Below are 72,089 nucleotides of genomic sequence, written 5' to 3' on the forward strand. Positions count from 1 at the left end.
CAACAGCTATTGACCGATAGTCAAAATACCGACATTTAAAATCCCGACAAGGTCAAAATCCCGACACGGTCAAAATACCGACATTTAAAATCCCAACAAGGTCAAAATACCAACACATAGAATGTAGACAGGTGAAAAAGTCAATATGACTTTCGGTCGACAGGTCGCGAAATCGACATGGTTTTTTTTCACAGTTTTTTTTAACCGAATGTAGACACAGTCGACATGGACACAGTTGGAAGTCAACCGCAGCCCCTCGCATCGTTTGCTTCACTTGCGATGCTTCGGGCACGGTGCCTCGCTGCGCTCGGCACAGTATTTTATTCTCCCACCACGCCCTAGAGGATGGTAGGGCATGAAGTACCGCCTGTCGGCACATGCCGGGTCAAAAAACAGTGAAAAAACCCATGTCGACCTCGCGACCTGTCGACCGAAAGTCATGTTGATTTTTTCACCTGTCTACATTCTATATGTCGGTATTTTGACATTGTCAGGTTTTAAATGTCAGTATTTTGACCTGTGTCCGGTGCTGTGGGGTTTACACATGCGCAAACCCGGGAGCGAATGGCTTTGCTCTTACCCGGCCTTTTATTCATAGAGATCACAACTAGACCTGATATTTAAAGTACAGACAGATTACTGACAATGAGGGGTTTATTTACTAAGATGGGAGTTCTATTGGAGATGGGATGTTGCTATGGGCAACCAATCAGATTCTATTATCATTTAAAAGGTGCTAAATAATAATAAGATTCTTATTGGTTGATTTGGAAACATCCCATCTTCAATAGGACTCACATGCTCCTGTGGGCGTCTGACAGGGACGGGCATCAGAAAACAGAGTAATTGTTTTAAGATCTCAATCCCTATTATTCGTGACCGAGATTGGGTGGCATAATTAACAGGTGATTTGCAAATAATTTGTATATATACGCCCCAATGCGTTTCGTCATGGAGACTTCGTCCGAGCCCTCTGACGAAGTCTCCGTGACGAAACGCGTTGGGGCGTGGCCTAGCGCCGATCATGAGTGAGAGTGTAACCACTCCAACAAGACCGCTGTGTTTGTGATCCATGCTGTATAAGCCGCGGTTGTCTGAAACCGCCAAGACCGGTACGTGATTTATGACCTGTATCTGCGAGTGGTTTTAAAATAATACATTTTTTTGTATCTCTTTGATACACGCACTATGGAGCGCTTCCTTTCCCTCTCCTAGATTCTCCATTTCAAATCACTGATACAAGTGACTGTGGGGAGCTGCCATGAAACTGTGATTTTAAGTGCATTCGAATATCACCATCTGGGACCAGTGAAGTTCCTTAAAAGAACAGCTAAGGACTTGCGCACTATTTTTCTTTTTGTTGATATATATATATATATATATATATATATATATATACACCCATGATGAAAACTGCATCTGGCCAGTTGAAACAGCTGTTGGGTCGGCGAACAGGCATGTGAACTTGGTGTATCACAGAAAATATATCTCTTCTCTCTACAAAACCATGAGTGCTGGAGTGCTGGTTGGACAATTGTTGCTGTTTATTGACTTTTGGACCCTGCACCACATTGTTGCTTATAATTGCAAGAGTGCCACCTTGTTTACCCTATTCTATATAAATATATATATCCAGATGCCCGGCACAGCCTCCTTTCGTTCTATGTTCTGGGTGCCCGCACTATAAAAGCATGTATAGTCCCAGTGTTGGCGCGGCACTCCAAAGATACATCATGATGGTGGGTAAAAGAGTTTTACTTTATTGGAAGCAACGTTTCGATGCTACGCAGGCATCGTTTTCAAGCTGAATATCAAACATTTGATATTCTGCTTAAAAATGATGCCTGCGTAGCATCGAAACGTTGCTGCCAATAAAGTAAAACTCTTTTACCCACCGTCATGATGTATCTTTGGAGTGCCGCGCCAACACTGGGACTATATATATATATTCATAATTTCACTTTATCTCATTATAGAATGTTATAGTACTGTATCAATGCTGAAAAAACTATTTATAGGGCAGTATTCAATGAAAAAGTTCTCCGTGCATGGAGAGCGTTTTATTTAGCTCTCCATGCACTCTCCGTGTTCCGGAGGGCTCGCTGCCACTCCTGCTCCCTCTATTCAATGTGGTTAAGACTCGCCGCCACTCGCGGCGAGTCTTAACCCCTGCAGGGAGCAGGGAGCTTTCAGGGAGCCGGAAGCAGCCAGAGAGATTAAAGTCTCCCTGGCTGCTCCAGAGGACTGTGGAGGGGAGGGGGGCTCTCCTGGACCCAGGCTGCACCCCCCTATAGCCAGCGGGGGACCCAGTATTCACTGCACCGTTCGTGCATAGTTACGTTCGGCTGCAGTGAATATATGAATATCTAATGAGCGGCTCGAGCGCTCGGGCCCCCTGCTGGCTGCACTGTGTAAAAAAAAAAAAAAAAAAAAAATGTAAAAAAATATATTTTTTTTAAATTAAATATATATTCATGTGCTATAAGCACATGAATAAAAATAACATGCCCCTTCACAGGAAAAAAAACCTGATTTTTTGACACCAAAATTTAAAAAAAAAAACCTTTACGTTCAAAAGTTCACATTCCAGCTCTCCATCAAAAGATGGAGAATTGCTACACGGAGAGAGACGGAGAAAATCACTTAAAAAGACGGAGAATATTTCACATTGAATAGGGTTGCTCGCTTTTGGAGAGCAAAATGCTCCATCCAAGGCGAACAAAGCACAAATTCTCCACAAAACACGGAGAACTTTTCTCATTGAATACTGCCCATAGAAAGCAGTTGACCAACTAGTAAATCTCTGCATACAGTAAACCCTTCAGGCTGTGAATAAAAAGTAATTTGCCAGTTATTATTATTACCAATCATTATTTCCAGGGTTATTGCTAATTAATACCTACAGCTGTAACAGCTTAGGTTTGTCTTCAGTATGTAGTAATAATGGTCCTTGCTCAGAACCGTATATAAGTAAATGAGAATAATGGTGATAATAATAATCATGCTCAACATAATGTACAGTTGAAAACAACAAGCAAAACACAACATGTTTTTCATTGCTGCTCCTAGACTCACTTAGGACCTTACACAGGTGGATTAGGTGGACATGTGTGCAGACGTGTCAGTCCGTACGGATCGCGCAAAGGGGAGTGGCGTGCATATGAGCGTACGCTACCCTGCTCGGACGGATCTTATTCTTTTCGGTCAGAGACTAAGCGCGTTTCTCCGATCATAATAGGAAGCGTACGTCCAAGCACGGTGGCGTACGCTTCACATATATGGTTCAGCAATTATTCGCTTTGAAGTTACCTTCTAACAATTACCCAATTATCCTAAGTGTTTGATTTTTTGATTGGTTTATATGACCTCGTCTATCTCCCTTAATTAAACTTCAATTGTACCCTCATGACATGTATATTTCTTGTGTTCTAATGTGGCACTTTCCTCACAATTTATGTGTCCCGCAATGTTTTTTTTTTTTTTTTGGTTCAAGTTTGAGTGTTGACACATGTCGACTCCTGTGAATTGTGTGTCCTGTTGTCCTAACATGACAGGCACACTTGTATGAAGGGTGTAGATGTGTATAAGAGGCCCAATTCCACATATTCCAGCATGTGTATTTGGGCTCCCAAACAATGCAAACAATCCTACCTTGGAACGATGGCAAGTGTAGAAAGTGAACCTCTTAATGTGTATCTGGCGTGTGTATGGCTTGCAGTTACTCAATTGGACAATTATAGTAAATTGCCTGCAGCATTGCTTAGTATTGCGTTCAGGTGTCAGTATTGTAGGGGTGGTGCGCGTTAATTAGCCAACCGATTGCGGACCTACCCAGCTGGATGGACTAAGAGTGCTATGGAGCAGTTTTTGGCGGGCCGATGGTTTGGGGGCAAAAGTGTCCCGACCGCTCGCCGAGCCAAGCGGATGCACCTCCGTGCAGTTTCAGTACACACCCCGTGTACACCCAGGGATACGCCCAGTTTCGCCCTACTTTTTTGCCTCCCCCATAAAAACGCCCACTTTACGCCCACTTTGTCGTCTGTGATTGGACTCGTCTTTTTTATCGGTGAGTCCCGTCCACTAGTGGTGTGCTGTCATCGCACATGCGCATTGCAAAAGGTACGCATGTGCAGTGAATATAAATCGTGTTCCGTCCACACACGTAGTGGACCGATTCAACCAGAATAACCCCCTTAATTCTGTTATTTATGATACTGCTGTACTCGCTCAGCAACCAAGTACCAAGTATGTCTACTCCATTATAATTATCATTAACAGTTTCTTATATAGCACACACACATATAGCACTATACAGAGGAGGGGTGTGGTATGGCGGTCCGACAGGGGGGGATCCCAAACGTCGGTATCTCAGCGGCAGAATCCCAACTGCCGGTGCTCTGACAGGGGGGCAAGTGCACAAAATCCCCTTGCAGGCTCGCCACAGGTTCTTTTGGACCCCCACAAGGGAGAATAGTAGCCCCTGTGAGCAAGGCAGCCAAGGCAGCCAAGAGGGGGGGAGCAGGTACTAATTACCGGGGCCCGGCATTCCTGTCGGCTGCCCTGCCTGTGAGTCAGGATCCCCCCAGTCACGCAGTCATCTGGCACCCACAGAGTATATTTGAACATTCACATCAGTCACTGCCCCAATCAGTGGCGTAACAATAGCCCCGCAGTCCCCGCAGCAGCAGGGGAGGTGCTGAGAAAAGTGCGGGCACCGGGGGTCTGTGGGGGGCTATTGTTCCGCTGCTGTCTGCCTTACCCCAGTTGCCACTTGCCGTCGCCTCTAACCGGGACACGCAGATCTACTTCTCTGTGGTGACCGGTCCCGGCGCTCCTCCTGTCTCAGCTCCTGCTATTATGAAAAATCTCCCTCACAAAATGTCTGTCCCCTTATAGCAGACCGTTTTTTGGGATGCTAGAGGAGGCGGCTCTGGGAGATTTTTCATAATAACAGCAGGAGCTGAGCCAGGACCGGTCACCGCACAGAAGTAGATCTGCGTGTCCCGGTTACAAAGGTGACGGTTACGGCGGTGGAGGCAAGCTGCAACGGGGGTAAGGTAAGTAAGGGGGGGTAACTTTTCTGAAGGGGGGGCTGTGTGCCAAAAATTCCTGGCGTGGGGCCCCTATATTTGTAGTTCCGCCACTAGCCCCAGTGAAGCTTACACACACACAGACATTTTAGGGTTAATTTAGTCTGAAGAGAATTAGCCTACCAGTATATTTTTGGATTGTGGGAGGAAACCGGAGTACCCAGAGGAAATCCACGCAAGCACGGGGAGAATATACAAATTCCACACAATTTGTGCCATGGTGGGAATCAAACCCATGACCTCAGCGCTGTGAGGCAGTAATGTTAACCATTACACCGTCCGTACTGCCCTGTATATATAACACATAGTGGGGATAGAACCGTATATATAACACATGGTGTGAATAGAACCCATGACCTCAGTGCTGTGAAGCAGTAATGTAACCATTACACCGTCCGTACTGCCCCGTATATATAACACATGGTGGGGATAGAACCCATGACCTCAGTGCTGTGAGGCAGTAATGTAACCATTACACCATCCGTACTGCCCCATATATATAACACATGGTGGGATAGAACCCATGACCTCAGCGCTGTGAGGCAGTAATGCTAACCATTACACTGTCCATACTGCCCCGTATATATAACACATGGTGGGGATAGAACCCATGACCTCAGTGCTGTGAGGCAGTAATGTAACTATTACACCGTCCGTACTGCCCCGTATATATATAACACATGGTGGGAATAGAACCCATGGCCTCAGTGCTGTGAGGCAGTAATGCTAACCATTACACCATCCGCACTGCCCCGTATATATAACACATGGTGGGGATAGAACCCATGACCTCAGTGCTGTGAGGCAGTAATATAACCATTACACCGTCAGTACTGCCCCGTATATATAACACATTGTGGGGATAGAACCCATGACCTCAGTGCTGTGAGGCAGTAATGCTAACAATTAAACCGTCCGTACTGCCTGTATATATAACACATGGTGGGGAAAGAACACATGACCTCAGTGTTGTGATGCAGTAATGTAACCATTACACCATCCGTACTGCCCCGTATATATAACACATGGTGGGAATAGAACCAATGACCTCAGTGCTGTGAGGCGTTAATGCTATAACCATTACACCATCCGTACTGCCCCGTATATATAACACATGGTGGGAATAGAACCCATGACCTCAGTGCTGTGAGGCAGTAATGTAACATTACACCGTCCGTACTGCCCCGTATATATAACACATGGTGGGAATAGAACCCATGACCTCAGCGCTGTGAGGCAGTAATGCTAACCATTACACCGTCCATACTGCCCCTTATATATAACACATGGTGGGAATAGAACCCATGACCTCAGCGCTGTGAGGCAGTAATGCTAACCATTACAACGTCCGTACTGCCCCGTATATATAACACATGGTGGGAATAGAACCCATGACCTCAGCGCTGTGAGGCAGTAACGCTAACCATTACACCGTCCGTACTGCCCTGTATATATAACACATGGTGGGAATAGAACCCATGACCTCAGCGCTGTGAGGCAGTAATGCTAACCATTACACCGTCCATACTGCCCCTTATATATAACACATGGTGGGAATAGAACCCATGACCTCAGCGCTGTGAGGCAGTAACGCTAACCATTACACCGTCCGTACTGCCCCGTATATATAACACATGGTGGGAATAGAACCCATGACCTCAGCGCTGTGAGGCAGTAACGCTAACCATTACACCGTCCGTACTGCCCCGTATATATAACACATGGTGGGGATAGAACCCATGACCTCAGTGCTGTGAGGCAGTAATGTAACCATTACACCGTCCATACTGCCTGTGTATATATAACACATGGTGGGAATAGAACCCATGACCTCAGTGGTGTGAGGCAGTAATACTAACCATTACACCATCTGTACTGCCCCGTATATATAACACATGGTGGGAATAGAACCCATAACCTCAGTGCTGTGAGGCAGTAATGTAACCATTACACCGTCCGTACTGCCCCGTATATATAACACATGGTGGGGATAGAACCCATGACCTCAGTGCTGTGAGGCAGTAATTTAACCATTACACCGTCAGTACTGCCCCGTATATATAACACATGGTGGGGATAGAACCCATGACCTCAGTGCTGTGAGGCAGTAATGCTAACCATTACACCGTCCGTACTGCCCGTATATATAACACATGGTGGGGAGAGAACCCATGACCTCAGTGCTGTGAGGCAGTAATGTAACCATTACACCATCCGTACTGCCCCGTATATATAACACATGGTGGGGATAGAACCCATGACCTCAGTGCTGTGAGGCAGTAATGTAACCATTACACCATCCGTACTGCCCCGTATATATAACACATGGTTGGAATAGAACCCATGACCTCAGTGCTGTGAGGCAGTAATGTAACCATTACACCATCCGTACTGCCCCGTATATATAACACATGGTGGGAATAGAACCCATGACCTCAGCGCTGTGAGGCAGTAATGCTAACCATTACACCGTCCATACTGCCCCTTATATATAACACATGGTGGGGATAGAACCCATGACCTCAGCGCTGTGAGGCAGTAACGCTAACCATTACACCGTCCGTACTCCCCCGTATATATAACACATGGTGGGGATAGAACCCATGACCTCAGTGCTGTGAGGCAATAATGCTATAAACATTACACCATCCGTACTGCCCCGTATATATAACACATGGTGGGAATAGAACCCATGACCTCAGCGCTGTGAGGCAGTAATGCTAACCATTACACCGTCCGTACTGCCCCGTATATATAACACATGGTGGGAATAGAACCCATGACCTCAGCGCTGTGAGGCAGTAATGCTAACCATTACACCGTCCATACTGCCCCTTATATATAACACATGGTGGGGATAGAACCCATGACCTCAGCGCTGTGAGGCAGTAACGCTAACCATTACACCGTCCGTACTCCCCCGTATATATAACACATGGTGGGGATAGAACCCATGACCTCAGTGCTGTGAGGCAATAATGCTATAAACATTACACCATCCGTACTGCCCCGTATATATAACACATGGTGGGAATAGAACCCATGACCTCAGCGCTGTGAGGCAGTAATGCTAACCATTACACCATCTGTACTGCCCCGTATATATAACACATGGTGGGGATAGAACCCATGACCTCAGTGCTGTGAGGCAGTAATGTAACCATTACACCATCCGTACTGCCCCGTATATATAACACATGGTGGGGATAGAACCCATGACCTCAGTGCTGTGAGGCAGTAATGTAACCATTACACCATCCGTACTGCCCCGTATATATAACACATTGTGGGAATAGAACCCATGACCTCAGCGCTGTGAGGCAGTAATGTAACCATTACACCGTCCGTACTGCCCCGTATATATAACACATGGTGGGGATAGAACCCATGACCTCAGTGCTGTGAGGCGGTAATGCTAACCATTACACCATCCGTACTGCCCCGTATATATAACACATGGTGGGAATAGAACCCATGACCTCAGTGCTGTGAGGCGGTAATGTAACCATTACACCATCTGTACTGCCCCGTATATATAACACATGGTGGGGATAGAACCCATGACCTCAGTGCTGTGAGGCAGTAATGTAACCATTACACCATCCGTACTGCCCCGTATATATAACACATGGTGGGGATAGAACCCATGACCTCAGTGCTGTGAGGCGGTAATGTAACCATTACACCATCTGTACTGCCCCGTATATATAACACATGGTGGGGATAGAACCCATGACCTCAGTGCTGTGAGGCAGTAATGTAATCATTACACCATCCGTACTGCCCCGTATATATAACACATGGTGGGGATAGAACCCATGACCTCAGTGCTGTGAGGCAGTAATGTAACCATTACACCATCCGTACTGCCCCGTATATATAACACATTGTGGGAATAGAACCCATGACCTCAGTGCTGTGAGGCAGTAATGTAACATTACACCGTCCGTACTGCCCCGTATATATAACACATGGTGGGGATAGAACCCATGACCTCAGTGCTGTGAGGCAGTAATGCTATAACCATTACACCATCCGTACTGCCCCGTATATATAACACATGGAGGGGATAGAACCCATGACCTCAGTGCTGTGAGGCAGTAATGTAACCATTACACCATCCGTACTGCCCCGTATATATAACACATTGTGGGAATAGAACCCATGACCTCAGTGCTGTGAGGCAGTAATGTAACATTACACCGTCCGTACTGCCCCGTATATATAACACATGGTGGGGATAGAACCCATGACCTCAGTGCTGTGAGGCAGTAATGTAACCATTACACCATCCGTACTGCCCCGTATATATAACACATGGTGGGGATAGAACCCATGACCTCAGTGCTGTGAGGCGGTAATGTAACCATTACACCATCTGTACTGCCCCGTATATATAACACATGGTGGGGATAGAACCCATGACCTCAGTGCTGTGAGGCAGTAATGTAACCATTACACCATCCGTACTGCCCCGTATATATAACACATGGTGGGGATAGAACCCATGACCTCAGTGCTGTGAGGCAGTAATGTAACCATTACACCATCCGTACTGCCCCGTATATATAACACATTGTGGGAATAGAACCCATGACCTCAGTGCTGTGAGGCAGTAATGTAACATTACACCGTCCGTACTGCCCCGTATATATAACACATGGTGGGGATAGAACCCATGACCTCAGTGCTGTGAGGCAGTAATGCTATAACCATTACACCATCCGTACTGCCCCGTATATATAACACATGGAGGGGATAGAACCCATGACCTCAGTGCTGTGAGGCAGTAATGTAACATTACACCGTCCGTACTGCCCCGTATATATAACACATGGTGGGGATAGAACCCATGACCTCAGTGCTGTGAGGCAGTAATGTAACCATTACACCATCCGTACTGCCCCGTATATATAACACATGGTGGGGATAGAACCCATGACCTCAGTGCTGTGAGGCAGTAATGCTATAACCATTACACCATCCGTACTGCCCCGTATATATAACACATGGAGGGGATAGAACCCATGACCTCAGTGCTGTGAGGCAGTAATGTAACATTACACCGTCCGTACTGCCCCGTATATATAACACATGGTGGGGATAGAACCCATGACCTCAGTGCTGTGAGGCAGTAATGTAACCATTACACCGTCCGTACTGCCCCGTATATATAACACATGGTGGGGATAGAACCCATGACCTCAGTGCTGTGAGGCAGTAATGTAACCATTACACCATCCATGCTGCCCCGTGTATATAACACATGGTGGGAATAGAATCCATGACCTCAGTGCTGTGAGGCAGTAATGCTAACCATGACCATCCGTACTGCCCCGTATATATAACACATGGTGGGGATAGAACCCATGACCTCAGTGCTGTGAGGCAGTAATGTAACATTACACCGTCCGTACTGCCCCGTATATATAACACATGGTGGGGATAGAACCCATGACCTCAGTGCTGTGAGGCAGTAATGTAACCATTACACCATCCATGCTGCCCCGTGTATATAACACATGGTGGGAATAGAACCCATTACCTCAGTGCTGTGAGGCAGTAATGTAACCATTACACCATCCGTACTGCCCCGTATATATAACACATGGTGGGGATAGAACCCATGACCTCAGTGCTGTGAGGCAGTAATGTAACCATTACACCATCCGTACTGCCCCGTATATATAACACATGGTGGGGATAGAACCCATGACCTCAGCGCTGTGAGGTAGTAATGCTAACCATTACACCGTCCGTACTGCCCCGTATATATAACACATGGTGGGGATAGAACCCATGACCTCAGCGCTGTGAGGCAGTAATGTAACCATTACACCGTCCGTACTGCCCCGTATATATAACACATGGTGGGGATAGAACCCATGACCTCAGTGCTGTGAGGCAGTAATGTAACCATTACACCATCCGTACTGCCCCATATATATAACACATGGTGGGGATAGAACCCATGACCTCAGTGCTGTGAGGCAGTAATGTAACCATTACACCGTCCGTACTGCCCCATATATATAACACATGGTGGGGATAGAACCCATGACCTCAGCGCTGTGAGGCAGTAATGTAACCATTACACCGTCCGTACTGCCCCGTATATATAACACATGGTGGGGATAGAACCCATGACCTCAGTGCTGTGAGGCAGTAATGTAACCATTACACCGTCCGTACTGCCCCGTATATATAACACATGGTGGGGATAGAACCCATGACCTCAGTGCTGTGAGGCAGTAATGTAACCATTACACCGTCCGTACTGCCCCGTATATATAACACATGGTGGGGATAGAACCCATGACCTCAGCGCTGTGAGGCAGTAATGTAACCATTACACCGTCCGTACTGCCCCGTATATATAACACATGGTGGGGATAGAACCCATGACCTCAGCGCTGTGAGGCAGTAATGTAACCATTACACCGTCCGTACTGCCCCGTATATATAACACATGGTGGGGATAGAACCCATGACCTCAGTGCTGTGAGGCAGTAATGTAACCATTACACCGTCCGTACTGCCCCGTATATATAACACATGGGGGGAATAGAACCCATGACCTCAGCGCTGTGAGGCAGTAATGTAACCATTACACCGTCCGTACTGCCCCGTATATATAACACATGGTGGGGATAGAACCCATGACCTCAGTGCTGTGAGGCAGTAATGCTAACCATTACACCATCTGTACTGCCCCGTGTATATAACACATGGTGGGGATAGAACCCATGACCTCAGTGCTGTGAGGCAGTAATGTAACCATTACACCGTCCGTACTGCCCCGTATATATAACAAATGGTGGGAATAGAACCCATGACCTCAGTGCTGTGAGGCATTAATGTAACCATTACACCATCTGTACTGCCCCGTGTATATAACACATGGTGGGGATAGAACCCATGACCTCAGTGCTGTGAGGCAGTAATGTAACCATTACACCGTCCGTACTGCCCCGTATATATAACACATGGTGGGGATAGAACCCATGACCTCAGCGCTGTGAGGCAGTAATGTAACCATTACACCGTCCGTACTGCCCCGTATATATAACACATGGTGGGGATAGAACCCATGACCTCAGCGCTGTGAGGCAGTAATGTAACCATTACACCATCCATGCTGTTTATACTCCATTGTCCTGATCTCCAATATGAAGTGAACTCACTGCTTTTGTACGATCATTTGTTTCACAGAAATTTTGCGGTTCTTCCAAACTGTTTATTTCTTCATCTGCTTTAAATTTTTCCCATTCCCCTTTTACTGTATACGTACTGTAATCATTAATAAGAACGAATTTTAGCCCATCCCACAACAGCACATCATAGTCTGTATTTAGGTTAACACAAAGCACTACACCGCTGTCCACAGAAAGAATCTCATCATTCATTTCCAGCCAGACTAATAACTGCAGCTGGACCAATCAATCTTACACTTAGAAAAACAGTCTGCATTTTCTTCCAAGTTGAATGTCATTTTTAAATAACTCCCCCATCTGTTGCATTTGCAAAAAGACCCATAGTCAATGGCAACTTTAAATTTATGCGTTCTCGACTTTGTTTAACTTGGAATTAACCTGAACAGTGCTGTAGTCTACATAAGAACCATATTTAGTCATGCTTTTATTTTAAGTCGTGATAATAGTTAAGCATCTGGGAACCACTTTTTGATGTCTTATTCACAACAATTAATACATTTTTGTCTAAAATACTCCCTGTCTCTTAAAAATGTGCTTCCTCTTAATGGCTTCTATATAAATACCACCAGCGTCATCTTTTACCCCTGTTACACTGCCGCAATAACCCGGGTTATTGCTGAGTTCACCTGCAAAATGGTGTAAAAGGGTCCCCCAAAAATATTCTAGATCCAGTGACTGGAATCCAACCCTGGTAACGAGCAGGGTTGGATCTTGGTAGGATCTGGGTAATGGGGCAGTGTGAACAAGTGACCCAGGTCATCCAACCTGGATCCTATTACAGACAGAGCCGGATTTGCCACTAGGCCCGTGAGGCAGGGGCCTAGGGGCGGCACAAACTGTGGGCGGCAGGCAGCCAGGAGCCTCGCCCGGCACATGTCACTAGCTCCGGGTCTCTATGGGCAGCAGCACCGGATAGCCGAGCAGGAAGCAGGAGCACTAACATCACCCCTTTGCACAGCTGCCCATAGAGACCTGGAGCTAGTGACCTGTGCCAGGTCAAGGCTGTACTGTGTGCTGCAGCCAACGATAATGCTCCCTCTGTGGGTGCTGCCTGTGCCGGGCCGCATGCATTCTCTCTCCAGATTCCAGAACACTTTGGCCGTCGGTGGCGGAGGTGTCAGTGTGGCCGGCCGCCAGCTGTAGAAGGATGACAGGGGGACCCTGCAGGGGCTGCTCGCTGAAGGCAGAGATGTTCTGGCGGCGTGGAGAGGCAGCTGGAGGAAGCGCTGGTGGGGTCGCTTTCCAGCTCCGTCACCGACCTGCAGTGCGAGGAGCGGCAGCTGCAGGTGAAGGCAGAGAGGATGAGCCAGGCGACGGGACTGAGTGCCGACCAGAGGCTGGCCAGGTACAAGGAGGGGGGGGGGGAGGGGGGGCGTCCAACAGTGTGGTGCCTGGGGGCGGCAAGACCCCTAAATCCGGCCCTGATTACAGAGAGCCGTCTCACTGGTGATTGGAGATGATGTCATCTGTAAGTGCCACCAGAGGGAAGCCCAGGCAATAATCAAGGTCCAGCCTGTGGTGTAAACTGTGACCTGACTTCACATCCATATTCGGGGACCCGGGCTAGAAAATGTGTCCATTTAAGCTTGCAGTTTTTTCTAAAACTGCATCTTGGTAATTGAATGAACACAAAACCCGGCAGAGTATGCTCAAATATGAATGAGAATCACATCAGAGCACACATGTATGAATCAATAGACCATTGACAAAACTTTTCCTGGCAGGACTTTTTATAGGCACCAGGACAACAATGGAATTTATTATCAATCTTATCATCAAACTCTGCTGTGAATCTAGCACGGACGGTGTAATGGTTAGCATTACTGCCTCACAGCACTGAGGTCATGGGTTCTATCCCCACCATGTGTTATATATACGGGGAAGTACAGACGGTGTAATGGTTATAGCATTACTGCTTCACAGCACTGAGGTCATGGGTTCTATCCCCACCATGTGTTATATATACGGGGTAGTACGGACGGTGTAATGGTTAGCATTACTGCCTCACAGCACTGAGGTCATGGGTTCTATCCCCACCATGTGTTATATATACGGGGTAGTACGGATGGTGTAATGGTTATAGCATTACTGCTTCACAGCGCCGAGGTCATGGGTTCTATCCCCACCATGTGTTATATATACGGGGCAGTACGGACGGTGTAATGGTTAGCATTACTGCCTCACAGCACTGAGGTCATGGGTTCTATCCCCACCATGTGTTATATATACGGGGAAGTACAGACGGTGTAATGGTTATAGCATTACTGCTTCACAGCGCCGAGGTCATGGGTTCTATCCCCACCATGTGTTATATATACGGGGCAGTACGGACGGTGTAATGGTTAGCATTACTGCCTCACAGCACTGAGGTCATGGGTTCTATCCCCACCATGTGTTATATATATACGGGGCAGTACGGATGGTGTAATGGTTACAGCATTACTGCCTCACAGCACTGAGGTCATGGGTTGTATTCCAGTAGCGCACGCAGGGGGGGTTTCTGAGTACCCAGAAACTTCCCCAGGAGTCTAACGGTCCTCAGCTGAAAGCTGAGGGTCCCCTCTTTCCATCGGTACAAGAATTGTAAAAATCGGCCCTTGGGAACTGGAGATATCTGACTTCAAAGCAGTGGTCCCCATCCAAGCCTGTTAATTGTTATTCCCAGTCAGATATTTCAGGTTCTGTCTGACTTAGAGTTTTTCTGAGGATATTTTCCAAAAGCTGGGACTCTCCCCCTTTGAAGGGCACTAGAAGCCTGTCTCTACTGTTCCCAGAACCAGAGATATCAGCCTTCCAGCAGCTGGTTACTGCTCCAGCTCCACACACCTGGTATGTAGTTTTATATACTTGTTGGCAGATTGCTCTGCCTCCTTAACTCTGATCCCCTAGTCCCCAATACCATTTGGTAGGTGGGATTCTCTAGTTTTTAATTCCATTAAAATCTAAGAAATCTATTTCTGGGAACCAGAGATATCTGCAGTCAAGCAAGCTGTCCTCCTACCAGAAAATTATGAATAATAAGCCCACTCCACTATACACCCCTCCTCTGCATATTAAACATCCTCTACCACCCTGGAAGTTATGTATCAGGGCCCCTTCATTCAGCCCAATGCCCACTTCTCCCACCTCATCTCCCACCTCATCTCCCACCATCTGTGCAGTAAAGGGGTAATTAGTGGAAATTACTGATCCAGGCCCTACATGCAGAGCGGTTGATATAAAGAAACACAGAAGGCTGATTAAGCCTGAAGGGACATAAACCACTAAGGGTTCTCTTAGGGTACACCATGCTGTTGGTCACATGACTATGTTGATGAGGATGGGCATAAGGCCTATCAGGACAGGGGGGAGGGTCCAAGCAGGGTAGGAAGGATCACGCTGTTAGAGTGATCTGCCCCTGTCCAAGAAGCTGCTGACCAGGCAAGACCTCCAGTGCAGCTTCCCCTCTGAGTCAGGTTTTTCTCTAAAATTAATAGCTGTTAATCTCTCCTTTCTATCTCTTTATAGCAACAGCATACTCTGTCCTTCCCTTCTGTCTCTATTTCCTACCTTACATAGGCCTTGCTCCGCTGCAGCTATGCCCCGTCCGTCCAGGGTATCCAGGCTGCCTGCCCGTTTGGCAGAGTCTGCGCTCACGTGCAGGGGTCGCGCTGGGTCCGGCTCTGAGGTCTCTCCGGGTCCTGCAACCCGGGGGGGGTCACGGCGGGGACCGGCGTTGTCTAGCGCACGTGGGCGCGATGAGCCGGCTGGGGCGCGTGTGGATGACGCGGCCGGGCGGCCGGCCGCGTCACACGCGAGGGGAGGCCGCGGTCGTGGCGCCGCTGCCTCTCCGGCAGCAAGGGGGTCGGGCAGCGCTAACGCCCGGGGGACTGTAGTGCACGCGGCCAGGGCGCAAGTGGATGACGCGGCCGGGCAACCGACCGCGTCACGCGCGAGGAGAGGCCGCGGCCGCAGCGCCGCAGCCTCTCCAGCTACAGGGGGGTCGGGCAGGGGTAGCGCCCGTGGTGCTGATAGTCGCGGGCGCGGGCAGGAGACCCGCGGCCCGCGTGGGACATTAATTCGCAGGGCGACCAGGTCAGGCACCCGCCAGGCGGGGCCTGATTCAGGCCTGGTCGCATCTGCTGCCCCCAGCGTTCCTGCACCACAGCAGTCAAGGGGTAGGCTTAGCATAAGGGCTAGGGACGCTCCCAGTGTCCCCAGGCGGGCGATTAGATCAACGCAGCCTGGGGTGGGATATAGACAGCCCTCAGTCACGCGCCCTACACGGGCGGTTAATGCATTAAGTGCCCCCACTGCCACCCCTACCAGGAGGATGGCAGCGTTAGCCCCTTTGCGGCTGGCAAAATGGCGCCTGTTGCAGGCTGCTAGGAGAATCCCTCAACAGCATACAGAGGGAGGGCCCTCAGTGGCTCCCACTAGTGGGGTCCCAACTGTAGCCCAGGCAACCCCGGGCCCCCGTGCCCCTATGGAGGGGGAGGATGCGCGACAGCTCCTGGCGCTGCTGTCATCTTTCTTGGGGCAACCTCTAAATGCGGCGCCTTCCCCGGTGGCATCCCCGCCTCCCTTGCCCGTGCCCTCCACGTCGGCCCAAGCATCGATGGGAGCAGGTGTCACTCAAGCTCCTGAAGCTTCCACATCCACGGCTGCAGCTGTCCGGCCAGCCTCCACGGATGACCCTGCCCACGGTGGACCCTCGGAAATGAGCCTCGTGCCTCGGGACGGCACTTCAGGTGGGTCAAAAAGAAAGAGCAAACGGCGCAGGCGTAGGGACTCCCGCACCTCCTCCTCATCCTCGGGACGTTCAGGCTCAGAGACGTCCGGGGAGGAGGGTGGACGAAAGTCAAGGAGACGTCGGCGTCGCCACGGGCGACGTCGCCGTCATTCTAGTTCCAGTGGTAGCTCAGGGTCCCCCTTATACCCTAGAGGTCAGGTGGTGCAGTGTGAGAATACCGCTGTGCTTAGAGGCCTGAGACGCAGTGTGCAAGAGCGTATTAGAGATGGAAAATACGTGAATTTCTTTAAGATGACCGCACAGGATGAAAAAGATTATCGCGCAGCTATGCGAAAAGGAGGGATTGGGGAGGAGGCTTTTTGCACTTACCACAGGTGGCAAGCGGGTCTCTTCATGTTTGCAGCCTGTTACCTGGAAACTAGGCCCCAGGAACACATGAATGTAATGCGTTACATACACATGATGCATTCTATGTTCCTTACTGATGGGGACTCGACATGGCGATCCTATGACGAGAGTTTCAGAAGGAAACAGTCAGGGCTAGCAATCATGAACTTAGGCTGCAAGGATGTGGAGATCTGGATGGGCCCAAAACCCGCAGCTCCACCGACTGCGGCCCCCACCCCTCCTCCAAAGAAGGCCGCGACGCCCTTTCGCGCAGGAGGGGGGGCGGGGGGACCCTCCGCTGGGCGCTGCTATGGTTACAACGGGGCAGGCTGTTCCCTGGGGGCGCGATGCAAATACAAGCACTGTTGCACTAAGTGTTGGGGCCCCCACACGGCCAAAGAATGCAAGAAAGGAAAGCAGGGAGGCCCGCCGGCCGCGCAAGCAGCAGGCGGACACCCTCACTAAGGCCGTTTCCCCAATTAGACTCGACCGCATGGCCAGCTGGCTGGCGGCATACCCTCATAAGGAGGAGGCTTCCTTCTTGCGGTCAGGATTTGACGTAGGTTTTCGCCTTCCCATTGACGGGGAGGTGTCGACCTCGTCACCCCGAAATTTAAAATCTGCCATACAGATGCCCGGGGTGGTTTTGGATAAGGTGGCTAAGGAGGTTTCACTGGGTAGGATGATAGGTCCTTTCCAGTTCCCCCCAGTGGCCAATTTAGTCTTATCACCAGTGGGAGTGGTTCCCAAGAAGGCCCCGGGCAAGTATCGGCTCATTCAACACCTGTCACATCCTGTGGGCAGCTCGGTGAATGACGCCATCCCCGAAGAATTGTGCCGAGTTCGATACCAGTCTTTCGAACAGGCTTTAACAATGGTTCGGGGTTATGGCCTAGGGGCACTACTGGCAAAGATTGACATCGAGTCGGCCTTTCGCCTCCTCCCCCTGCACCCGGAGTCTTTTCGGTTCATGGGCTTTCGCCTCCCCACGGGTTTTTACGTGGACAGGTGCTTGCCCATGGGCTGTTCGATCTCCTGCGCCTTCTTCGAACGTTTCAGTAGCTTTTTGCACTGGTGCGTCGTTACGGGATCAGGGGAGTCCGGGGTGGCCCACTATCTGGATGACTTCCTGTGTGTGGGCCCCGCGGAATCATCGCGCTGTGGAACTTTGCTAGCATACATGCAGGGCCTGTTCCAGTATCTAGGGGTACCGGTGGCAGCTGACAAGACGGAGGGGCCGGTTTCCTGCCTTTCCTTCTTGGGCATCGAGATCGACACGATTGCCGGATGCTGCAGGTTGCCTCTGGACAAGCTGGCCCGTCTGAGGGCGGCAATATCCCTCGCGCTCCACACAGGTAAGCTGCAGCTGCGCCAAATGCAGTCTTTGTTGGGTCTGCTACATTTTGCGTGCAGGGTGATTCCCATGGGGCGGGTTTTCTGTAGAAAACTTGAGAGATCCGTCTCTGGGGTCAGGCATCCCTTGCATTTCATACGGCTCTCAGCCGAGCTGAAAAGGGACCTGCGAGTGTGGCTATCCTTCTTAGAGCATTTCAATGGGGTCCTCATATGGCCTTCCCCCCCCTGCGACAATCACCAACTGCAGTTGTTTACTGATGCCGCGGGAGGGGTGGGTTTTGGAGCTTTCCTGGATGGGTCATGGTGCGCAGCACCATGGCCTCCGGAGTGGTTCACCGAGGGCCTCACAAAAAACTTGTTGCTCCTCGAGCTGCTTCCCATAGTGGTGGCTTTGGAGATATGGGGTGACAGGCTACGCAATGCTAGCATCATATTCTGGTGTGATAACCTGGGAGTAGTGCACGCTATCAACCGCCAGGGTTCCTCCTCCCTTCCAGTAGTTCGCCTCTTAGCGCGGCTGGTGCTAAAATGTTTGCTGCTAAACATTAACTTCGTGGCAAGACATATTCCCGGGGTGGATAACTCCGTGGCGGACGCCTTGTCCAGGGCTGACTGGGCAAAGTTCAGGGCCCTGGCACCTCATGCTGATCCCGTTGGTGAATGTTGTCCCTCTTATGTTTGGCAGATGATCAGGCCGGAATGGAGGGGCTAGCCATGCGGGCTATTGCACCCACGACGCTGCAGTGCTATCGGGCTGGTTGGCAGGAGTGGGAACAGTTTCGGCTGTCGGCCCCTCAAGCAGGTAAGACACCTAATGCGGCCATGGTGGCCTTCGTATGGAGTTTATACTCCTTAGGTCGTTCTGTCGCTTCAGTGCGCAGGATACTGGCGGGGGTGTCTTTCTTTTCTGCTTTGCAGGGTAGGGCGGACCCGTCCCGGTCGTTTTTGGTGTCGAGAGCATTACGTGGCTGGCGGAGAGCCTCGCCGGCGCCCCCAGACCGGAGACGCCCGATTGATATGGCATTGCTACCAGCTTTGCTGGACGCCCTAGGGGACATTTGTTGGCCTGCCTACGAGGTCCTTTTGTTCCGAACGGCGTTTGCAATGGCATATCACGGGGCCTTCAGGGTGGGAGAGCTGGTGGCTCCGTCAAAACGGGCTCCTTCACCTTTGTCCGTGGACGATGTAGTGGTCCAAGAGGATTCGGTGCTGTGTCACCTGCGACGATCCAAGACAGACCAGGCTGGTAGGGGGAGATGGCTGTCCCTGCTCCCATGTACGGTGGAGGGGGCGTGCCCTGTGGCGCTGACCACGGCCTGGACACAGGCACGCCCGGATCTGCCTGGTGCTTGGTTGATGCATGAGGACGGGTCGCCTCTCACCAAATACCAATTTGGGCACGTCTTGGGACGGGCGCTGGAGGCCATAGGCCTTGATTCGAAGGAATTTGGGTCGCATTCCTTCCGGATCGGGGCTGCTACCTCGGCGGCTGCGGAGGGCCGCTCCGACGCAGAGATTCAATCTCTGGGTCGATGGCGCTCGGCAGCATTCCGAAGGTACATTCGGCCGTCTCTATCTATCACTGATCACCATGGTCGACTGGACGCATAAGCGCTCGCCAACTTCCAGTGGGGGCCTTGAGGTGTGTTTTCGCATCCGCCCGGGGGCACAATTTGGCTATAATTACAATCTGGCATGGCGTACTTGGTAGTTTACTCCGGGCGGTGTGTTTTGTGCCTCAAGAGCTGGTCGGCCACGGTTTTTCCTCCTCCCTTCTTCATAACCTATGCAGCGTGTGAGTGCAATGACGAGTACCTTCATCCAACTAACTAACTTTTTGTGTGCATATTTCAGATCGACGGGACGTTAAGTCCGTGTGGATGTTGGGCCATTCATTTGTGTATTGGGCCTCGCAGGCAATGAACGCCTCTGATGTATGCATGTTTCCACAGGCGGGGGAGGTTAGGTGGTTGGGTGTTAGGGGCATGAAATGGTGTTCACTGCAGGCCCGAATGATCAGTGCCGTTAAGCAGTTTGGGGTCCCGGAGGTCATCATATTCCACCTTGGCGGGAATGACCTCGGACAGGGATCTGTCCTGGAGCTGCGCTCCATGATTGTCCGGGACCTCCACATCATAGCCCAGGTGTTGCCGTCATGCAGGTTGGTGTGGTCCTCCATGATATCCAGGATAGTGTGGAGGGCAGCGAGATCATGCACCAGCATAGAGCGTTCACGCAAGAAGGTGAACTCTATGGTGGCGAGATACCTGTTAGCTAATGGCGGGGGTGTCATTTGGCACAACGCCATTAGTTTCCAGCGCCCTGAGCTCTACAGGAGCGACGGTGTACATTTGAGCCCTGAAGGTATGGCTTTGTTTTTAGGCAATATTTTTGCCTGGTTAGCGACGCGGTGCTGAGCGTTTTTTCTTGGTGGTGGCGGTGGCTGCGGCCTAGGGCCTGGCTGTGGCGGTAAAGAACGGTCATGCTTTAAGAACTCTGTATGTGTGTAGGTAGTGGGGTACACTCTCCCTCGACAACGATTGTCATGGGCCACGCTTCTGCCCGGGGGATGGCCGTCACCACCAGGCCTGGTGGTCGACCAGGGAGAGTGGTCATCCAGCGTTGTATGTATGACTTAGTGATCTTTAACCCCCTCCTTCCTATATTGACCGTTCTTTGGTGCCGCCACCATTCATAGTCTTAGTTTAGTTTAACTTGTCAAATAAATTTGACATTCTGTTTTTGAAACGCCAGCACTTGTGTCGTGTCTTTATTTTAGGATAAGTTTATTAAGATAAGGTTATAGATAAGTTAGATAATTAATGGTATCAACAGCAGGTGGGATCAAGGGGATACCCGATGGTGAGTTTAAGAAACACAGAAGGCTGATTAAGCCTGAAGGGACATAAACCACTAAGGGTTCTCTTAGGGTACACCATGCTGTTGGTCACATGACTATGTTGATGAGGATGGGCATAAGGCCTATCAGGACAGGGGGGAGGGTCCAAGCAGGGTAGGAAGGATCACGCTGTTAGAGTGATCTGCCCCTGTCCAAGAAGCCCCACCCACCCTTCCCTTTTTCTTTTCCTCTTCGGCGGCGGTAAAGAACGGTCATGCTTTAAGAACTCTGTATGTGTGTAGGTAGTGGGGTACACTCTCCCTCGACAACGATTGTCATGGGCCACGCTTCTGCCCGGGGGATGGCCGTCACCACCAGGCCTGGTGGTCGACCAGGGAGAGTGGTCATCCAGCGTTGTATGTATGACTTAGTGATCTTTAACCCCCTCCTTCCTATATTGACCGTTCTTTGGTGCCGCCACCATTCATAGTCTTAGTTTAGTTTAACTTGTCAAATAAATTTGACATTCTGTTTTTGAAACGCCAGCACTTGTGTCGTGTCTTTATTTTAGGATAAGTTTATTAAGATAAGGTTATAGATAAGTTAGATAATTAATGGTATCAACAGCAGGTGGGATCAAGGGGATACCCGATGGTGAGTTTATACCCCCTTCCACCTGCAGGACATCAAAGCTTCCCCCACCCCTACCACTGAAGGATCAGTAGGGGCCCCAATACATTGCTATGCCCAGGGGTCTACACTGCTGTTGACACCCCTGTATGTCTGTATATGTATGTATGTATGTATGTATGTATTTTTTTATTATTATTATTATTTATAAACATTTGGTCTATCTATAATACTTTAACTGACCCGGCATATACTGGGTCACCTAAGTGTCCATCTTCGTGCTTTGCTCCGCCCCTCTGGAAACCCCCTTCTGAAAATCCTGCGTTTGCCACTGTATTCCCACCATGCCTCTAACTGTGCGGAGTTTGTATATTCTCCCCGTACTTGCGTGGGTTTCCACCGGGACCCTGGTTTCCTCCCACAATCCCAAAATATACTGATAGGCTAATTGGCTCCCCCCAAAAATGTACCCTAGAAGGAATGTGTGTGCTTACATGTGGTTGGGAATATAGATTGTAAGCTCCACTGGGGCAGGGACTGATGTAAATGGTCATATATTCTCTATAAAGCTTTGTGGAATATGTTTGTGCTATATAATTAAATGGTAACAAATAAAAAAATAGAAAAATTCACCTCTCAAAGAGAAAGTGCTTTTGGCTGGTGAGTTTGTAGAAGCATGCACGGATCAGTTCTAAAGATACAGGGGTCCCTAGGGGAGTGGGGACCCCAAATAAAGGGGACCCCTCCAGAGCACTCAGAGGCTATGAATGAAGCCTGGGGCTCTCCTCGGCACCCTTGGGTCATGGGTGCTTAGTTGATAGCAATCCAGTGTAAAAATGGACTTAATATTACGTTTTACCTCTGGAACTATAGGGCCCAACAAGCCTCTCATCCTGCTGGTACTCTTACCCCAAGTGCTGGGCCAACGGGTGACTTCTGTCGCTTGGAGAGCCAATCAGGGAGCAACTTGTAGTATCGCACACCTGAATGGCTGAGAAATCCCCATAGAAATTATCTGTGGGAACTTTGCGGTTTGTGGTAAACCACAAGGTCAATTAAGTCAAGTATGTGGTCTGACATTGTCAATTACAATGTAACAAAAATTAAATTTTTTAGCAGCCACACAGGACATTTATTAACTGTCTAAAACCATCTGCATTAATATCCGATATTGGAAGCAGATCTAATACGAACATAAACGCCATAGCATCAGTGATCTACTGAGCGACTGGCTAACTGACGTCATACTTCTTTCCTCTGGCGAAAGATTGCTTAACAGTCAATTGTTGTTTGAATCTGCGAGTAGTCTTCTTGGCCCCTTTCTGGTATAAAGATCCACCTCCAGCAGTGGCAGCAGCAGGCCTGACAATCAATAATTCTTCTGAGGAATATTTGATAGGGGAGTCACCTAGCCTTATCATATTTGTTGCAGGACTACCTCCGCTTGATGATGAAGATGTTGGCAATAGAGAGTGGAGATGCAGGGATCTAGCTTAGAGAAGGAAGCTAGTTGATGCTGGACTGGTTGTTTATTTTTTATCACAAGTTTCTGATTTTCTCAAAAACTTCCCACAAACTTTCCTCAAGTAATGTGACAGGAAGGAGGTTCCCAGATGGTTAAGGTCTCTACATCTACTTACAGCGGCTTTACAAACACTACTAATGGCTAGTCAATTGTTGTCAGGATTTGGGTAAAGATAATTCCAGGCATGACAATGGCCTTCTTCTTATTACAGGCGAGAACTGGTTCCACTAGTGACTGGCATAAACAAACAATATCCTCATCATCAGCATTTTCATTAGCGCTTGCATCAGCTACACAAATATCCCACACATCTTGTTTCACTTCCACAGTGGCAACCTCAATATCTCTGTCACCAGCTAAACTCCTGCTGATTATACAGGCAGTTGCAGAACCACTATTCATAAGTAATGGCCAAGGCCTGAGCCTTCCCTTGCCACTCTGTGTGTATGGTGATTGACATATTGGCAATTTGATATTTTTTTTTTTTATTTTAGATGTCTTAACTCATGGCTAACCTTGACATTACAGCTGTTGTTGAACTACACATACCAACATGCCCTGGATCAGTTTCAGCATGGTCAAATAGTAAAACTGTAGCAGGGCATGCTGGTATGTGTAGTTCAGCAACAGCTGGAGTGTCGAGTTAGCTATCACTGTCCTAACTTAAACTCTCTATGTACATAAGCATAGTCTTTAGTAGATTACGATAAACGACTAGTATCTTAAATGACTGGTGGCAGTAGTTGCAGTGCTAGTATTTGGTTGCTGCTCCTACTCTTAGCCTGACTGGTCATTATCCATATTGATGAACTCAACACACAGGTTGTATAATAGTACAGAGCAATTTTTTTACATATTTAGAGAATGACAACTCACAACAGAAATTGAAAGTGAAACTGCAGTCTTGCCAGAGGGGCCATAGCCTAATGAGGTGATTGTATGCTAAGCATGCAATTTTAGCCATGACCATATGCAAATATGCTCCAATCACATAAATCTTTCAGCGAGGGATGGGACCAATCGGTGTGATTAACCCAATCCTACAGTGTCTATTCCCAGAGACAGAGGGGCTGGGGGCATGGCCAGGAGCTCACAGAGTGCCTGGCCATGCAGATGTGACGTGATTTGTAGGCCACAGCACCTGACTGCTAGGACATGTCCCAAAATTTCAGGGGTTTTTTTGTAGGACCATCCCATTTTTCGGGATGCCCAGGGCCAGCAGTGTCCCACGGTTGGGGGCAGTTATGTGTCCCCCCTGACTGCCTTTGCTCTGCCAAGCAGAGCAGTGGTAAATAAACACTCCACGCTGTTATGAGTAGTTGTTATGAGTAGTTCTTTTATATAAAGCAGCTTGTATTTTAGGTAGACTGTTGCTTTTAAAAAAAAACCTGTTGTAATAAAGCCATAAAGTTATTCTCCTTTCACTTCTTGTTTGTGCCCTTGAAAATATATTTGTAGAGGTTGTTCACTTTTGGACAGCAACCCTTAATACTGTGTATCCTTGGGCACCCCCTGAGACTCCCACATACGTAGCTCACTTTGCAGAAGGACTTGTAATCTGCAGTCTTCTGTAACAGAGCGCCATAGAGGACTGAGCCAGCTTATAATAATACCCTGGTGTGAGATGCAATGTGGCTTCAATAATGTGACCTGATCACAAACCTCTGTAACTTCTATACAAACAAACCAGGCGAGGGAATTCTGTGATGTCAGCTCTCATTAAGGGGGGCATGGGATGTTAAAAAGTGAAGAGATTCATGTTAAAATTGGGCAGTTATTGAAAAGAGAGAGAGAGAGAGAAAGAGAGAGAGAGAGTGTGTGTGTGTGTGTGTGTGTGAGAGACACACTCTATCTCTCTTTCTCTCAATCTCTTAGATAGAAAGGGAGAGATAGAGAGAGTGAGAGAGAGATGGGGGGGAGAGAGAGATAGGGGAGAGAGAGATAGGGGGAGAGAGAGAGATAGGGGGAGAGAGATAGGGGGAGAGAGAGAGAGAGAGAGATAGGGGAGAGAGAGAGAGAGATAGGGGGAGAGAGAGAGATAGGGGGGGAGAGAGATAGGGGGGAGAGAGAGAGATCTGTAAATATTAAACATCCTAGCAGCTGATGTGTGACCTTGTGTTTGCCTGATAATTAACACTTAACTTAAACCTGAAATAACGACTCGGAGACTTAGGTTTGGCAGAAAGTGTTAGCTGTATTAATTAAAGAACTTTAAACAAATTCATTGATTGTAGTCAATTAATTACAATCCATTAATTACAATCAATTTACACGAATTTAATTGATTGTAATTAATTAATGGTGGCCAAGAAAGAACGACTAATTATTTAAGCTCCACCCATAACTATCCTATCTAATCAACAAATATCTAACAGCAAGCGGTATCCGCTCCACATTCTACATTGACTGCCCTCCCGTCCAGGTGATGTCCCTGAATGGGTCATCCAACAAAGGCCAATAGTCAACGAAGGTGAGCGCACCGAAAAACAACTATATACAACCAATCATCCTTTAACGAAGACCTTAAATCAATTAACCTACCGTTCTTTCCCGCCAAACAACCAACGCAAAGAAACACCCACCCAGATCCAAATAAAAAGGGGGGGGGGGGGGGGAAGAAACTCAATAAAAAGAAAAAAGACTCCTCCTTTTCCTGCAACTCATAACTCATATCCACAGCGAAATTTGCCATCCCTGCATCCTTATTGGATGCCGAGTCTCATGCTTCACTGAGGCCTGGGATGTTTAACCCACTACATGCCTAGCTTAGTCATTCCGTTCTTCATCTGTAAAAGTAACAACAAACAAGTCACAGTACAGTAATTATATCCAACCATCAGGAAGAACTGAACACTGAGTGCTGCTGAAAGTGGCTTCATGCAGCTAAATCCATTAAACCTGTGGTGTATGGCCATAACGCTTCTCCATAACCAGACTATACCAACAGGAAGGTCTTATTCATGAAGCATTTCTTGGACTGGGGCAAACAATGAGCCACACATTATATCGCCCACAAACCATAAAAAGAACTTCATGGGGATCCGGTAGAGAACATCAGACCTAACCGGCTATTCATCTCCGTGACGTTTCCCATAGCAATTCCTCGTAACTATTTCAGAATGAGATTGTTTGCCAAATATGATGTATTAATTATGTGCTAGATTACAGTGTAATTGAGATGTAAATGGGTCTCCTGTAAATGCCACACAGCTTCATAATGATGGATGCGCTCACAAAGAATACAGAATGAATTAGTAATGAGGCTAATTATTTGAAAGCGCTGCCATTATTTTTGGGTAGTCAAAATACAAGACATTGCCAGCTTCCATTGTTGCCTACGAGTATCGCAGATACGCAGGGCTCTGGAAATTAATGTGCAGATATGTTTAATTGCCAATTTCTGATTCTTTTCACATCTCTCAAATGCTCCCGGAATAATATATTCATTATTATTAGTCATAAATCTGTTGAGATAATTAAGTATACAGGTGCCTTTTTTTTAGCTATCAGTCACAAGAAAAAGTCATTTCAATTTCTGATATGATAAAATCTAGTCTGCCTCTTGTAAAGGTCCAGGGGGCAGCTGTGTTAAGCCGGGTGAAGTGATATAGCGGGGATGAAGCAGTGGTAAAGTGGAAGGTGATAATGCACCAGCCAATCAACTCCTAACTGTTAATTTTCAAACACAGCTGATTGGCTGGTGTGTTATCACCTTCCACATTTTCAGTGCTTTATCACCGCTTTATCACTTCACAAGGATTCTTTTCACATCTCTCAAATGCTTTTGGAATAATATATTCATTATTATTATTAGTCATAAATCTGTAGACATAATAAGTATACAGGTGCCTTACTTTTAGCTATCAGTCACTAGAAAAATTAATTTCAACTTCTGATATGATATCACCGCTTTATCACTTCACCCGGCTTACTACATCTGCCCCCTAATATCTTGGGTGCAAAGCAGAGAACACTGCAAAATCAAGCTAAAACAAGAGTAAATTACACCTTAACCCCTTGGGTGGTATGCCCGGAAATATTCCGGGCTCAGCTGCGCTGCCACGGCGGGTGTCCCAGACAATTTCCAGGCATACCACTAATATAGAATAGGTGCGCACCAGTGGTGTCCAGGTGTGCACCACTGGCGCACCACCTCTAGAGCCCCCCCAGTCCCCCCCCCATCACCTTTGCTCCGGTGATCGTACGCCGGCGCTCCTCTGACCCAGTCGCCAGCTGTCACTCATTTTACAGTAGTAGTGACGTCGGCTGCAGGCTCAGGTATGATCGTCGCGGATCGGGGGGACTCGGGGGCGCTCAGGCACCTGAGTCCTCCCCAACCGCCTTGAACATCCCCGAGCCTGCCGCCTATGTCACTGCTGACTGTGACTGGCGGCTGGGGCAGCGGAAGCTCCGGCGGTGAGGGGGTGGGGCTTCCAACTTCCTGTGGTGGGTTTTGCTGGGGCAGGATAAACCTGCCTTGGTAAGTTTGTCTTGCCCCAGCAAAAACCCTCCAGTCAAGGGGTTAATGAGCATATAAATCTGAAAGCATAACGGCACAATGGTTAGCAGTAGATCCTTAGTAAAGTTTTCGGTACTTGTGTAGTTTCATGCCGCCAGCATGGCGCCGTGCTACTTCCGGGTTCTACGTGTGCCACAAACTAAGTTAAAAAAAGTAACTTAACTCCATGCCAACATGGATAGTTCATACCCCCACTATCCATGTTGTAATGGAGTTGATTTTAAATAGCGTGGCGAACATAGCGAGCCACCGAGCCCGCAGCGTGGGTGAGCAAAGCGAGCCCCGCAAGGGGACTCAGACGCACGGCGCCATGCTGGCGCCGTGAAACTACACAAGTACCAAGGTTTCCTTGCACATAGTAAAACATTTCTATATTAAATTGATTACACAAATATTACACAAGACAATAATGTGGCATTCATAAATGGTCCGCTTTATTTAGTAAATGTATTTTGATGGAAGAAAGGATGGTTACAGCAGCTATCCAGCATCCACTTGACCTAAGTTAATATCACAACTTTCAAAGGACGAATATCTGTTTAAGCCTGTGGGAAATAGCCATTCCCAATACAAAGATTGCTTTCTGGAGAGTTGCTCACTGGCCATACCCCTTTCCTCTGGAAACAGAGCATTCTGGGAGTGACAGTGCTGCACATTACTGAACTGCACAAAATAAGGCAAATGTCACAATAGGGTGTGCAAGGCAATATATGATGCAATAAGTTTATAAACCCCTTTAATATAAAACCGCTGAAGTTTCATACATAGTAATCTCTTAACAATGCGAATGACACCATAATAAGTAAGTATTGCTTGAACCTGAATTTCACAAATAATCAATAACTAATTACACATATTTTGCCAGAGGAATACGAAAGCAATGGTAGCAGATAAGCACTTTGCGCGTTGAAAATCTAATTTTTTTCAGTAGGACGCTTACAGGTGTAAATTTACTAAAGGTGGGGATGGGCCCCATAGTGACCAAATTTTAGCTATTAGGTCTTTACTGCACCCTAGAAAATTATAGACAGAATATGATTGGTTGCTATGGCAACATCCCCATTTGTTTCCCTTTTACTAAATTTACCCCATTGTGTTTTATAACCCACCGTAACAGGAATGTCATGGCTAGGCGCATGTCATCTATGCGCCGCCTGCACAAATGCCTGCCCCCGCTCACACGCCAAATATCCCCGCATGCATGCAAATGGCTACTTAGCATAAAAGGCCATACGCAGCCTTGCGACTGAGGACAAAATCATTCGATGGTCACCGATTTTGCAACACAGATCAAAGACACCTACCTGTACAGGAAGAGGGCTGGCAGCTGACGCCTGGTGATGTCAGCTGTCCGCCCCCCGAACCTGCATCACTGGCGCATTTACATGGGAATGCCCAGTGCCCACCATGGGTGCAGCCCATTGCTGCCGCCTCACGCTCCCTACCCTCACTGCTACGTGTGAACGGGCCGGCGAATAAGCAATTCATCACACCCTCTTGCATCAAGCAGCTGCACATGAGCATAATAGTTTATGTCCATGTGCAATCGCGAAACCTCGCTCCCCGTGCGAACAAACAGGGGATCAATTAGAAAATCCCCTTTAATGCAGGTCAAAGCACACACCAAGCATGCGGTCAAAGGAATGGTCTATAGACCTGTGAGACAGGATTGTCTCAAGGCACAAATCTGGTGAAGGGCACAAAAATATATCTGCTGCTTTGAGGGTCCCAGTGATCACAGTGGCCTCCATCATCCATAAATGGAAGACGTTTGGAACCTCCAGGACTCTTCCTAGTGCATTCAGTATTCATTTACAGCAAGAGGAGAACCTTCCAGAAGGACATTCATCTCTGCAGCAATCCACCAATCAGTCCTGTATGGTATTGTACCCAGACGGAAGCCACTCAGCCGACCTGGAGCACATGGCAGCCGACCTGGAGTTTACCAAAATGCACCTGAAGGACTCTAAGACCATGAGAAACAAAATTATCTGGTCTGATGAGACAAAGATTGAACTCTTTGATGTGAATGCCAGGCGTCGTGTTTGGAGGCACCACTCATCACTAGGCCAATACCATCCATACAGTGAAGCACGGTGGTGGCAGCATCGCTGTGGGGATGCTTATCAGTGGCAGGAACTGGGAGACTAGCAAGGATAGAGGGAAAGAAGACTGCAGCGATGTACAGAGACATCCTGGACGAAAACCTGCTCCAGAGCGCTCCTGACCTCAGACCCGGGAATAGGGTTCATCTTTCAGCAGGGCAACGACCCTAAGCACACAGCCAAGATAGGAATGGAGCGGATTCAGGACAACTCTGTGAATGTCCTTGAGTGGCCCAGCCAGAGTCCAGACTTGTATCTGATTGAACATCTCTGGAGAGTCTGAAAATAGCTGTGCACCGACGCCTTCCATCCAACCTGATGGTGCCTGAGAGGTGCTGCAATGAGGAATGGGTCGAAACTGCCCACAGATAGGAGTGCCAAGCCTGTGGCATCATATTTAAAAAGACTTGAAGCGGTAGTTGCTGCCAAAGATGCAGCAACAAAGTATTGAGCAAAGGCTGTGAATACTTATGTATATGTGGTTTCTTAGTTTTTATTTTTAATACATTTTCTGAAATCTTCAAAAAACTTTTAACACGTTGTTATTATTGTGGTATAATGTGTAGAATTTTGAGGGGAAAATGTATTGATTACATTTTAGAATAAGGCTGTAACATAACATGTGGAAGAAATGAAGTGCTGTGAATACTTTCTGGATGCTCTGTATATGCAGTGCCCACAGTAGCTTGCAAATGGATGTTACCAGGGCATAAAATGGTCATGCAGAGGTGGGTGAACTCATTTCTCTATGCCACCTAATTACCCCCCTTCCCCATTAGGCAGAGACAGGGCCGGTGGTAGGGTTTTTGGCTTCCCCCTGCAATCTAGAATGCTTTTCTGTGAGAATTACTGTGCAGCACCAATGTGGAGGTTAAAATGTTGCCCCACACCATTAGAGGTGGTGGAACTCATTTCCACCCCGTTCCCCCTCACTTTAACCCCTGGATGTTACACAGTAACATCCATTAGCAGGCCAGGGGGAACCTCCCACATTTTTCAATGATCGCCGACCATCGAGAAATGTGGAAGGTGCACACATATGTAAGGGTGCTCTGAGCAAACTTACATAGGCGTGCAGGTTCAGGGAGAAGTGGGCGGGCTGCCCCACGCCTGTCCGTCATACCCGCATTAGCATGAAATGGTGGCCAACTCCCCATGCCCTTTTCCAACCAACCCCCCCCCCCCCCCAACCGCTACAAATTCATCTCAAACGGACAAAACCATGCTGCACTGCAGGTGGGGCAGATGAAACATGTGCAGAGAGAGTTAGATTTGGGCAAGTGACTTAGTTTCTGTGCAGGGAAAATACTGACTATGTTCTTTTTACACTGCAATATATGTCAGGGTTGCCTACCCTCCCAGAATGGCCGGAAGGGTCCCAAAAATCGGGTCCCTCTCCCGCCCCCCCGGAAAGGTGGGCAACCCTCCTGGATTCTGGAAGACAACCGCGGCTTCCTCCCCCCGACCGCGGCGTTTAAAAAACCCGGTTTGCCGATCTCTGAGGAGGGGGCGGGTCATAATCGCATCATTTTAGCAAATAGAATGATTTGCAATCCTGGGGGCGGGACTTAATGACATCATGATCAAGCCCCCCCCCACACCCCCTCAGAGGAGGAGACTACAAAAGTTGGCAACCCTGATATATATATCAATTTGAAGTAAAACCCCACCCAAATCTAATTCTATCTGCAAGTGTTACATCTGCCCCACCTGCAGTGCACATGGTTTTGTCAATTTGAGATGGAATTTGCCTTTGGGAGTGAACCAGAATAACCCCCTCGGCCTGAATCAAGGTGTATTATTGCTGGCAGCTAAGGAAAGTCTGTTTTTACTTTTGGCCGATAAGACATTGACCTGTCACATATTACAGCTACTGTGTACATATCCTTTATGGCACTACGGAAACTTTGTGGTGCTTTAAAAATAAAGGATAACCGTAGTAATATTCAGGAAGCCGCTGTTCAGGGGAGCTGTTTACATTCTTAGATAAATGAATGCACTTGCATTCAGAGGCTTAGCAATAGGCTTACTGTGTCTACATTACAAAAAGCAGAATGCTAAAGAAATGTTCCTCTTCTAATTTTACCTATTTTTTCTTGCACAGTCAGGGAATAATATATTGTGCGGGCAGTGGCATAAGTATATATATATATATATATATATATATATATATATATATATATATATATATGCCCCATACCAAAAGTGTGTGAGGTTGTTATTACCATGAAATGGTGAAAAACGTATATAGCACATGTTACTTTGACAGGGAAGGTGGCCCCCATTGGGCCTGGGCCCCATAGCAGCTGCACTCCCTGCATCTATGGTAGTTACCCCCTTGTATGCAGTTCTACAGAATTTGTTTTAAATACCTTGCATACAACTACAGAAGTAATAATTCCCTCCAATCAGGACAGAAGATGTGACGATATAAAATTCTGCTAATCTCATTGAATAATGTCTTGGACCCTCGATTTGTTGTATTTTGTACACAATACTGTCCATTGTACTGGTAAGTGGACACAGTGGGCCATAATGAGACATTTGGGTGCCCTGTGAGTCGCTCCATGGGGGGGCACCTGCTCCGGGGGGGGGGGGGTGTTCATGCTACCGCCGCTGACTTGCTCCGGCGGATGGTCCACTGGGGGGCGGGGGTGGGTGGAGATTGCAGCCACAGCTGACCTTCTCCCAAGTGCCGCCCTCCAGTTGCTGGCTCCCACAGGCAAATGCCTAAAGCTGCCTGGTGGTGGCGCCAGCCCTGCTCCCTCCCCAAATATTTAAAATAGGGCCAATGCATGCCAAAGGCTTGTTTCAGGGCTCGGGTATCTGGAGTCCCCGGTTGTGGCAGCAGTGAGCCAGGGGAAGGGTCAAGTAACTGGAGCAAGTGAGGACAGTTCATAGAACACTGGGCACTGAAGACACAGCTAGGCAGCGGAGTTCGGTGACTCTGAACAGAGGCACAGAGGCTAAACCCACCGACAGTTTTCACCAGGGACACTCGCAAGAAGGCTTGGGCTTTGCTGCATTCGGTGGACAGGTCACTGAGGGATAAATAGTGATGGCTGAGTGCTGGTGAACTTGAGATTGTGGTTTACTCTTGGAAGCCATGGGAGCTGGAGAGGTTGGCGATGGCCTGGGAGTCGGAGAGGGATGTTGACAACATGGGGGTTGGAGATGCTGGTGGACAGCCTGGGAGCCGGAGAGGCTGAGATGGGATGTTGACGGCCTGGGAGCCGAGATGGGAATGGACTGGGAGCCATAGACAGACTGTGTTGACTTGAGAGTCGACACCTGTGACGACTAGGGAGTCAATGATGGTATATGGCTTGGGAGCCAATAGTGATCTCTGCTGATGGATGCTGGAAAGGCTCAGACCCCACCCCTGGAAGCTATGGATGTTATTAGCTGGAAGGTAACCTGGCAGATGAATGGTTAACCAGGGAGCTGTATAATCAGCAGCAGCAGATCACAGGTGCAATTCACTGGTAACTCTGGGACAGGGAACCTGGAGCCTAAAACGCTGACTTTTGGGTAGTACTCAGGGATCAGACAAGTTGTGCAAGGCAAGGAGAAAGTGCCAGAGACCTGACCTATATTCCCCCTATATCCCCCCTGATTGGCTGCAAGTCGCAGCATCAATTAACCCCAGGAAGTACCTGTGCACACCTTGATCACATGATCAAATGCACAGGTCAGAGTAATGACATGCGGACATGCGAGGATATGTGTCTTTGTGACACACCCCATCGCATGGTTTACAAGGGGATACAGTGTCGGTAGGGTGTAGCGATTCGGCAGGCGGCGGGGAAGGCCTTCCGGGACTCGATAAAATGCAAGCTTCGCAGCTTACGGAGTTAACCAGAATCAGGGCCTATATATTATCTTCTAGAAGGTGCTAAATATTATAAAAAGTCGATTCTGATCGGTTACAACATCCTATCTTTAATAGAACTCCCATCTTAGTACATAAACACCATTTCATTTATACAGTATAAAGGAGAGGACAGGGTGGATTGATGGCATAAAATAATACTAGATTCAGCCCATACAGCAGGTGGTGCTCAACATGCCTCTTGGTGGTGCTAGGCACTCAGTGGCGTAACTTCAAATATTGCGCCCCCCGCCAAAGGTTTCTGGTGCCGCCCCCCCGCCACATATATACTTACATACTCAGGAGTCTGTCTGTCAGCGATGCGGGTGGGAGCCGGGATGTCATCGGTGCGGGTGGGAGCTGGGATGCCTGTCAGCGCTGCGGTGGTCCCGGCTCCCGTCCTGGCTTCATTCTGATCATATGAAGAATGGACCATCACAAAATGTCCGCCCCCATACAGCAGACAGTTTCAGAGAACGGTCTGCTATATGGGGGTGGACATTTTATGATGGTCCGTCTCCATAAGCTCAGAATGAAGCCAGGACAGGAGCCGGGATCACAGCAGCGAATACAGGTAAAGCTGCGGGGCATGGGGGGGGCATTACAATAGCACCGCAGCCCCCCAGCTCCCGCACTTACACTGCGCCTCCCCACGACCACGGGGGCTGCAGTGCTATTGTGACGCCATTGTAGGCCCTCCCTCCTGGGTAATGTATCTCTCTTTGGATATGCCGAAGATCTGTGCAGGTCTGTGAAATATTTATTTATTTTATTTGAATTTCATATGTGACATTGACATTTTAAAAAAAATCTGATTATCTGATACAGAAATAGCCCATTTTGCAATTGAAATATATTTTTGTTAATATTTCACACTGTGTTTCTACCTTGCTACTGTTTGTTGAGCAAGTACTGTACTATATTACATGTTCTGTACGAGATGCTTTTGAGCCTGGGAAAGGTCTTCTATTAATAAGGATTATGATAACATTTTAGTCAATTGTTCTACTGATCTAGTCTAATATAATTGGCTTGCTCTCCGAGAGTATTACTGCAGAGGGGGAAATTATGGCATTTAAATAGGATTTGTGTTCATTCCCATTCTGAAAAGGTCAGGTGAAATCAATGTAAACAGGATCAATGCACTAAATAAATTATTACTATAACCATGGGCTTGTCACTACTGTAGCACAAAAGCCATAGATTTATCATATGCTGGGCTTATTAGTAGTGATATGTATTAGTACCCCATTCATTGGAATGTCCTATAACTCAACGTTTTAACACTGTTCATCATTCTACCAGTCTACAAGTGAGTCAAATGCAAATGCCGATAGTCACATAATTGGTCAATGGGGTTTTTAACTCCAAGTAGCTCATCCTCGAAAATGATAAACATAATCCGATTGGTCAACATTATCTCTTTTAATTTTTCCCCCTGCCTGGCGCTGTCAGCTGGGATGCAAAGCCATCCACAAAGCCACTCATCTGCTGGTAATACCAGCAGATGAGTGGCTTTCCCAGTGATGATGTAGGAGCGCGCAGCAGCGCTCACCGCTCATCGCCGGGCCGTACACACTCGTCGGTTTGGAGCTGAAAGCTGCTCAAACTCGGTGTTTGGAGCGGCTTTTAACTCAAAATCACCCAGTGTGTATGGGCCTTTAGTAAATCACCCCATAGATTCTGAAATGTATTGAAGATGTATTGGTGGTTCCTTGGCTGTGTCTGGGAGGTGGCGAATCAGAGTTGCAATTATTGGTGTGTAATGGAAGTGTTGAGAAAGTGTCCCATAAATGCAATTATTGGTGTGTAATGGAGTGCCTCACGACAGTCGGGATTGCAACGCTCAGAATATTGACATCAGGATCCTGACTGTTAAATGCCTGATAGTTGGGACTCCCACTTACAGGGGCTATTCTCCCTCATGCGGGTCCATGACCCTCATAGAGATGGGGGTCCACGACCCCCATAGAGGGAGAATTGAATCTGTGCTCGCCCCCATGTGGCAGTTGGGATTCCGATGCTGGTATAATGACCGTCGGGCCGCTATACCACACCCGTGTAATATGAGTGTCAAGAGTATGTCACAGTTAGTTGCGTTGTGTACATTGGAAGCCATACTGTACAGAATCTGCACCCTACATGGGGTAGTGCAGGTCTCCATGGCGTGTCTGATGGTTGTGCAGGTTAAGCATGCTACTTAGCTTTTCCTAAGTATTGATGTTCGACCACGAATCCATAGAGCTTCTACTTGTATCAACATAAAGTCACAGACGAGATTAAAGCGACACAAGAGACACAAATGCAGACACCCATCATATACGGATTTATTGGTATCTCCCGCATATATCCTTATATTTTTTTCCAGCATTTCAACTGGAAGCACAATCTTTTTTCCCCCATCTCCCATTTTTTCTATATACCCATTGAGGACAACAACAACTGGAATTCCCGGAGACAACATTGCAAGCAGTGACCACTGGCCATTCTTGGTGCCATTTTTTCCAAGATGGAAGTCTCTACACTAAATGGTGAGAAGACTGTACCACTTGTTGGGTGATGATGTCACTTATATTACATGGTACACTATTCTCGGTATGGATTAACGGTTGGACAAGTGCTGGAACTACCAATCTTTCTACATAAACTACTGTATATTCACTTTATGGAACTCTTTTGGTTTACATTCTGTGATTTATACCTGCATAACCTAGTCTTTGATTTACTTTATTTTTATTTTTATGTGTCTTATATCTACAAGGGTGAGATGCAGCTGACCCCCGAGTGTTACAGAACTACAGATATACGCGCGCTCATCGTTGCTGCGCCACATCCACTTGTGATTATTCAGTGTGCCAACCTCGCACTTACCGAGCAGAATCGCTACGCTAAGCCATCGCCACTCAATCGGTTTCTATGAGCTGTGGGCGCTGAATAGATGCACAAGAGTGGTGACGGGATCATGTCAATTGTCACGTATGTCACACATGGCGATTGTCATGGCAATGATGAGCGTAGCTCTGTATAAGTGTAAAGGGATGGACTGGGGTCCTAAAATGGCACTGGCAGTATTACCTTTCACAAGCACATAAAAGGAATGGAGCCGCCTCTCACTGGGACGTTTCACCCCCTTCTTCCCCTCTGTGTTTTACAAGTTGTATCAGGAGTAACGGGGGTGCTACGAATCATGGGATCCTGACCTTGTGGCATTGGTGGGGGGGGGGGGGAGTGATTGGAGATTCTTAGTCAGGCTTTTAGGCTGCTCCCTCTGGACGTTGCCAGAAGTGCTAGATGGCCAGTCTGACTGTGATAAAGGCCGCAGGAGTGCAGCAGCTAGGGGACTCAGGAATATGGGTCCCAATATTGCCCATTCACCCCCAACTCCGAATCCCCCTCCAGCCTAACGCTCCAGTTCTGTTTTCAAGAGAGCATTTACCACTACTGGACAAACACCCATACACCAAGCCCAAGGACGAAGGATGATCTGTTCTAAGGGTAGGTTTTGTTTAGCGAATGTATCTACAACATCCATCCTTGGGGCAAATGGGGGGTGAGAATACCAGTGTATTGTGCTCTCTTATTTTGTGTATAGCATATGACCTTTATTACCCTCACAGTGACAATATATATGTACACAGGTTATTATGAGTGTATTGGTTCCAGCAAGCCATTGTTCCTGTCTCCTGACTATTGCGGCTAAATACAACACTTGACAGCTAATATGCTAGACCAGGACTATATATATCTATAAGCTGCAAAGGTTACTTTAATTCCCAGAGAGAGCCACATCTGTGTGACTTCTATGGCCACAGAGCATAAGTTACAGCAAAACTCAGGTACATTCCACATCTTGAAGGTTTAATTGTGTTTTTCTATTAACCACATATGACCTTAACACCCCAGGCAAAAAGTCTAAATATTTCCTTAACCGCTGTTTTCTGCTTGATGGTCATTCCGCCTGCGCAGGGGTTACGGCGACAAATAATATCTATGACCTGCATGCAGCACCCGGTAGTAATATTCATTACATACCATAAAACCAAACAGGGTTTTCAATGTACTGCAATACACATTTTTTGTTCACCTGTCAGTACTATGAACCCAGAAAATATACAGCAACTAAAAGGAGAAAAGAAAAAGGAAAGGAAAGACGCGCGTCTGAAAATTAATTGCAAATTACACACTCTGTCTCGCCTTCTAAGATCCAATCTCGGGTAATAGTTAGATTATATTCAGGCTGGAAAGATTTCATCAACATGAAAAATGTACAGTTTGTGCGAGGCTACTTAACACCGACACTTGGCATTTTCTTGTATAATTTTATTTTCTCTTCAGATGCTACAAAATGAAAGATTTACATCTTCTGGGAATAGCATTGTTCTTGCGAGCAGTATCCCCTTAGGAGCCGTTTCCTAAACATATTCTCTGCTGGATAGGAAATAAAAGTGTAGGATTTTCATGTACTCTCAAATTTAGGCGCGGAGAAGAGAAAACCAACAACATAACTACAGTAATAATTCCAAACTAATGTTGTTCGGGGGGTTTCGTTAGGGTCAGCGTTGAGAGGCGGAAGCGGGCGTCAATTAATATGAAATACATACTAAAATAAAAATATGGGGTACGAGACAGAGTCGTTTATTTTGTGACATGTTTAATAGTAAATTCAAAAACTGAAGCCAGAGAATAAATAAATTAGATGTAGGGAAAGCAGACATCTATTTACCCATCAGGGGCTTTTTGCAAATAAAATACTGCCGGCATCTGCACACAGAATAATTCAGAACATTATTCTCCAACTCTACATATTTAACCCTTTCAGTGCCAAGTCCGTGAGAGGACGCAGAATAAATGTTAAGTAATCCGCGTCCCCTCATGGGGCTCAGTGGCTCGCTGCGCTCGCCACACTATCTGAAATCAACTCCACGCCGACGTGGATAGTGAGTGTATGAAATGGTCGGAGGACGCATACCGCCGACCCTCGCGGTCTCGATATGCTCGCCACGCTTCGGGTTTGTGTTGACAGTGGGGCTGGTGTTGACAATGGGGGTGCATTTAACATTGTAAGCACCCATCAGGGTGCTTGTACAATAAAAAACCGCATCGCATCGCATGCATCGCATCGCATGCCGCTATATTGCATGCGATGCGATGCACTTCGATGGATATTGGGGGCGCCGTGCTAGGAAACAAATGTTATCTGCGTCCGTCCGTCCAGGCTCAGACCTTGATGTAGAAGTATTTGCAGAGCGGGAAATGCTGCTGATTTTGAAAAGACTGGCTGAAGGCTGATTGGCCGGATGCTCAGCCAATCAGTGTCCGGCCAGTTATTTCAAATTCTGCAGTGGTAAATAGCGGTGCATCAAGGTCTGAGTCGCCGCAGCTTGGACTGACTCCGCCACCCGCCGCTGCCCAGATCCCTGTAGCCTGAATCGCTACCCCCAGCTGCCGTGCACATAGGTGGGTGGAGGCGGGGGGGGGGGGGGGGATTGTGAGGAGGGTAGATGCGGGGTTGTGAGGAGGGGGTCTGCGTTGTGAGGGGGTTTGTGAGGAGGGCCCCTCAAATTATTTTGCCCAGGTGCCCACTCTATTGTAAAGACGGCCCTAGATGCTGGCACTCATAGGGTTAAGGACAGAAAACCACTTCTATTCTGAAGGCCTAATCTATTGCTATCCAATACAATTGTATAACCCCAAAGTAACATCTGCGGAAATATTTATTTTTTAATAGGAATCAAGCACAAAATGTTTTCTTAGGATGTGGCTGAAGGTGATCCATTACTACTCAGTCCCCAACACTCATCTTTAAGTTCCACATGAAGATGCCAACATTTTCTGAGAAACTAAAGGGCCTTATTTTAGTTCACTCTTTCTGACAAAATCCTTCTTAGATGGGCAAAACCATGTGCACTGCAGGTGGGGCAGATGTACCATGTGCAGAGAGAATTTGATTTAGGTGGGGTTTTACTTCAAAGTGAGATCTATATTGCAGTGTAAAAATAAAGCAGCCAGTATTTTCCCTTCACAGAAACAAAATAACTCACCCAAATCTAATTCTCTCTGCACATTTTACATCTGCCCCCCTGCAGTGCACATGGTTTTGTCCATCTAAGAAGGATTTTGTCAGAAAGAGTGAACCAAAATAAGGCCCTAAGTCCCCTTACTAAGGGTCTCATTAGGATTTTGATGCAAGTACATTTGCACATGATAATTATGCATCTCGTGTAACGGTTCCACTGCTCAAGTATTTTTTTCCACAAGTACTCGACATCTGCAGTCATATGGACTAAAATGGCTACCTGGCAATACTGGCATATGCAAAGGTGCCAAAGTACTGATAGGCCGGTCCAGCCTCACAGAGAAAGGGATGGACCAAGTGGCACAGCTTTCAGGCGCTATGGTTAGCTGTCTGCTCTGGTGATTTTATCACATGTTAGTCTGTATCAAGTATACAGACCGGCAGTGGCGGTTTTTACCTATTGGCTGCAGCCCCCCCTCCCCCCAGGTAAAATCCGCAACTGTAGTGAAGCCAAATGCAGTCTGTGAGGCTGCACTGGCTTCACTGTGACTGGCAGTGACTTCCCATTGGGGTCAATATTAGCCAATCACAAAAGAATGGCAGTTTGGGGCAGAATAGCTATATTACTGTATAGATAGTAGTACATGTGACAGTGCCCCTGTACGGTGTGGTGCAAGATGGCGTACCTTAATCTGGAGCTGGTGACGGCGGCGGCTTCTGGATTCTTCGCGGCTTCTGCTGGAGAACCTGTGGCAGGGAACGGCACAACCCAAGGGACCCACAAAAGACAACGCTACTTCGGGAAACAGCGACAAATATTTATTGAAGAAAAACAACTGCACTAGTCGCTGTGATATACTCCTACACATATGCAAACATCAATAACCAAGACAAAGACATTTAAAGAAAATACTATTAAAGAGAGAAATATTAAAGACAATAATATGACACTAAAATGCTTAACTACACCTGTACTACTATAAATCAGATTGTCCACTGGGTGGCGCTGCACACCCTGTAACTGCAGTCTCAGACACCATACAGAGTTCCTGAGGGCAATAACGGTCCCACGACGCACAAATCCTCACTCTGAATTAGGCCCTAACAGTGTGCACACTACTATGAATAGTACAGAACAAATGAACAATCCCCTTCAAAGGGGTACAGGCGGGTTCCCGTTACCTAGGGCAACTCCCTGCGAGGTTGGTGAGGAACAACTGTAAGGGGTGAGGTTGGGTGCAACAACACCCTGGCGATGGGGTCACTGGCTCCGCCAGTGGCTGATGGCAGCGGTGGCTAGTTCCCTTTGGCTGGGATAATGGGGCTGCAAAGTAGCCGGGCATATGCAGAGTTTTTACACCTCACACCACTGTGAGGGTACTGTGTGGCAGTGTGGCCGACTGCTGGGCGGCATAGACTAGCCAGGTACAGGTCAGGCCAACAGTGTCCCAGGGGGACTGGGGTGTCAAGGGTGCAGACAGGAGGATTGAAATACCTGTTTCAGCTGCTGCTGCTGCCAGCTCCTGCTGGTCTCGAATCAGGCCCCTTCTGTGATGGCTGCTGCTGCTTCTTCTCACACTGGGCTGACCTCTGCCCTCTCTGCAGGTCTTTAGGCTGCCAAGTGTCCTCTCTCTCTCTCTGTGCACAATCTCTGCCTTCTCTCCACTGCAGCAAGTTTTCTCTGTCCCGTTCTGCTGGCTGACCCCTGACCTCTCCGCTTCCTGTCTTCACACACTCCAGGGCAGCCAATCAGGGGAATGTCAGGTTCTCTGCACGTGGATGTGAGCTGGGTCTGTTAACCCCTCACATCCCTGCAGTGTCTATGAAGCTGCAGTCTTTCCTAATAGCAGCATTGGCTGCCATTAAGCCTTTTTGAGGGCACAGGGGCACTCAGAGTGGATTGCCACATACCTCCCTGCTGGAAATTTGCCTGTCCGCAGGCAACTTAACCTGGGTCAGTAGGTTCCTGCCAAAAACCTCTCAATGTCCATGACAAGACATTTAACGGTGAGAAAGAAAACAGGTGAGTACACATACATTCACCACAAATACAAATTACTGCCTCCCTATCACCTGATATCCAATGTGGGCTCCCCGTGCCAACCATCCCTCCGCCACAGGACCTCCATCCCTCTGCGGTCCAGCTTCTCCAAGGCTGTCAATGGATGGCGCCCACTCTCACGATGTATGCATCTTTAGGCATGTCTCACCTCTCGAACTTGCCTCTTCGACCTCTGTATCGCCTGCTGGATTCTGAGGGCGAATTCCTCTCCTGAGATGGTCGTATATTCACCACTTGTTACCGGCTTCCCACCGATGAAACAGATCTTGGCCTTGTCTTCTCTCTCTGGTGCTTCTACTTTGGCCTTGGATTCAGGCAGTGGCACCACTGGTTCTGCTTCTGGCGGCTCCACTGTCTGTGTCACAGCCATGTGAACCTCAATCTCTGGGCTTCTCTGCTGGTCTACCATTCCGACATTTCTCGGCCTTAGATTCGCCACCCGGTAATCTACATCGTCCATCCTGGGCACATACTCCCGCGTCGGTTCCGGAAGTTGAGGCCTGGTCGCTTCTTGCCAGTTCTGATGGACTGCCTCACTCCGCACTACCGGTTTCTTGCTTGACCTCGTGATGTCAGGTTCTGGTGGGCGGGGCATCTGTCCTGGTCAAGGAGGGTTGGTGTTGACCCTTTCGTTCTCCTGCTTGACCTCTCTCGGTTCAACTCTGCTTCCGCTATATTGGTGGTAGGGTGGAGGCTCTTTACGGTGCGGGTAGTGCCACTGTTGTTCCGGGGCATGTCTATTGCGTAGCACCGGCGTTCCTTTTGGCCCAGTCACTTTTGCGGCCTTGGTGCCTTTCTTCCCGCTTGTTAATTCAAATTCGACGGTTTCACCATCGCTAAGGCTCCGGAAGCAATTCTGGGGGTCTTCGTTCTGTATGGCGGTGTAATGGACATAGACGCTACGCCCGTTGTCTGCACGTCTAATGTATCCATATCCGCGTGGCACATCAAACCACAGGACACGACCTGTGATCCTTCTTGGGCCGGTTCGCGGCCTATCGGTAATCTGAGTTACACCGGATGCTCTTGACGCGTTCTGGAACACTGCCGGTGGACCTCTTTTCCCGTGCCTTCTCACAGTCTGTGGGCATACATTGGCTCGGTCACTGTGTAGTCGTTCCGACCTCCATTGGTGATTCTGTTGGCATCTATGCCTTCTGCCACCTTCACGTCGCTGTCTTTCCTTTTCATCCTCCGCCCATTCCTGACGCATCTCACGGATCATCCTGGTCATTTCAGTCATCGCTTCGATGATTGCCCCAATCGAGTTCTGATTGGCTTGGGCTGGTGGAGTGGCGGTTCTTCGCATCTCCAGCGGTTCTATGTACTGCGATCGCCACATCTTGCCGTTCACAGGGGTCTTGTGCAATCCTGTTCGTAGACGCCAAGTGTGACAGTGCCCCTGTACGGTGTGGTGCAAGATGGCGTACCTTAATCTGGAGCTGGTGACGGCGGCGGCTTCTGGATTCTTCGCGGCTTCTGCTGGAGAACCTGTGGCAGGGAACGGCACAACCCAAGGGACCCACAAAAGACAACGCTACTTCGGGAAACAGCGACAAATATTTATTGAAGAAAAACAACTGCACTAGTCGCTGTGATATACTCCTACACATATGCAAACATCAATAACCAAGACAAAGACATTTAAAGAAAATACTATTAAAGAGAGAAATATTAAAGACAATAATATGACACTAAAATGCTTAACTACACCTGTACTACTATAAATCAGATTGTCCACTGGGTGGCGCTGCACACCCTGTAACTGCAGTCTCAGACACCATACAGAGTTCCTGAGGGCAATAACGGTCCCACGACGCACAAATCCTCACTCTGAATTAGGCCCTAACAGTGTGCACACTACTATGAATAGTACAGAACAAATGAACAATCCCCTTCAAAGGGGTACAGGCGGGTTCCCGTTACCTAGGGCAACTCCCTGCGAGGTTGGTGAGGAACAACTGTAAGGGGTGAGGTTGGGTGCAACAACACCCTGGCGATGGGGTCACTGGCTCCGCCAGTGGCTGATGGCAGCGGTGGCTAGTTCCCTTTGGCTGGGATAATGGGGCTGCAAAGTAGCCGGGCATATGCAGAGTTTTTACACCTCACACCACTGTGAGGGTACTGTGTGGCAGTGTGGCCGACTGCTGGGCGGCATAGACTAGCCAGGTACAGGTCAGGCCAACAGTGTCCCAGGGGGACTGGGGTGTCAAGGGTGCAGACAGGAGGATTGAAATACCTGTTTCAGCTGCTGCTGCTGCCAGCTCCTGCTGGTCTCGAATCAGGCCCCTTCTGTGATGGCTGCTGCTGCTTCTTCTCACACTGGGCTGACCTCTGCCCTCTCTGCAGGTCTTTAGGCTGCCAAGTGTCCTCTCTCTCTCTCTGTGCACAATCTCTGCCTTCTCTCCACTGCAGCAAGTTTTCTCTGTCCCGTTCTGCTGGCTGACCCCTGACCTCTCCGCTTCCTGTCTTCACACACTCCAGGGCAGCCAATCAGGGGAATGTCAGGTTCTCTGCACGTGGATGTGAGCTGGGTCTGTTAACCCCTCACATCCCTGCAGTGTCTATGAAGCTGCAGTCTTTCCTAATAGCAGCATTGGCTGCCATTAAGCCTTTTTGAGGGCACAGGGGCACTCAGAGTGGATTGCCACATACCTCCCTGCTGGAAATTTGCCTGTCCGCAGGCAACTTAACCTGGGTCAGTAGGTTCCTGCCAAAAACCTCTCAATGTCCATGACAAGACATTTAACGGTGAGAAAGAAAACAGGTGAGTACACATACATTCACCACAAATACAAATTACTGCCTCCCTATCACCTGATATCCAATGTGGGCTCCCCGTGCCAACCATCCCTCCGCCACAGGACCTCCATCCCTCTGCGGTCCAGCTTCTCCAAGGCTGTCAATGGATGGCGCCCACTCTCACGATGTATGCATCTTTAGGCATGTCTCACCTCTCGAACTTGCCTCTTCGACCTCTGTATCGCCTGCTGGATTCTGAGGGCGAATTCCTCTCCTGAGATGGTCGTATATTCACCACTTGTTACCGGCTTCCCACCGATGAAACAGATCTTGGCCTTGTCTTCTCTCTCTGGTGCTTCTACTTTGGCCTTGGATTCAGGCAGTGGCACCACTGGTTCTGCTTCTGGCGGCTCCACTGTCTGTGTCACAGCCATGTGAACCTCAATCTCTGGGCTTCTCTGCTGGTCTACCATTCCGACATTTCTCGGCCTTAGATTCGCCACCCGGTAATCTACATCGTCCATCCTGGGCACATACTCCCGCGTCGGTTCCGGAAGTTGAGGCCTGGTCGCTTCTTGCCAGTTCTGATGGACTGCCTCACTCCGCACTACCGGTTTCTTGCTTGACCTCGTGATGTCAGGTTCTGGTGGGCGGGGCATCTGTCCTGGTCAAGGAGGGTTGGTGTTGACCCTTTCGTTCTCCTGCTTGACCTCTCTCGGTTCAACTCTGCTTCCGCTATATTGGTGGTAGGGTGGAGGCTCTTTACGGTGCGGGTAGTGCCACTGTTGTTCCGGGGCATGTCTATTGCGTAGCACCGGCGTTCCTTTTGGCCCAGTCACTTTTGCGGCCTTGGTGCCTTTCTTCCCGCTTGTTAATTCAAATTCGACGGTTTCACCATCGCTAAGGCTCCGGAAGCAATTCTGGGGGTCTTCGTTCTGTATGGCGGTGTAATGGACATAGACGCTACGCCCGTTGTCTGCACGTCTAATGTATCCATATCCGCGTGGCACATCAAACCACAGGACACGACCTGTGATCCTTCTTGGGCCGGTTCGCGGCCTATCGGTAATCTGAGTTACACCGGATGCTCTTGACGCGTTCTGGAACACTGCCGGTGGACCTCTTTTCCCGTGCCTTCTCACAGTCTGTGGGCATACATTGGCTCGGTCACTGTGTAGTCGTTCCGACCTCCATTGGTGATTCTGTTGGCATCTATGCCTTCTGCCACCTTCACGTCGCTGTCTTTCCTTTTCATCCTCCGCCCATTCCTGACGCATCTCACGGATCATCCTGGTCATTTCAGTCATCGCTTCGATGATTGCCCCAATCGAGTTCTGATTGGCTTGGGCTGGTGGAGTGGCGGTTCTTCGCATCTCCAGCGGTTCTATGTACTGCGATCGCCACATCTTGCCGTTCACAGGGGTCTTGTGCAATCCTGTTCGTAGACGCCAAGTGTGACAGTGCCCCTGTACGGTGTGGTGCAAGATGGCGTACCTTAATCTGGAGCTGGTGACGGCGGCGGCTTCTGGATTCTTCGCGGCTTCTGCTGGAGAACCTGTGGCAGGGAACGGCACAACCCAAGGGACCCACAAAAGACAACGCTACTTCGGGAAACAGCGACAAATATTTATTGAAGAAAAACAACTGCACTAGTCGCTGTGATATACTCCTACACATATGCAAACATCAATAACCAAGACAAAGACATTTAAAGAAAATACTATTAAAGAGAGAAATATTAAAGACAATAATATGACACTAAAATGCTTAACTACACCTGTACTACTATAAATCAGATTGTCCACTGGGTGGCGCTGCACACCCTGTAACTGCAGTCTCAGACACCATACAGAGTTCCTGAGGGCAATAACGGTCCCACGACGCACAAATCCTCACTCTGAATTAGGCCCTAACAGTGTGCACACTACTATGAATAGTACAGAACAAATGAACAATCCCCTTCAAAGGGGTACAGGCGGGTTCCCGTTACCTAGGGCAACTCCCTGCGAGGTTGGTGAGGAACAACTGTAAGGGGTGAGGTTGGGTGCAACAACACCCTGGCGATGGGGTCACTGGCTCCGCCAGTGGCTGATGGCAGCGGTGGCTAGTTCCCTTTGGCTGGGATAATGGGGCTGCAAAGTAGCCGGGCATATGCAGAGTTTTTACACCTCACACCACTGTGAGGGTACTGTGTGGCAGTGTGGCCGACTGCTGGGCGGCATAGACTAGCCAGGTACAGGTCAGGCCAACAGTGTCCCAGGGGGACTGGGGTGTCAAGGGTGCAGACAGGAGGATTGAAATACCTGTTTCAGCTGCTGCTGCTGCCAGCTCCTGCTGGTCTCGAATCAGGCCCCTTCTGTGATGGCTGCTGCTGCTTCTTCTCACACTGGGCTGACCTTTGCCCTCTCTGCAGGTCTTTAGGCTGCCAAGTGTCCTCTCTCTCTCTCTCTGTGCACAATCTCTGCCTTCTCTCCACTGCAGCAAGTTTTCTCTGTCCCGTTCTGCTGGCTGACCCCTGACCTCTCCGCTTCCTGTCTTCACACACTCCAGGGCAGCCAATCAGGGGAATGTCAGGTTCTCTGCACGTGGATGTGAGCTGGGTCTGTTAACCCCTCACATCCCTGCAGTGTCTATGAAGCTGCAGTCTTTCCTAATAGCAGCATTGGCTGCCATTAAGCCTTTTTGAGGGCACAGGGGCACTCAGAGTGGATTGCCACATACACGTACAACACCGATTTTCCTGCATCATCGGTTCCAGCACTGAGCCGGATTACCGATTTTCCTGGATTTTCGGTGGTGAACCCTGAATGCAGGTAAACCCCCGCAGCGTGACCCCCCACAGCTTGATTCCCCCCTCCACAACCCCTGGCAGCTTGTATTATGCTTACAAGCATCCGCAGCGCATCTCAGGCTCACCTCATCAGCGCCGCCCCTCCCCGCAGCGTCAGTATACCCTTCCGCACTCCAATACACTCCCACTTGCCTTCAAAGCCCTCCTGCTGCTTCTCATGCCGTCCTAAGCCCTCCCATTATTCTACAGTTAAAACACATTTAATCCTTCCTTCCCCCTGGCACCCGATGTGTCCGGATTAAAAGAGGTTCCGTACCATCGGTTTCCGGAAAATCGCGGTTGTACCTGTACTAGTTCGCTAGGGTGGATTTGATTTTATAAAGTTTGGCGAGCGCAGCGAGCCACCATTCCTGAAGCATGGCGAGCGTAGTGAGCCCCGCGAGGGGACACAGATTACTTGATGTGTATTCCGCGTGTGCTTGCCACGCTTCAGGCTCGTTTTACGCATACCCACGCTTCTGGCTTGGTGGCTCGCTGCACTCGGCACACTTTATAAAGTCAACTTCACGCTGACATGGATAGTGGGGGTATGCACAGGTCGGGAGGATGAGTACCGCGTTCCCTCGCCATGCTTCGGGCTGACGTGGATAGTGGGGGTTTAAAATGGAGGCATTTGCCAGTATGTAACATGGAGCACTGGCAAGCCCCCCCCCCCCCTTTGCAGGATATGCACGCGCCACCGAACCCCTAACCCTGACCGTCTCCCTGAAGCGGACGCGGGCAGGGTTGCCGTACCCTGCCACACGAATTACTGAGATGCACTTGCGTATGAGAAGCTTGTGCGTCCCAGGGAGATGGAGTGCCTATCTGCCGGCGCCCCCATGATTGCCTCTCCCCAGGCATCCACCAGTGCAGGGGATCTGGCGGTTACCGGCGCTGTGTGAGAGGCACTCACCAGGCTTGCCAGGGATGCCGGGGACAGAGCTGCAGCTCCCGGGGACCATACGATGACGAGCTGCCTAACAGGGACACTACGCTGACTACGCAGTGCTGCCGCTGGGACACTACGCTGACTACACTAGGCAGCCATTGGCCTACACTGTAAACGTAGCGTAGCCTGCCGCTGTGAAACTACACGAGTACCTAGTATCCTTACCTAGTGACCTGCACGCTAATACATGCGGTGGCATCTCCCAGCCATAGTCAGCAACCTCCACCAAAGGCTTTGCAGCAACTTCTGATAATTCTATTTATTTATGAAAAATATTGCATTTCCACTACATTTGGACGATGGGCAGGATTCTGTGTTATTCCTTCTAAAGCATGAAAATTAAGGTCAAAAATTTATTTCTATTTGGAAATAACGCAATGGATTTTATTAAAAATAGGGAAGATTAAGGTGACAGATGAGCTTGATACTAGTGACAGGATAATTTAATTTAGTCCAGAAGCTGCACAAAAGGATACGAAGGTCACGTCCTTAATGTTCCCACTGATATTCCATGGGGAGAAGGCATGATGGAATGTACTATGATTATTCCTATGCTAATATACAATTACAAGCGTGAAACAGACCCAGAAGAATTCTTTAATTTTACGTTCAAGAGATCCTACAAACAGAGTATCTTATACAGGGCACATCGGGCAAGTGAAGGAGAGAGGAGGGTATTTAACATTGTCCGTTATCCAGATAAATTGAAATCAGATCACTTGTAAAACTATTGTCTTTTTAAATAGTTATTTGTGGTCATGTGATCTCGGAAAACAGGAAGGCATAAGTGAAAATAATCATTTCCATATTTTTCCATATTTATTATAGATGATTTGCTTCCTTTAACTATTATTTAAATAACATTTTTTATTGTACATGCAATATGAAAGGTTCATGTATATAAGTGGGTTGGGATCGTTTGATCGAATGCATTATGGTCGAATGTCATTACATCGAATCCATTAGGTCGAATTGCTAAAAGGTCGACATGATTCTAGGTCGACATGGGAAAAGGTCGAAATGATTCTAGGTCGAAAGGTCATTAGTTCGACAGGTCATTAGGTCGACAAGGTCATTAGTTCGACATTGTCTAGGTCGACATTCACAAAGTCGACATGGGGTTTTTCACTGTTTTTTTACCTGAATGTCAACACAGTCGACATGGACACAGTTTAAAGTGCATTGCATCCCCTCGCATCGCTCGCTGCGCTCGCGATGCGTCGGGCACGGTGCCTCGCCACGCTCGGCACACTATTTTATTCTCCCACCACGCCCTAGTGGATGGTAGGGCATGAAATACCGCCTGTCAGCACATGTCGGCTCAAAAAACAGTGAAAAACCCCATGTCGACTTTGTGAATGTCGACCTAGACAATGTCGAACTAATGACCTTGTCGACCTAATGACCTGTCGAACTAATGACCTTTCGACCTTTTCCCATGTCGACCTAGAATCATGTCGACCTTTTAGCAATTCGACCTAATGTATTCGATGTAATGACATTCGACCATAATGCATTCGACCAAATGACCGCATCCCATATAAGTTAATAACTTACATTATTATTATTATTATTATTATTATCAGTTTATAAGTTACTTATACAGTATAACACATAGTTGCCGACTTTTTTGCTGCCCTCAGTTCGCTGTAGCAGGGAGCCAGGAGGGGAAAGGGGGCGGTCCGGGGCGGAGCCACAGATGGGCTGTACAATTTAGGGCGTGTCTAGCGCGATCGTGGCATTTATATATATATATATATATATATATATATATATATATATATAAAGAAAAAGGAACAGAGTGCGCTTATAGGTGAAGGTACACAACTTTTTCCTCACATTTGTTTAAAACATTTATTCAATAAAAGCCTTAACAATTCGGCTCATATAAAATACACAAATACATATAGTCATTTTGAAGATAACAATTAACGTAATGTACAATTTTTCCAATACAACAACTGTCCCAACGCGTTTCGTCACCTGCGTGACTTCCTCAGGGGCACTTGACGACTTGGTTGACAAAGGTACAATTGCACTGTAAATGGTAATAAAATACGTCAAGGAAAATATGTATCACATTTCACAAAATGACGAAAAGTAAAAAAAGGTTGGAGAGGACAAGAGAGAGAAAGGATCCAATAATTATTAAAACAAACATCGGTATTATCCATAAATCAATGAATATGAAATAATCATAATTAAAACCTCACTATGATATAGCGGGTTACCAGTATAACAGGAAAAAGAAAAAAAACATATTTTTTCTAGACCATTATTAATTAAAAAAGAACAAAAAACATCAATGTTCTTAAATGTGATTTTTTTACAAGGCATACAGAGTAATTATCATTAAAGCATTTTACATATTGTCTACTCAGATAGCATTTAATACTATATACATATACCATTACAATAAAAGAAAAAAAGGGGGTACCTTTATGCAGTATCTCAAAATGAATGGGTACAGAAAATAGTTTTTTTGCAGGAATATATCTAGATGGAGAAATTTATAAGGTCTGGGGGTTAGAATCCAATATTCCCCTTTCAATCCAATGTACCACCACCGACACCAAATATGAGTGGGTTGTAGAAAAAAAAAAATTGGTACAATAGGACTTACATTTTACCAGTTAACAGCGCTCTTGTTATGGCTGGCCCATACAAATAAACAAAGTTTTTGTCCCAGTTTCACTGAGTACACCCACTCAGTGGCAGATATCAACATCCAGGTCAACTTCAAATACAAACATAAAAACCTAATCAGTTAAGTTACATAGTGGGGAAACCTATATAGGACAGTGATTACAAGCAGGAGCATAATTGGCCCAAAAAGAAAAAGAACAAGAATAAACAATACTTACACAATGCTGTGTGACCAGGAAGTAACCTCTAGTGTATTCAATGGCAGAATGACAGCCCATACCTAAATGGGGCTATATATAGGTCCAGACCAAAAACGTCACTTCCTGTATGGCATTAATAGAGGGCTAATCCCTTTAGAGTTCAGTGTAATCCTACAGCGAAATATAATATACCCAGCTATTAAAAACAAATCCCTAGTGTCCCGCTGACTAAGGGGGAAATTTTCTTAAAGTGCCTATAACCACAGTTGCAGTTCCGAACAGCTGAGCGACGGACGCGCTATGCGTTCCAAATCGCCGCCATCTTGACTGTAATGGAACGCACAGTCGCGCCTGACTTCCGCCTAGCGGAGTCAGCTGTGTTCCATCTGAACACTATCATTTAGAGGCGTGGAGCGCAAGCTGTTACCAGCGCACCCGCCTCTCCTAAACAAAGAGAGTCTCCGCTCATAATATGTTAAGCAGCATTAGCTGCGTTTCAAACGGGCGCCATCTTGACTGTAATGGAACGCACAGTCGCGCCTGACTTCCGCTTAGCGGAGTCAGCTGTGTTCCATCTGAACACTATCATTCAGAGGCGTGGAGCGCAAGCTGTTACCAGCGCACCCGCCTCTCCTAAATAAAGAGAGTCTCCGCTTATAATATATTGAGCAGCATTAGCTGCGTTTCAAACGGGCGCCATTTTATTTCCCCCTTAGAAGAGCCTGCCTCCCCTCTTATTTAAATAGATGATCTGACCTGTGAACCCCAGTGAATAATATTCCAAAAAACGCATTACTTTGACCAAAAATGCGTACATATATAGTTAGATACTCCACAGACTATAATGACCTATTCTTTGTGAAAAACCTTTACCATAAGTTTCCACGTACACCATAAATGCTGCCTTAAAGAGATATGTCACATGTATCTAAGTGCACTACATATACACCTTAAAGTGATATATATTAATCAATTTAGTTTTATAAGTGAATATTATTAAATGTAATGTTTATATTTTATATTTAAGTGAGTGTATACCAAAATTTATATACTGATATTCTTATTACTATAAATTTTTAGCCTTCTATAATAAGTGAATATATTGAGTAATTAATTAATTAGAGTGTTCTTAATTTATATATTATTTATATTACTATACATGTGTGTAAATATTTTTATTATACTATAATACTGCGGAATTCTAACCTCTATTTTCAAACAAATAATCCATAAAAGGTGCACAAGATTTGTATCCAAATTACATAAAAATTCATTTAATCATGCCATTGATACCCTATCCTAGTTAACCTTAAAGGTCATTACAGCCATAAAAAGCCGTTCTTATTAGAACGACGACTAAGGTTTCAAAAGTATCTAAATAGGGCGTAATAATGAAAAATGCTCCTGCTAGTATACCACCAGCCCATTTCCATCAAGATAATATCTACATAAATAATACTAATGTAATTAATAAATATAAATATGAATAATTAATAAAAAAGAAAAAGAAGAAAAAAGAGAGGTGAGGAGGGGTAAAGGCTACAGGAATGCCACTATGTCCACGCCTTCATTTAATCCACTTGGTGTTAAGGAATTTAGGGAGTAGATCCAGAAGCTTTCCTTCTTAATGAGTTCTTGGCCCCTATTCCCTCCTCTAGGGTTTGCTGGTACTCGCTCTAAAATAGTAAATTTAAAATTCTCTCTCGTGACAGAGGAATTATGCTTCTCCAAATAATGTCTAGGGAGGCTATGTACCTTAACTTTATTCCTAATATTGCGCATATGCTCCTGTATCCTCAGCTTAATCTGTCGGATAGTCTTCCCAACATAAATTAAGTTACAACTGCAAGTGATCTTGTAGACCACATGATCCGAGTTGCAGGTCACTGCATCTTTAATTTTGTACTCCCTGCCATTCTCCATCATGTGGTGAAAGGGAGCCTTCTCTAAAAAAGGGCAACAAATACACTTGTTGCATGGTAGAGTACCAGGTTTTTTGGTTAAAAAATGGACTCCTTTCGGAATGGATAAAGATTAAGGCTTCATTCTACTCGGGGCCAGGATTGATTTTAAATTCTTGGCCCGGCGAAAGACCAGGTTTGGCCTGGGTGGTAGATGTTGACCGAGAATAGGGTCTCGTAAAAGAATAGACCAGTGCTTTTCAAGCACTTTTCTGATTTGATAATTTTCGCAATTAAATTGCGTTACGAACGGTCTGCTTTTAAATTCTTTTGGAGTCTTCTCGGATTTAGATAGTAGCTCATCTCTTCCATGTGAAAAGGCTTTCAATTTGGCTTCTTCTATAAATTCCACTTTATAGCCCCTTTCTACAAAACGGTCAAACAAGAGTTGTGATTGAGACTGAAGTTCACTGTCATCACTGCAATTACGCCTTATTCTCAAAAATTGTGCGTATGGCACACTGTTCTTCCAAGCTGGAAAATGGCAGCTCGTTGCTGGGATGAAGCTGTTGGCGTCCACAGACTTGAAATGCGTGCGGGTAGTAATTTCCTTACCGGGTGTCCCCTCTAACTCCAAATCCAAAAATTCGATCTTAGTTGGGTTGGACTTGAAAGTGAATTTAAGGTTAAGGTCGTTGTTATGGATATGTGACATTAAATCAGCGATGCTGGACTCATCTCCATGCCAAATCAGGAGCAGGTCGTCTATGTATCTCCTATATAAAATTATGTTGGCTTCGAACCGAGAACCATAGACGAACTGCTCCTCCCAGGCCCGCATATGGAGGTTCGCATATGCTGGGGCGAACTTCGTCCCCATAGCTGTGCCTTGTTGTTGAATGTAGAATTCATCATTAAATTCAAACAGGTTATGGGACAGGATGAATTTCATGCTATTAACAAGAAAAGCAATCTCTGAATCCGACTTCTCTGGATCATTTCGGAGAATTCTCTTCACTGACTCAACCCCCTTATTATGAGGGATTGAGGAGTAGAGGCCCTGCACGTCTACAGTTAGCCAACAGTAATCCACAGACCAGATTTTCCCTTTGAGTAACTGTAGGACCGAGGAGCTGTCCTTCAGGTGAGAGACATTTTGTATGACATACGGTTGCAGCTTTAAATCAAGGAAATGGGAGAGGTTAGCAGTTAATGAATTCACCCCCGCAATGATGGGGCGCCCTGGCGGTTGGTCCTTGTCCTTATGGACCTTTGGAATGTGATAAAAGATGGGGAGGACCGGAAACCTCACATTGATGTAATCATATTCCTCCTTGCAGATCACTCCATCTTTTAGGCCTGAAAGCAGGAGTAACTCCAACTCGCCTTGAAACACCAAGGTCGGATCTTCTGGAATCTTCTTATAAGTGGACTCGTCGCTCAAGATTTTATTTGCCTCCGTGAGGTAATAGGATTTATCCTGAAGAACGACGGCCCCTCCTTTATCCGCACACTTTATGATCGTATTTTCATCTTTCTTCAGTGTTTTCAGTGCCCTACTTTCCTGCGGGTTTAAATTCCTAACCTGATGTTGTTTGGGTTTGATAGTCCTAAATTCTTCACGAACCGTTTCGTAAAAAATATTAAGATGACTACCCCTAGACTCTACCGGATAGAAATGGGAGACTGGGGCTACTAAGGGTTTATCCTTGATGGCCTTACTTTCATTGGTGTGATTTTTCAAAAAATGACGTTGAACTGTGAGGTTCCTGATATATTTATTCAGGTCTATAAACAGATTGAAGTGATTTACATGGCTGTCTGGCGCAAATTTGAGGCCTTTATCTAATAACGTGCTCTCTTCAGTAGATAGTTCTTTCGCTGAGTTGTTGATGATTGCGGTCCCTGAAGAGGTAGTAATGATGGGCCTTTCTTCTTTTTTGGGGAACCGCTTACCCCCTCTGCACCCTCTGGATCTCCATTTAATCTGCACTTGAGGCCATGTGGGGAATCGAGACGGGTGTGAAGTTCTTCCCTTACGGTACGGTGAGGGGGACCTGAATCCTGTTCTACATCTAAAAAATGTGTTTGGTTACGATGAGGGGAAGGTGATCTATATCTATCATTCCGATGTTGTGGGTAATTCTCTTGATAGGATGGTATTCTATCTCTGAATCTTCTTCTTTGATGGTAATCATCCCTCTGTTCTCTATGGTCGTACCTTCTAGGTCTATCAAAAGGTCTCTCGGTTTGTCTATAACCGTAATTGTTAGTGTACTGATGGTTAGAAGATCTATACACATTCTCATCATGATCACGAAAGGGACCACGTCTCTGTCTTTCCCAATTTGGATTGATATTTGTAGGGCGGAATCTTCTAGAGGAAATATCTGGGTTACGATTTTCATTTGGCCAAATATGTATATGGCCATTAATGTAATCCCTTTTATCTCTGATGAATTTCTTTTGCTTCCGCTGGATGATTTCTTTCTCCAATGTATCCAATTTGGACTGCAAATCTGCTATATCTCTTTTAAATTCCTCACTTGAGTCAAATCTTGCTAAAAGACCTTCAATTCTACCCATTTCTGTTTCTAGAGTGGTTAATTCAGCTTTTCTCTCATTTACCAAGGCCGTCATGAGTTTCGCTGAACACTCGTCCAGGATTGAATTCCAGGTTTTCAGAAAAGCTGGATTATCGCTGCCGTATGTCGGCGTCTTTTGAAGGCGTAGGCCCCTTGGGATTCGATTTACCTCAAGGTATTTTTCAAGTGTGGCAATATCATACCACCCCTTGAGTTCTCTTGTCGCTAATTTCTCCAGAGCATTAAGATGCCCGAAATAATCGTCTCCCTCGTCCTCCAGATCCAATTCGAACTCTTCATCATCGAAAATGCTCTTCATATTATAGCTCCTTTTCGTCCTGTCTTTGAACAGTGGCATTTTTTGAGAGGCAGCGGTATTAGGTGGCTAACAGACAATAGACACAAAAAGATGGGGAATACCTAACCATCCGCGCCTTAAAGATGGCTAGCAGCGACTCTGAAAGTCCCCTGTTAGCCGGGACTTAAGACAGATAGAGATAAAGAAAAAGGAACAGAGTGCGCTTATAGGTGAAGGTACACAACTTATTCCTCACATTTGTTTAAAACATTTATTCAATAAAAGCCTTAACAATTCGGCTCATATAAAATACACAAATACATATAGTCATTTTGAAGATAACAATTAACGTAATGTACAATTTTTCCAATACAACAACTGGCCCAACGCGTTTCGTCACCTGCGTGACTTCCTTTTGTGAAATGTGATACATATTTTCCTTGACGTATTTTATTACCATTTACAGTGCAATTGTACCTTTGTCAACCAAGTCGTCAAGTGCCCCTGAGGAAGTCACGCAGGTGACGAAACGCGTTGGGCCAGTTGTTGTATTGGAAAAATTGTACATTACGTTAATTGTTATCTTCAAAATGACTATATGTATTTGTGTATTTTATATGAGCCGAATTGTTAAGGCTTTTATTGAATAAATGTTTTAAACAAATGTGAGGAATAAGTTGTGTACCTTCACCTATAAGCGCACTCTGTTCCTTTTTCTTTATCTCTATCTGTCTTAAGTCCCGGCTAACAGGGGACTTTCAGAGTCGCTGCTAGCCATCTTTAAGGCGCGGACGGTTAGGTATTCCCCATCTTTTTGTGTCTATTGTCTGTTAGCCACCTAATTCCGCTGCCTCTCAAAAAATGCCACTGTTCAAAGACAGGACGAAAAGGAGCTATAATATGAAGAGCATTTTCGATGATGAAGAGTTCGAATTGGATCTGGAGGACGAGGGAGACGATTATTTCGGGCATCTTAATGCTCTGGAGAAATTAGCGACAAGAGAACTCAAGGGGTGGTATGATATTGCCACACTTGAAAAATACCTTGAGGTAAATCGAATCCCAAGGGGCCTACGCCTTCAAAAGACGCCGACATACGGCAGCGATAATCCAGCTTTTCTGAAAACCTGGAATTCAATCCTGGACGAGTGTTCAGCGAAACTCATGACGGCCTTGGTAAATGAGAGAAAAGCTGAATTAACCACTCTAGAAACAGAAATGGGTAGAATTGAAGGTCTTTTAGCAAGATTTGACTCAAGTGAGGAATTTAAAAGAGATATAGCAGATTTGCAGTCCAAATTGGATACATTGGAGAAAGAAATCATCCAGCGGAAGCAAAAGAAATTCATCAGAGATAAAAGGGATTACATTAATGGCCATATACATATTTGGCCAAATGAAAATCGTAACCCAGATATTTCCTCTAGAAGATTCCGCCCTACAAATATCAATCCAAATTGGGAAAGACAGAGACGTGGTCCCTTTCGTGATCATGATGAGAATGTGTATAGATCTTCTAACCATCAGTACACTAACAATTACGGTTATAGACAAACCGAGAGACCTTTTGATAGACCTAGAAGGTACGACCATAGAGAACAGAGGGATGATTACCATCAAAGAAGAAGATTCAGAGATAGAATACCATCCTATCAAGAGAATTACCCACAACATCGGAATGATAGATATAGATCACCTTCCCCTCATCGTAACCAAACACATTTTTTAGATGTAGAACAGGATTCAGGTCCCCCTCACCGTACCGTAAGGGAAGAACTTCACACCCGTCTCGATTCCCCACATGGCCTCAAGCGCAGATTAAATGGAGATCCAGAGGGTGCAGAGGGGGTAAGCGGTTCCCCAAAAAAGAAGAAAGGCCCATCATTACTACCTCTTCAGGGACCGCAATCATCAACAACTCAGCGAAAGAACTATCTACTGAAGAGAGCACGTTATTAGATAAAGGCCTCAAATTTGCGCCAGACAGCCATGTAAATCACTTCAATCTGTTTATAGACCTGAATAAATATATCAGGAACCTCACAGTTCAACGTCATTTTTTGAAAAATCAGACCAATGAAAGTAAGGCCATCAAGGATAAACCCTTAGTAGCCCCAGTCTCCCATTTCTATCCGGTAGAGTCTAGGGGTAGTCATCTTAATATTTTTTACGAAACGGTTCGTGAAGAATTTAGGACTATCAAACCCAAACAACATCAGGTTAGGAATTTAAACCCGCAGGAAAGTAGGGCACTGAAAACACTGAAGAAAGATGAAAATACGATCAGAAAGTGTGCGGATAAAGGAGGGGCCGTCGTTCTTCAGGATAAATCCTATTACCTCACGGAGGCAAATAAAATCTTGAGCGACGAGTCCACTTATAAGAAGATTCCAGAAGATCCGACCTTGGTGTTTCAAGGCGAGTTGGAGTTACTCCTGCTTTCAGGCCTAAAAGATGGAGTGATCTGCAAGGAGGAATATGATTACATCAATGTGAGGTTTCCGGTCCTCCCCATCTTTTATCACATTCCAAAGGTCCATAAGGACAAGGACCAACCGCCAGGGCGCCCCATCATTGCGGGGGTGAATTCATTAACTGCTAACCTCTCCCATTTCCTTGATTTAAAGCTGCAACCGTATGTCATACAAAATGTCTCTCACCTGAAGGACAGCTCCTCGGTCCTACAGTTACTCAAAGGGAAAATCTGGTCTGTGGATTACTGTTGGCTAACTGTAGACGTGCAGGGCCTCTACTCCTCAATCCCTCATAATAAGGGGGTTGAGTCAGTGGAGAGACTTCTCCGAAATGATCCAGAGAAGTCGGATTCAGAGATTGCTTTTCTTGTTAATAGCATGAAATTCATCCTGTCCCATAACCTGTTTGAATTTAATGATGAATTCTACATTCAACAACAAGGCACAGCTATGGGGACGAAGTTCGCCCCAGCATATGCGAACCTCCATATGCGGGCCTGGGAGAAGCAGCTCGTCTATGGTTCTCGGTTCGAAGCCAACATAATTTTATATAGGAGATACATAGACGACCTGCTCCTGATTTGGCATGGAGATGAGTCCAGCATCGCTGATTTCATGTCACATATCCATAACAACGACCTTAACCTTAAATTCACTTTCAAGTCCAACCCAACTAAGATCGAATTTTTGGATTTGGAGTTAGAGGGGACACCCGGTAAGGAAATTACTACCCGCACGCATTTCAAGTCTGTGGACGCCAACAGCTTCATCCCAGCAACGAGCTGCCATTTTCCAGCTTGGAAGAACAGTGTGCCATACGCACAATTTTTGAGAATAAGGCGTAATTGCAGTGATGACAGTGAACTTCAGTCTCAATCACAACTCTTGTTTGACCGTTTTGTAGAAAGGGGCTATAAAGTGGAATTTATAGAAGAAGCCAAATTGAAAGCCTTTTCACATGGAAGAGATGAGCTACTATCTAAATCCGAGAAGACTCCAAAAGAATTTAAAAGCAGACCGTACGTAACGCAATTTAATTGCGAAAATTATCAAATCAGAAAAGTGCTTGAAAAGCACTGGTCTATTCTTTTACGAGACCCTATTCTCGGTCAACATCTACCACCCAGGCCAAACCTGGTCTTTCGCCGGGCCAAGAATTTAAAATCAATCCTGGCCCCGAGTAGAATGAAGCCTCAATCTTTATCCATTCCGAAAGGAGTCCATTTTTTAACCAAAAAACCTGGTACTCTACCGTGCAACAAGTGCATTTGTTGCCCTTTTTTAGAGAAGGCTCCCTTTCACCACATGATGGAGAATGGCAGGGAGTACAAAATTAAAGATGCAGTGACCTGCAACTCGGATCATGTGGTCTACAAGATCACTTGCAGTTGTAACTTAATTTATGTTGGGAAGACTATCCGACAGATTAAGCTGAGGATACAGGAGCATATGCGCAATATTAGGAATAAAGTTAAGGTACATAGCCTCCCTAGACATTATTTGGAGAAGCATAATTCCTCTGTCACGAGAGAAAATTTTAAATTTACTATTTTAGAGCGAGTACCAGCAAACCCTAGAGGAGGGAATAGGGGCCAAGAACTCATTAAGAAGGAAAGCTTCTGGATCTACTCCCTAAATTCCTTAACACCAAGTGGAATAAATGAAGGCGTGGACATAGTGGCATTCCTGTAGCCTTTACCCCTCCTCACCTCTCTTTTTTCTTCTTTTTCTTTTTTATTAATTATTCATATTTATATTTATTAATTACATTAGTATTATTTATGTAGATATTATCTTGATGGAAATGGGCTGGTGGTATACTAGCAGGAGCATTTTTCATTATTACGCCCTATTTAGATACTTTTGAAACCTTAGTTGTCGTTCTAATAAGAACGGCTTTTTATGGCTGTAATGACCTTTAAGGTTAACTAGGATAGGGTATCAATGGCATGATTAAATGAATTTTTATGTAATTTGGATACAAATCTTGTGCACCTTTTATGGATTATTTGTTTGAAAATAGAGGTTAGAATTCCGCAGTATTATAGTATAATAAAAATATTTACACACATGTATAGTAATATAAATAATATATAAATTAAGAACACTCTAATTAATTAATTACTCAATATATTCACTTATTATAGAAGGCTAAAAATTTATAGTAATAAGAATATCAGTATATAAATTTTGGTATACACTCACTTAAATATAAAATATAAACATTACATTTAATAATATTCACTTATAAAACTAAATTGATTAATATATATCACTTTAAGGTGTATATGTAGTGCACTTAGATACATGTGACATATCTCTTTAAGGCAGCATTTATGGTGTACGTGGAAACTTATGGTAAAGGTTTTTCACAAAGAATAGGTCATTATAGTCTGTGGAGTATCTAACTATATATGTACGCATTTTTGGTCAAAGTAATGCGTTTTTTGGAATATTATTCACTGGGGTTCACAGGTCAGATCATCTATTTAAATAAGAGGGGAGGCAGGCTCTTCTAAGGGGGAAATAAAATGGCGCCCGTTTGAAACGCAGCTAATGCTGCTCAATATATTATAAGCGGAGACTCTCTTTATTTAGGAGAGGCGGGTGCGCTGGTAACAGCTTGCGCTCCACGCCTCTGAATGATAGTGTTCAGATGGAACACAGCTGACTCCGCTAAGCGGAAGTCAGGCGCGACTGTGCGTTCCATTACAGTCAAGATGGCGCCCGTTTGAAACGCAGCTAATGCTGCTTAACATATTATGAGCGGAGACTCTCTTTGTTTAGGAGAGGCGGGTGCGCTGGTAACAGCTTGCGCTCCACGCCTCTAAATGATAGTGTTCAGATGGAACACAGCTGATTCTGCTAGGCGGAAGTCAGGCGCGACTGTGCGTTCCATTACAGTCAAGATGGCGGCGATTTGGAACGCATAGCGCGTCCGTCGCTCAGCTGTTCGGAACTGCAACTGTGGTTATAGGCACTTTAAGAAAATTTCCCCCTTAGTCAGCGGGACACTAGGGATTTGTTTTTAATAGCTGGGTATATTATATTTCGCTGTAGGATTACACTGAACTCTAAAGGGATTAGCCCTCTATTAATGCCATACAGGAAGTGACGTTTTTGGTCTGGACCTATATATAGCCCCATATAGGTATGGGCTGTCATTCTGCCATTGAATACACTAGAGGTTACTTCCTGGTCACACAGCATTGTGTAAGTATTGTTTATTCTTGTTCTTTTTCTTTTTCTTTTTGGGCCAATTATGCTCCTGCTTGTAATCACTGTCCTATATAGGTTTCCCCACTATGTAACTTAACTGATTAGGTTTTTATGTTTGTATTTGAAGTTGACCTGGATGTTGATATCTGCCACTAAGTGGGTGTACTCAGTGAAACTGGGACAAAAACTTTGTTTATTTGTATGGGCTAGCCATAACAAGAGCGCTGTTAACTGGTAAAATGTAAGTCCTATTGTACCAATTTTTTTTTCTACAACCCACTCATATTTGGTGTCGGTGGTGGTACATTGGATTGAAAGGGGAATATTGGATTCTAACCCCCAGACCTTATAAATTTCTCCATCTAGATATATTCCTGCAAAAAAACTATTTTCTGTACCCATTCATTTTGAGATACTGCATAAAGGTACCCCCTTTTTTTCTTTTATTGTAATGGTATATGTATATAGTATTAAATGCTATCTGAGTAGACAATATGTAAAATGCTTTAATGATAATTACTCTGTATGCCTTGTAAAAAAATCACATTTAAGAACATTGATGTTTTTTGTTCTTTTTTAATTAATAATGGTCTAGAAAAAATATGGTTTTTTCTTTTTCCTGTTATACTGGTAACCCGCTATATCATAGTGAGGTTTTAATTATGATTATTTCATATTCATTGATTTATGGATAATACCGATGTTTGTTTTAATAATTATTGGATCCTTTCTCTCTCTTGTCCTCTCCAACCTTTTTTTACTTTTCGTCATTTTGTGAAATGTGATACATATTTTCCTTGACGTATTTTATTACCATTTACAGTGCAATTGTACCTTTGTCAACCAAGTCGTCAAGTGCCCCTGAGGAAGTCACGCAGGTGACGAAACGCGTTGGGCCAGTTGTTGTATTGGAAAAATTGTACATTACGTTAATTGTTATCTTCAAAATGACTATATGTATTTGTGTATTTTATATGAGCCGAATTGTTAAGGCTTTTATTGAATAAATGTTTTAAACAAATGTGAGGAATAAGTTGTGTACCTTCACCTATAAGCGCACTCTGTTCCTTTTTCTTTATCTCTATCTGTCTTAAGTCCCGGCTAACAGGGGACTTTCAGAGTCGCTGCTAGCCATCTTTAAGGCGCGGACGGTTAGGTATTCCCCATCTTTTTATATATATATATATATATATATATATATATATATTCCCCCCCCCCTATAGATTGTAAGCTTGTGACCAGGGCCCTCCTACCTCTATGTAGGTTTTTTCTACCCAGTTTGTTTAATCACTGTTGTTTCCAATTGTAAAGTGCAACGGAATCTGCTGCGCTATATAAGAAACTGTAAATAAATAAATATATATATATATATATATATATATAGAGAGAGAGAGAGAGAGAGAGAGAGAGAGAGAGAGAAATACATATATGCAACAGTGGGTCCCCTGTGTGGCGTGGAATCCTGGGTCTCTGATCTAGCGGCGGGTGTCCTGCTGCACGGGATAACTTGTTCTCACTGAAGAGACAGCTGAGCAGAGGAATGAGCTGCCCGGGCCCTTCCCTCTCTGGCAGAGGGAAGGGCCTGGGACAGCTGCACCCTCAGCACCCCCTTAATGGCGGCCCTGAGCGTAGCAGTAGGAGCTAGTAAGCCTCATAAGAGGTGCATCATTTGCGGTGTGGTCCCATCAGGAAGAGAAGTAGCCTCACAGCCCGGACACCATTTTGTCCTTCCCAGGTTACGATCTCCTTTACCAAACCCTCATCAAATGCATAAAGTGTATCTTTTTCCTTTTAAGGTATATTCATGAAAGAATGGGGGGGGGGGGGGGTTGCCCTAATCCTAATGGGATTGATGGTGACGCACAGGCTGCTGGTCCTCGAAAGAGGGGGGCCACCCTCTAAGTAAGTAATAATGAGATGAGGGGGGGGGTACGAGGCCTGCTCAACGTGTGTAAGAGAAGAGAGTAATGTCCCAGTATGTGAGTTCAGAGAAGGAAATCGCGGTTATTACCTTGTACACTCTGCAATGGTCACAATAATAAATCTCAGTGGAAATGTTTGCGAACACATTGTAAATGAATGATAATAAATGTAAAAAAAAACACTTGCTGAAAGCAAAGAAGAATCATAAAAAATTGCAAACAAACAAAAACATACAAAGCTGTCTGTATATTCTCACTACGTGAGTAATAGTGGTGCGGTGATGCTGCACAGGGGGAGTTGGGGAAAATGGCACAGTCAGGGATAGGGGACATCTGATCTTGTGAAATCACAGGATGGTGGTGCGGGGGGGCTGGCGTCCCGTCCCAACCCGCAGCGCACCTCTAACCTGTGGAGCTTGGTGCGCTCAGTGTCCTCCTTCGGTCCCGCGCTGTCCTTGGTCCAGCCGCGGCTAGTGTTGGCGCATCGTCCACACAACCTGTCGGACTCCACAGAGCTTGCACGTGCAGTGACTGAGACTCCGGTGCCGGGATCTTGCGATATCGACACCCGGAAGTCCTGTCCACTGCAAGCTCTGTGGAGTCCGGCCCACTGGGACCAGCAGATCTTCCTGTCTACGGTTCCGGTGCTCCTCCTGTTGCCATTGTAAATGTCTCTCACAAAATGGCCACCCCCTCACAGCAGACAGTTATTGAGAATGCTAGAGGAGGTGGCGGACGCATCTTGCGTCCTTCATAACTGACATATTTCATTGTATCAGGAGGTGAAAGGGAGATCTGCAGGTCCCGGCGTGCCTCCCTGGGCATTGAACATTTTTATGGTGGGGGGGGGGTGCACAAATTTTAGTTACAGTACGCCACTGACGATACTTCACAACTCTTTAAAATGCTTTAATTTACAAAGAATAATTATCCAGCTCCATAAACATTATGAATAAATAACGGGGGTCACAGTGAAGTCTGGAATCCGTTTTTTTTTGTCTAGTTTTCTTTTTTGCTTCAAACAATATTGTCGGCAGCACATTTTTTGCTCCTTTGTGTCTCCGCTCTTGAAGTGGCTGACTCAGACCTTCCACCAGCATTTCACTTTATTTGATTTATACTTCATGGCTGTATATATCAATTTGTAGACTGCTAAACATTAGTACTGGCTTTGTCCGTGTGTGCTTTTTGTAACCAATAAAAAGGGGGATTGAATGAAGTTCAAAGTGATAGCTTTGGGGCATTTTATAGAAAAAAATGAAAATTTAAATTGCTGAATTTGAGGCTTTTAAATGAGGCGGAAGCAATTTTTTTATGTTGCTGGCAAACACATTTTTTTATGTAAATACATTGGCCAACCTGTGTCTGGTCCTACAATCTAATAACTAGACCCATGTTATTATATTCCCTGTCATTATTCCGTAGTATAAAGGCTCCCATACACTGGCCCCGATTTGTCCTAAGAAGCATTCCCAAGTTTTCCCAGAGCATTTTTACATGCAATCAATCACCTGCGATTTATTGCACGTAGTTCTCCCGGGTAGCTGCTGTGGTGGAGGGCAGCGGGGTCCATCCGAGCAGCAGCGGCTGGGAGGCTGGAGCTTTTAGCGGCATTTTGCCGGGTGGCGAGATGCGGCTGCTGAATATTTTGAAATGAGTCTCAGCCAATCAAAGGCCGGCCAGTCATTTCAAAATATTCAGCAGCAGCATCCTGCCGTCCGGCAAAATGCCAGTATAAGCTCCATCAGCCTCTTCCTATCATTTACTGTTTTTCCTTTGCACACTCTGCCACCCCCTGCCCATCCCTGTCATCCTATGCATCTCCCTGTCATCCTATGCCCCTCCCTGTCATCCTATGCCTCTCCCTGGGTTGTGGTGAAGGAGGGGGTCCCAAACTCAGAAGCGCAACTATAAATTGAGGGCCCCCCTGCCAGAAATCCCCCCCTTTAAAAAACGTATGCCCCTCCCAAAAAACACATCCTGCCGTAGCCCTGCTGCTTACCGCCGCTGCCGTGAATGTGGCCGGGACCAGCAGATCTACTTGTCTGTGATCCCGGCTCTCCTCCTGGCTGGTTCCTGCTAATGAAAATGACCCTCACAAAATGGCTGCCCCTAACAGCAGACCATTTTTAAGGATGCTAGAGGAGGCCAAGTTTCACACTCACCGGGCCATTACCTCCAGAGGGGCAGGCAAGGGCCGGCAGGGTGATGGAGCAAGGGAACGCCAAGCTTTTTATGGGCATCTGTCACAGCTGTAGTGCTTGATGGAATCGGTGATGCAGCAGAAGAAATGGAGACAGACTACTTAAGGTTAAAGGATTTATGTAATTCTTGCACATAAAGATCACAAACTAACTTAGAAATATACAATGCAAGAGCTTAAAGAAATAATAACAGCCATAGACACTTTGGACTGACAGCTATCTGGTCAGAGAGGCCAGTCTAAATAACCAGCACTCACCTCCCACAGGCAGAGAGTCAGGAAGCACAGGAAAAGGAGTGCAAACTGGCCAATGGTACATTTGCCCATATCCAAGATGGCGACGCCGGCCAGAAACCAAACCACACTACTCCTGCAAGCTGCTGCGACTAGGCCCATACTGAGACCACCAACCTCCAACATGGCCACAGACCACAATCCATGAGCAAGGCAAGTGGCGGCTGGTGAGTAATGCACCCCGTAATGCAGGCAGTGGTGTCGAGTGACCGTGATAACGCCCCCATAAAAGGGCTGGGCTTTCCCCTGGAAATGCTTGGGGCGGGCGACTGACATCAGCGCCTTGAATTCGGCCATATCCGTCGGTAATAAAGGTCAGTTCAGACTGATTTTTATTAACTAAGTGGAGAAAAATAATATGGCCGCATGTAAGTGGATGCGGGTGGTGGGGGGATTCAGTGGGGAAGTGGGCGGCAATTACCTGCTCGCTTATCTGCGGGTGTACGCTGCCTAGGAAACTGGTCTGATTCAGGTCCCCAATGTCTTTCTCTCCTAAGGTGACCATTTTATAAAGAGCTTACATTGACGGGCCCATCGAAAACATCTGCAATAGGATTTGACGCTGATATGTCCGATAATATTAGTGTTCTGGTATAGAAGCATAAAGTTGATCTCTTGCAATCGCCTGAGTATTGACTCTTGTACCGTCTTACACAATACTGTGTACTGTACTGTTATTTTCCTTGTATAGTCTACCATGCAGGAGACCGCCGGATTGCTGCTGTTACTGCCTCCGGCAGGTGATATTATAGCACAGCTTTACACAGAATATTATTGAGGAACTGTTGAGAGAACAGCGTTACCAATTTACTAATCAATACAGTTCTCGGGTCAGTTCAATGGTTAAAGTTAATATATGTCATTTATTTATAGATGGCGCTGAGAGCACATAACATTTGCTGCAGGGGACTCCTTCACCTGAATCTGCTGCTGAAATACCTACTGTAATAGAACTTGTAGGGGATAGAGGAATATTCTGCATCACATACAGGGGTAGATGTATGAAGCAGTGATAACGGAGGAGAAGTGGCCCATGGCAACCAATCAGCTGCTCTGTATAATTTTATATTATGCAAATTATAGACGTTCAGTGCTGATTGGTTGCCATGGGCCACTCCTCCTCTGGCTCTCTTCTCCTCCCTTGTCACTGCGTCATACAGTATTGCTCCTGAGTATAGACTTTCATGTCCCTACTTGGTAAGGGTGTTACATATTTAGGGCTTGCAGATTTCAGCAACCTTGACAAGCATCATCTACTGTTTCGGCAGCAAGGTGCTCCTTTCATAAAAATGTCCTGTTCCTGTATTATTAGTTAGCCCATTCACCCTTGCTCTTTTATGTATTATTCAGAGGCGTACATTCATTACTAATACTAAATACCCGGGCTTGCCCGGCAGGGGCCCTGCTCCAACCCCCCACCCATACCTTACCCCTCCGTCCCTCCCGGGCAGCAGCAGCACACACCTAAAGCATGTTGAGCCTGCTGTCAGCACAGAACATGCTGTAGGTGTGTGCTGCTGCTAAGGTGGGGGGGGGGGGGGGCAATAACACTCCCCCCTTGACTTTAGAGTTTTTTTTCACCCCTTAAACATTTTGGGGGCGTGACCTAATCACGGTCACACCTCCCGCAATTAGGCAACGCCTCCACAATTTTACTGGGACCCAGCATACCTCTCGGCGGCCCTGGGTGCCTCCAGTGTCTCTGGGAGTTAAACTCTGCTATTATTTAGAATTATTTTACATATGTATTTGATCATCCACTGGTTTCTGTAAACTATGGTAATTGAACTTAGAAGCCAGCGAGGAGTTCTGTGACGCGATACTGTAGGCATAGTCACAAGTCACACACTTATATCCACATTATAATATCCACAATCATTTATACAGTAGCAGTGGGTTCATTCAATTCAGCAATCAATACAGGTGACAGTGACCAACCTGTGTCCTGTCACTTCTGTAAGTTGCTGGCATTGCGCTACAAATGATACAGTATATATCGTCCACATTGAGAGAGGGGCAGTAGAGCACTACAAGTACATCAGCGTGAGACAGAATGGATCTTCAGTTTAGCATCGCTTCCAACTTTCAAGCTAGAGCAGGAGGGACGGTCACACTAGGGATGGCCATCAACCATCAATGATTTGAAATCATCGATGGTTTATGACCGATGTTGAATACTTTTGCCATCGATGTGGGAGAACCAGATGGTTTCCCTACACCGATGGCAAAGGAGAACCGATGTTTCATTTTTTTTCAATGTGGCAGGGCAAGGAGCATGGCTCCACCCCCGACACCTGAAGCCTCACCCTGCATTTTGATTGGTCCCCGATCAATTCAGTCAAAGATAATGGATAGCCATCGATAGCTAAAACTATCAATGGTTATCCATCACATAGTTTATGACTATTGATGGCTTGGTGTAGAGTCGCCATCGATGGCAACTGCACCGATGGCCATCCCTAGGTCACATGCATGCTGGAAATTTTGGGAGTGTGACCTAGTGAAAGGGGGCGTGGTCTATACTTGCGGCTTTCACGTGAGGCCTCGCTCTGGTTTCGCATGCACACATTGTCTATTCATGGGCGACAGTGGGGACTCCCAACTGCCCCCCCCCCCCTGCCGCGGGACACTGTCAGCCCCAGGCGGGGCGTGGGAGCATCCCTAAAGACTGGGACGTTCCATGGTAACCGGGACAGTTTGGAGGTATGGGTTAGGAACTCTAACCCCTAGAGTTTTGAATGACCATCATGGGATTATTGCCATACCTACCAACTGTCCTGTTTACGGTGGGAATGTCCCAGTTTTTGGGGACATTCCCGTGGTCCATCCAGGGCCAGCAGTGTCCTGCAGTGGGGCAGGGCAGTTGGGAGTCCCCTCTGCCACCCGCTTGTCAGCAAGGAACAGATGCTGTGCGTATCTACACAGCGTCTATTCCCCGCAGGCAGAGGAGCAGCGGCGTCAAGATTTGGGCGTGGCATCGAACGAGTGATGCATTTGAAAACCATGCCCCCTCACCACGAGCACCCCCCATGAAATTTCCCGCTGGACCTCCAATGAAAGTTGGGAGGTATGTTATTGGTTTCTGTGATGTCCGCCGCCCAGTGGAATGTCCAGTGTTATCTTATTATGGCATACAAATATGGCATAAAATTGTCAACAATAAAATCCAAAATACAGTTGTTCTAATCCCATCATTTAACACATAGGAGACTCAACCTGTATAATATCCAGACACATTCTAAGAAAAGCCGGCCTGTCCTTGATGTAAAGCAGATCTTTGTATCTCTAGCTCTACATTTATGTTGCATATACTGTAACATATTTTTCTAACTTTTATTTGTGCGTGTCCGTCTATCAGTACCATGTACATAGCCCATTCCCAGTGCAACTGTCCGCGTCTGTGTGGTCTGGACAGATCTCTGCACTATTTATCAGTAGAAGCCTCCTGTCATGCGCTTAACATAATAAGTACCACTGCTTAGTTATTAATGGCAAAGGGAAGCAATAGATAAGAGAACAGATAGATAAAACACAAGATGTATTAAACATGATATTGTGCAGAAAGAATTTGCAGATAATCTACAAATCCCAGGCCTGGGAAGAAACCAGAATGAATCTTAAAAGTGCAGTGTGTCAGGAGTCGGAGGAAGAGCATACACCAATCGGTAAATCAGCGAGATCCTGCATAATAATTCACAAACAAAAGCAAAGAGGGGAAAGAAAAACAGAGGTGACATATTTATAACTAAGTCTCTCTTATTTCTGTGAGTATTCTGCTCTGTGTGCAAGAAGCAGCAGATTTATAGGGATCTGACAGCACCGAACAAACATTCAGAAATAACACTTCCTAAGTATAAAATTCAATCTATGGAAACATTGTTTAGTGGCTTATACATTTAATGTTATCTCTATGAGCATCCTATAAAAAATCTGAGCATCCTATAAAAATATGGAGTCTGATGTTCAAATGCCATTGTGGGACATAATTGCATCTCTGGGGTCTGAGACATAGAGTACACTATTTGGGCAAAAGTATTTAGCCACCCCTGTTACTTATGCAATTCATGTATTTCCATCGGACTCCTTGCCGTGGGTACAGATGTCAGCTTTGCAGATCCTGGCGATTCTATCACCAACTTCAGGACCCACCAGACGCCGGAAAGGGATACGCGCGTGGGAGACGCTTGCATGTCCCCTTCCCACGGAGATCACCGGCACCCTCCACCGCTCCCCCAAACCCTGGCATCTTCCTGAAGCGGAGATGGGCAGGGTTTACACCCACAGCCGCTGAGTGACTGGGACTTGCATGCGAGTGAGATGCTTACATGTCCCAGTAGGATGCAGCACCTCTCCGCCGGTGATCGCCAGTGCAGGGGATCTGGCGTTTGCCGGGGCCTAATGAGGGGCGCTCCGTCTGTATATAGGTATAAAAAAAATCAAGAGCCTAGGCTTGCAATCTTAGGGGTAGATGTATTATAGCGATGCGAAGGGACATCGACTATATGTATTAACATCTTGTCCGCAGAAGCGGGGGAGCGCAAACTCCCCCCTCTGCCAATGTCCCCTGGAGCTGACAGCTCATCAGCTCACACCGACGCGCTGTCTCTTCCCCTCCGGACGGTCTTTCTGGGAATACACAAGATCTCGCTACTCATGCAAGATCTCCTGCGCAGCCCGGAGCCGGCAGCAGGCCATGCAGGCCCTGCTGTGGGAATAGGGCATCACCACCCTGCAGCTGTCAAAGTCGATAGCTGCTGGAGGCGGAACGGTCAGCGCTTCTGCCCATTCATATATTTGCCCTGCATATCTTTTAGATAGCGGCCCCCACATGGACAAGGGTGCACAGAGCCCCTGTCATTTATCAAATGCTTATTTATTTAGCACCCTCTAGAAGATTGGTTGCTATGTGCAACTTCCATGTTCCTTAGTAAATTTACCCCATACTGTTTGACAAAAAAGGGGGCTTTATCTGAGTTCCCCATTATGGAAAAATTATTTGGATTTTCTTATATGTCCGGGCGCCTATTGCTTCTGCTCACACCCTCCTGAGATGACCAGCAGAAATCTACCCAATGTCAGGCTGGGTTCTCGTCAATGGATAGACACCGTCTAGCTAGACAATCAATACTGTAGGTCAACCTCATGTAGTTTGCATGCAATAAGTCGACATGGTGACGAGCTAAAATGGTCAACATGTTTGAAGGTTGACTGTATTTAATGTCGACAGGTACAATAGGTTGACAAGTTCAAAAACTCAACATAACTATGGTTGATACCTAAATGGTCTTCACTGTATCTTTTTATTTTGAATTTTGCTTGATTTACCATCCACAAGGAATACAAGTGGATGGTAACCATGCCTGTAGTGTGGTGCGTGGAGCAAGCCGACAATATTACACATTGTCATAGGTGATGATACATACAAAATGACTCACAAAAATCTGGGGGAGAAGGAAGTTGGATGTGAGTTGGCATTT

At 46.6% G+C, this 72,089-nt stretch overlaps 1 protein-coding gene across 1 annotated transcript; it reads left to right on the forward strand.

Moving 5' to 3' along the window:
• The first annotated feature begins 16,022 nt into the window (after positions 1-16,022).
• On the forward strand, positions 16,023-21,437 carry LOC146049486 (uncharacterized). Its single transcript, XM_083166035.1, has 2 exons — positions 16,023-17,034; positions 19,465-21,437. Exons 1-2 carry the CDS (start codon positions 16,617-16,619, stop codon positions 20,388-20,390), a joined length of 1,344 nt encoding a protein of 447 aa, XP_083022161.1. The 5' UTR covers positions 16,023-16,616; the 3' UTR covers positions 20,391-21,437.
• Positions 21,438-72,089: the final 50,652 nt, after the last annotated feature.

This window comes from Crinia signifera, chromosome 12 (assembly GCF_055691185.1).
Source record: "Crinia signifera chromosome 12, ASM5569118v1, whole genome shotgun sequence".
NCBI classification, from domain to species: Eukaryota; Metazoa; Chordata; class Amphibia; order Anura; family Myobatrachidae; genus Crinia; species Crinia signifera.

Bases quoted from the DNA above. Each gene is read 5' to 3' on its own strand.
- LOC146049486 (XM_083166035.1), top strand. From the start codon at position 16,617: ATGGCAGCGTTAGCCCCTTTGCGGCTGGCAAAATGGCGCCTGTTGCAG. The intron at 17,035-19,464 runs GTGGGTCAAAAA...TATGTTTGGCAG, and splicing joins GCCTCGGGACGGCACTTCAG to ATGATCAGGCCGGAATGGAG.